General features: G+C 45.0%; 2 protein-coding genes and 1 non-coding gene across 5 annotated transcripts in view; 1 reads left to right on the top strand and 2 right to left on the bottom strand.

Annotated features, from left to right (window-relative positions):
- Positions 1-9,182: 9,182 nt before the first annotated feature.
- Positions 9,183-18,204, bottom strand: RBMX (RNA binding motif protein X-linked). 2 transcript variants are annotated; one of them, XM_039217138.1, is made up of 10 exons: positions 18,056-18,204; positions 16,836-16,964; positions 16,534-16,640; positions 15,883-16,054; positions 15,129-15,281; positions 14,680-14,794; positions 14,459-14,584; positions 14,290-14,372; positions 11,423-11,505; positions 9,183-10,454 (listed from the first exon to the last, which is right to left on the bottom strand). In XM_039217138.1, exons 2-9 carry the CDS (start codon positions 16,942-16,944, stop codon positions 11,501-11,503), a joined length of 870 nt encoding a protein of 289 aa, XP_039073069.1. In that variant the 5' UTR covers positions 16,945-16,964; positions 18,056-18,204; the 3' UTR covers positions 9,183-10,454; positions 11,423-11,500. The 2 variants fall into 2 exon arrangements, with proteins under 2 accessions (XP_039073069.1, XP_039073068.1); XM_039217137.1 differs by lacking the exons at positions 9,183-10,454; positions 11,423-11,505 and adding an exon at positions 13,252-13,655.
- Positions 16,718-16,786, bottom strand: LOC120220148. Its single transcript, XR_005525480.1, has one exon. It is a non-coding gene; the product is annotated as a small nucleolar RNA SNORD61 (small nucleolar RNA).
- A 38,896-nt stretch (positions 18,205-57,100) lies between the features above and the next one.
- LOC120220139 (transmembrane 9 superfamily member 2-like) overlaps positions 57,101-60,000 on the top strand; it is a 65,210-nt gene continuing 62,310 nt past the window's right edge. For both annotated transcript variants that reach the window (XM_039217142.1, XM_039217143.1), the window contains exons 1-2: positions 57,101-57,173; positions 57,976-58,239. In XM_039217142.1, the coding sequence (XP_039073073.1) occupies positions 58,219-58,239 (21 nt within the window). In that variant the 5' untranslated portion in view covers positions 57,101-57,173; positions 57,976-58,218. The remainder of the gene's footprint in view (positions 57,174-57,975; positions 58,240-60,000) is intronic.

The following is a 60,000-nucleotide window of genomic DNA, read 5'->3' as shown; positions in this document are numbered from 1 at the left end:
GGATGTCTTTCTTTGGGATGGCCATGAAGCAGTACATTCACGGATATATGTGAAATGAAGTGTGTTAGGCAGATACATTTTTGGAAGAATTAGCCTGGGGAGTAAAGTATATTCGTGCATCCAACACACATTTGTTGAAACCCTACGGTGCCAGGCACCTTTTTAGGCTCTTGGGAGACATCAATAACCAAAACAGGTGAAGCCCCCCAATCTCATAGAGATTATATTCTAACAAGACAGAAAAGAAACAATGGATATAATAACTAGGCAAATTACATGGTATGTAAGAAAGGAAGTAAGCATTATGGGGAGGGGGAACCTAGAGCTGGGTAATAGAGTTCAGGAATGCTGGGAATGCGGTGACTGGATGGACAGAGTATTAAATAGGACAGTCAGGGTAGGGCCCCATTGAGGGGGTGGGTGAGATGTGAACACAGACTTGAGGGAGGCGAGGGAGTGAGTCAAACGAACACCTGAAACAGGTCAGAAGTCCATGCAGGCGCTCCTGGGTTTCCTGCTTGGGGTAACATGGAAGACTAAAATCAAGGTGTGGGCTGGGCTGGGCAATCTCCGGAGCTTCTAGGAAACAATCTGCTTTCAAGTTCATTTAGGCTGATGGCAGAATTTAGTTCCTTCCCCTTGTTGGCTGCCAGCCTGGGGCTGCTCTCCGTTTCTAGAGGCTACCTTTATTCCTTGACACACAGCCCCCTTTCCATCGTGAGCAAGCAAGAACACAAGAAACCTTTCTCAGGCTCTAACCTCTGACTTCCGCTTTTGCTACCAGCCAGACAATCCCTGCTTTTTTTTTTTTTTTTTTTTTTTTTTTTAACGTTTATTTATTTTTGAAAGACAGAGAGACAGCGTGAGCTGGGCAGGGGCAGAGAAAGAGACACAGAATCCGAAGCAGGCTCCAGGCTCCGAGCTGTCAGCACAGAGCCCAATGCAGGGCTTGAAGTCACAAACCGTGAGATCATGCATGACTTGAGCTGAAGTCAGACACTTAACCGACTGAGCCACCCATGAGCCCCTCTCTCTGCCCCTTCTGTGTGCTCTCTCTCTCGAAATTAAAAAAATAAAAAGAACACTTTAAAAAAAACATTAAAATTTTTTAAAATAAATTTGCAATAAAAAAATCTTCCCACAGAGAGAATTCCAGGCCCAAAAGTTCATTAGTGAATTCTGTCAGACATTTAAGGAAAAGACAATACCAATCCTAAATATGCTCTTTCAGAAAAGAGAAGGAAACATTTTCTAACTCATTTTTTGAGGCCAGCATTACCTTTCACACCAGTTATCAACTTATTACCTCTCAGCTCCAAATTCACTTTTTGCTTGCTCTATGAAAATGAGTCTGAACCCTTTAAATATTTCCCTTTTGCCAGCTGGTGTAACTTTATGTACGAGAAAAACTGGTTTCCTCTTTACTACTTACTACTCTCAGTACGTCTGGCCACCAAATGTGGGTTTTTCTCCCACATTGACCCATTCTCTGAGGACAGCTGGGTGGCCTACAATTCAATTCTATCTGGAGTTAGCATCAGATTGTACACACGAGGGGCTCGGTCCCACAAGACTGCCCTATTTACGATGCCCATCACAAGTCTGCCTATAGATTCCGACCACCCTGTCCTCGGGTTTGATAATTTGCCAGAACAGCTCACAGAACTCAGGAAAAGAGCTGGACTATTACTCATTTTATTGTAAAGGATACAACTCAACAACGGCCAGACTGACGAGATGTACAGGGAAGGCTGTGAGGGAATCCAGTGCACCCATGCATGGCCTTTGGCGGGGCACACCACCTGCCTGGCGTGTGTTCACCAACAGGAGACTCTCCAAATCCCCTTGCTTAGGGCTTTCCATGCCAGTTTCCTTCTGTAGGAAGACTGATCAAATCATTGGCCACTGATTGGCTCCAGCCCTCTCTTCCCAAGGTCAAGGGGGTGGGGCGGACCAGTCTAATCACTACAATCACGTGGGAAGTTCCTCTGGCAACCAGCCCCCCCCTCCTTAGGGACTTTCCAAAAGTAAACTCAATGGGGTGCCTGGGTGGCTCAGTCAGTTAAAAACCTGACTTTTGGTTTCGACTCAGGTCACGATCTCACCATTTGCGGGTTCAAGCCCTACATCGGACTGCTCCCTGCTGACAGTGTGGAGCCTGCCTGGGATCTCTTCTCTGTGTCCCTCCCTGCTCAATCTCTCTAAATAAAGAAAAAAACTTAAAAGACAAAAGTAAATTTAACATACACTTGGGTGTGGTTGAAAGAGGCTTGTTAGGAATAAACAAAACGCATTCTTCTGTCCTTTATCACTATGGAGCTGTTTCAGGAACTGGGGACAAAAACCAAATAGAATAAAATGTGCATCTTTATCACTCCAGAGTGATAAAGAGTTTCAGTTTCAGGAACTGGGGATGAAGACCAAAAGCCGTCTTTTTTTGTTTGTTTGTTTGTTTTAAAGTTTATTTACTTTGAAAAAGAGGCTGCAAGTGGGGAAGAGGCAGAGAAAGAGGGACGACGTGGGGCTCAAACTCATGACTCATGACCACGAACACTAAGTCGGACACTGAGCTGAGCCACCCAGGCGCCCCCAAAAGATACACTTCTTAATATATCACAATACATTAGGTTTGGTCAGCAAAGGGCATTAAAGAGACACTGCAGGAAGAAAAAGGGTTTTGTTTCCGGGTTCAGGTATGCTTGCTTGGAAGGCTCTTACAAGATGTGCTCCCCCAGCCTGGGCAACTGCTCAGGTCTGGGGCCCACAGGGAGGGTGGGCTTCTCCAGTCCCAGGCCCTTACTGGGCTCAGAGCCTGTTCAGGCAGGGTCCAGCTCCCGCATGGGCTCCCGCAGCACGCAGGGCGCAGCGGCTTCCCCAGAAAGCCGCCCAGGCACCTCTGGTGAGACCCAAGAACCACCACCTCCAGTACCCTGGAAAATCGTTCTAGTAAGTTCTGTAAGGTTGGTTGGGGGCGGGGAGGGTGGGGAGAGGGACTCCCATTCAATAGGCGACAGCCAGGCCTCTCCAACAAGGTGTAGATTTCAGCCGTGGGGTGATCACTGCCCTTGGCAGGAGTGAGGGAGCTGTTCCTGGAGCACTCACCCCATCACGGCCTTCGGAGTGGTGGCTTGTATACACTGTACGTTGCTGTAAGCTAATCTGTTATTCTATTGATATTCTTTTCTTCTTAAGAGTTCCCTCCTTAGCAATCCTTCATTTTCCTATCCTTGTTAAATTTTCTATAAACTTGCCCTTCCAACTACCGTGCGGCTTCTCTTCTGATCGAGTTATCAGCCCTATGACCACAAGAAATCAGGTTTGTTTGTTTGTTTGAGTCGTTGTGGAAGTTCTGATTCTCAGACTGTGACTTGAGCTGAGAGTTCATGGACTTGGGCTTGTAATTTCTTCTTTGTAAGCTTTCAAATGAACTCCAAAGAATGCACCCAACACTACAGTCTTTCTGGTCACCTTCCTGGTACGAGGGTTAGGCAGCAAGCACTTGGGCTCCCCAAGCACGAATTCGTCATGCTGCTCCTGCAGCTGTGGGTCGCCAGCAGCCCATCTCCCATTTGCAAGTAACACCGCTAAAGCCCAAAGACACAAACAGACCAATCCCCCGATCCTGCTTCGGTGGGTCCATCTCCAGTTACCATCCCAGGATCTATCTCTAGGGCAATACAGTGTATGTTTAGGTCCAGTCAGAAGTCAAGTTTCTCCTATGAAAGGGCGCTGACTGATAAGGAACGGGACCCTGCAACCTGGAATGGAGACGTGGGTTTGGAGCCAGATGACACGGACAGGCTGGGTCTCCCTTGCGAGCTGCAGCACCTCGCCCTACAAGGTCTGCAGAATCAGCCTTCCTCTGCTTATAAATCCCATGATGACCTCAACCTGGGGCAGACTCCTCACAAGGGGATGCTAGTCTCCATGAAGACCCACGACCGCCTCCCACGGCCACTAGAGTTCCACGGCCAAGGTCAAATCTCAGCCTGCTCCATCCAGGCGGCCAGGCGTACACTACATCCTCGGAAGGAACATGCACCATTCAATGCTATAGTTAGAAGCAATGGACTAGACGTACCCTTGCCACACGGGCCAATCTTCAAAGCAAGGAGATGAGAAGTTATGAGCAGTTATTTAACACAATACTGTGGCAATGAAATCAATTAAAAATACACGCATATAAAACATCGACATCCATTAAATGCCTTAGATGCCTGCCACTGGGGAGGGGCAGATGGTGAACGGGAGGAGGAATGGGAATAAAATGTGAAAATAAAATCAGAAGGGCCCTAGTATGGATTAATCACCATAGTGTACCGAAAAAAACGGAGGACTAGGACTCAGGGAGAAAAAGGAAGAACCTTGGCTTGTAATAGGGACTTCCTGTCCTTGACAAGATTCTAACATAAGGCGCTGGGCTCCCTCCCCCGATCCCAGCCCCTAAGAGGACATACAACAGGAAAACCGACAGATGATGATGAGGTCTACTACTTATGTGGCATTTACCATGTGCCCAGCGCTATTAATTCATTTAACCCTCGCGCTAGGAGGCAGATGCTATTATCTTCTCTTTACAGGTGAGAGTACAAGTACACAGAGGTTTAGTAAATTGCCTAAGGCCACACAGCCGGTAATGCTGGAGTTCCAAGTCCAATTCCAGATAGTCTAGATAAAAGTGAGGAGCACCTAGAGACTGGAGAAGGTGAGTCTCCAGCAAGGATGAAGGTCAAGGGAGCATGGCCTAAAATAGAACAGAGGCAAGCACCACAGAGAGGCCAGAGAAGAAATTTCTAACTGTGCCTTTTTTCTCCCCCAACATTACTCTGGAAAGATATTCTCCTCCTCACCACGGCAGGACAAAGAATGGCGCTGCCCAGCCACCTGGAGATGGGTCACATTAAGGCGGCACTGAAGCCACTACCGTGGGGAGCATGCTCGTGTGTGAGCACGGGGCCCGCCCCCTCCACCACACGTATACAGCGAGACCCCAACCTTCTGGATCAGACCAGTAAATCCACTGTACACCTTCAAGATCGGAATTTGGGCAAGATTTCCTTGAGGTAGCTATCTGACTAGCCCAAGAGGAAAACTCTAAAGGCACTGGCATCGGGGTCCCCCAACAGCCCCCACAAGTGAAGCTCAGAGCTGAAAAGCCCTCAGACTTTACAAACAGGTTCATCCCCTGCCCCTTATAATGAGGAGCACAAAACCAAATATTTCCACTTATTTAAGAAAGCCTCTAACAGGGACGCCTGGGTGGCTCAGTCGGTTGAGCGTCCAATTCTTGATTTCAGCTCAAGTCATGATCTGCGGGTCCTGAGACTGAGCCCCACATTGGGCTGAGTGTTGCCTGGGGTTCTCTCTCCCCCTCTCTGCCCCTCCCCTGCTCTCTCTTTCAAAATACACATTAAAAACAGAAAGCCTCTAACAGAAGATGGAGTTTGAGGCAAAAAGCAAAAACAAGAAACCAGCAAACAACAATTGCTTCAAGGAAGAAACACATTCTACAGGAAAAAAACTTAAAAAAAATTAGTTCTCTTGAGTCCGCTTACAATACCCAGCGACAAAAATTAAGATCAGACACATTACTAAAAAACATACAGTAATGGGCCTAGGTTATACATTGTTCCTACACTGACAGAGAGGCAGTAATCCAATGAAAGGGTAGTCTTTTCAACACACATTAGAATAAATGATATTCCTATTTGTAAAAACTTGCAACTCTTACCTCACCAAAGGGGAAAAAAAAAAAATCAATTCAAAGTGAATTTATAGACCTAACGAAGTTAAAACTACCAGACTTGTAAAAGATACGTACCAATGTTCATCTCTTCAGTTTGACAAATGTACCACAATGTAAGATACTAAAATTAGGGGAGTCTAAGTATAGGAGATAAAGGAGCTCTAGCCTATCTTTACAACTTTTCTGTAAACTTAAATTTTCTTTAATGTTTTTTGTTTATTTCTGAGAGAGAGAGAGAGAGAGAGAGAGAGAGAGAGAGAGACAGCATGAGCAGGGGAGGGTCAGAGAGAGAGAGGGAGACACAGAATCTGAAAGAGGCTCCAGGCTCTGAGCTAGCTGCCAGCAGAGCCCGATGCAGGGCTCGAACCCAGGAACCGTGAGATCATGGTCTGGGCCAAAGTCGGACACTTAACCGGACTGACCAACCCAGGCGCCCTTTTTCTGTAAATTTAAAATCCTCCCAAAATAAAGTTCATAAAAAAAAAAAAAAAAAAGTGCTCAGCATTAGTCATCAGGGAAATGCAAATTAAAATCTCACTGTTATACCACCTCGTCCACCCACTAAAATGGGTAAGAGGAAATAGATCAACAGCAGCGAATGTTGGAAAAGCAACGAGAACGTTCATTAATTGCTAGGAGGGCAGAAAATGGTACACTATTGAACACTAGTCAGCAGTTTAAAAATTAAACACATATAGTCCATTGTATTACCTCATCAATTCCACTCCAAAATGTACCCAAAAGAAACGACACTATATGGCCAAGACTTACACGTTACTCATAGCCAACATTATTCATAATCATCCAAAGATGAACTCCAGACGTCCATCAACAGAACAGGCAAAGTATACACTGAACTCTACACTGGAGTTCTCGCACCAAAAAGGAACTGATACAACTACATAGACAAATCTCAAAAACATGCTGAGAGCAGCTAGACACAAAGTACACAGCAGCAAGATGCAAGATTTAACATAATGAAGTCCTAAATATGCAACTATATCCTACAATAGAAACCAGGTTAATGTTTCTCTGGGCATGGGAGATACGGACTGGTAAGGGACACACACACACGGGAACTTTCTGGAGGGTGAGAGGTATTCTGGGTCTTGAATGGGTAAACGGGGTCTTTTTCAAGACTGATCGCACAGTGTGCATCTCACTGTAAATCATATATACTTTTAAATACAAATGGTACTCATTCATCAGAGATCTACAAATTTAAACAATGAGATATGATATTCCCACCAGGATGGCTGCATTTAAAAAGCACCAAATACAAGGAAGCCTGGGTGGCTCCCGGGTCATGATCTCGTGGTTTGTGAGTTCGAGCTAGCCCTGTATGGGCTCTGTGCTGACAGCTCAGAGCCTGGAGCCTGCTTCAGATTGTGTCTCTCTCTCTGCCCCTTTGCCACTTGTGCTGCCTCTCAAAAATACGTATAAGAGGAATTTAATGGAGGACCATGGGGGAGAAGGGGGGGAAATAGTGGGGGAGAGGGAGAGAGGCAAACCATGAGACTCTTGAATGCTGAGAACAAACTGAGGACTGATGGGGGGGGAGATGGGCATGGAGGAGGGCACTTCTGGGGATGAGCACTGGGTGTTATACAGAAACCAACATGACAATAAACTATTTGGGGGGTAAAAAAAAAACATTATGAAACTGAAAGAAAAGCACCAAATACGGATACTGTGAGTGTTGGTGGCCAAGTAAAATGTTCAAACTTTGGGGAAACATCTGGCAATTTCTTATGAAAGAAGTATCTACCCCACAATCCATCAATTCCACAATTCATCTCATTGTGTTCAGACTTAGAATATTCACAGCAACTTCATTAATAGCCAAGAGATGAGAAAGTTCCAGGTCTCCATCAATAGGCCAACTATACCACGCTTCTACCTGGCAAGAAACGAACAGATATACCTGCAGAATCTCAAATGCATTTTGCTTAAAAAATTAAAAAAAAAAAAAAAAGCTTTATCCAAGTCTCCACTTTTATGACTGCATTTATTCTAGAATAGGCAAAACCTCCATCTTTGAGGAATGAAGGCAACCGTCTGTGACAAAGGTCACAAGGGACCTTGGCTTGGGTGATAGCAATGTTCTCCATCTTGATGGTGCACACATATTTAAAGCAAATCTCATGATACGCATATTTGTAACAATTTAAATCACAATTTTAAAATTCATCTTCAAAATTTGCAAATATTGAGATGATCTTTTAAGAAGTGCACTGATGTGTGCAACTTAAAAATTGATGGGAAGGACTAGTTCTTCTAGGACTGGCGTGGAGCTAATTTACTTACGGGTCAATACTTACGGCTTTTTCTGCCATCCTAGTGTTCAGCATTCCTAAGTGAGGACTTCTGTCCAACTGACTATGTAACCCAAATCCAAGTTCTAGGTGCAGATGAAATTAAGGCATGTAATGGGGACCCACAAAAATGGAGGCTGTCCACGTATAGGAGGATTAGGAGGAACTTGACGGAGGAACAAGGGGAAGAAGGGGGGAAATGGTGGGGGAAAGGGAGAGAGGCAAACCATGAGAGACTCTTGAATGCTGACAAAAACTGAGGACTGATGGATGTGGGGGGAGGGGGGATGCGCATGGAGGAGGACACTTGTGGGGATGAGCACTGAGTGTTATGTGGAAACTAATTTGACAATAAACTATTTGTAAAAAAGAAAAAAAAAAAAAAAAGACAGTCAACTTAAAAAAAAAAAAATGGAGGCTGTCCCAGCAACCTGGGCCAGATCACAAACCTCAATGTCAGATGTCTAGATGCATTCACAGGAAATCTAAATTATCAAGCACAATCCTACTTAGTTTTACCCTAGAAAATAGGGCTGTGTAGCCAATCGTGCCTCTTGAAAGGCTCTATGAAACGCGCTCCCGCCCCAAACCCCACTGGGAGCAGTGCCTGTTTGAGGTACTACACTCCAGTCCATGGGTGGCCTTCCTTTGAATAAAGGACACGGGGGACCAGTGCAGGAGTCAGAAGTACATACAATAGACGAAAGCAGAGAAAGTGTACAGAAGCACGTGAATCCTCTGGAGCCGTGTTTAAGAGCATTGCTGAAGGTCCAAATTGGGATTTGCTACCAAATGGAGCTACTGGACCAGTTTCCCCCCAACTCCTCGCCCCCACCAAGAGTTAAGCAGTATTACCCCCAGAGTACATGTCTGCCCACATAGGGCAGAGATTGAACAGACTCCCCTCATTTACCCGGAGAGCCACACCTGAAGCTCACTCCACTAATATAAAAGGGGCCTAGTTACAGAACAGGCCATCTTGGGGACTATGTTCCAAGGCAACAACTCAAGGGCCCAAAGTGCCTGACTAGAGTGTGGAGGAGGGGGGGACATGGGCAGATCTTATGGAAAAGCTGCAATTCCTTATTACAAAAATAATAAAGAACCCAGGGGCCACAAAATATGCATGTTCGGTTTTATTAAGTTTCAAATACAAAACATTCCAAAAAGAGAAAAGTGACCTAGAATATCTAAGTTCTATATTCAACTACCAGGTAAACAAAACATTGTCATTGTTTCTTTTACAACCAGTATAAAGCCAGAAGACTCCAGATGGATTCTTTTCCCAACGGGAGAAATTAAGTCGGCTGGGTCAGTAAACTATGTGCCAACAGCTGAATGGTCACTTGGGTATGCTTAATTTGAACCTCGTATCAATGATCACTAGGGTTTAATTTCTATGTTCTACATTATTTTCCAGGTATCTAAATAAAATCTCCAGAGCCCAAGGCATCAGAAGCATAATCTCACATACTTCACATGACAGGATTGAGGAAGACAGCTATGTTAAGTGCCAACAGCTAATTTGGGCAACACCCTCATCGCGGTCTGGGATTAGGAAAGCCTGTCCGCAGAGGGTTAGATTTCTGGAATTATTTCCCACAACTGCAAAGATCAAAGATGACAGCACTGATTTTACTACGAAGAAAAAAATCTTAGAGGAGTTGAGTTGGTTTTTCCAACCCAACTACTCAAATCTGTTTCCTTTGGAAACATTAGCTTTTTTATATTACCGGCTTTAGTCTCCAACACAATTGGTTTGTTTCCAAGACAGGTTGGGGGGGGGGGTTTAAAGCAGGCTTACAAAACAATACAATTTAAAAAAAAGATAAAGCCAAGTGGCTCACTTTTGTTTCCAGTTTTTAAAGTGTGCTCTCAATCATTTTAGCTAGGTTTCCAGTTCCTTTAGTTTGGGGACACTACTCTCCTTTGTTTTCTGACCAAACCTCACTTCTGGATAAACCTCACCAAAATGTTCCGCTTGCTGAAAAGAATCAAGCAGTTTACCGGATAAAGAGTTACCACTTATGCCTTTCATTTTTCTACTTCAACTTTCTGACAGTAATTAGCAAGTTCTCAACTGCAGAGTTGTCCCCCGGGGACTTTAACAAAATGAAAGCCAAACCTGTAAAAATCCACCTAAAGAACCACAAGAACTTACTACCTCCACTTACCAATTTCCTTAACTGCTCCCCTTTATCTGGTCAATTACTTTAAGTAGCTGCCACTCCCTAGTTAAGAGTGCTAACCAACACTGATGTCTGCCTTCCTCAGATCCACGGGAAGCCTCGAAGGCAAAAACTCTACTGCCTGCACCAAACCAATCCTGGTGGGTGCTGCTTATGCAACTGTTGTGCCTTATCGACAATCAGCGTTCTTCTGCTTCAACAACTCTGCAAAATGAAAAGCATGTGATCAGGTCACAAGATATTTATTGTTTTATACTGGAAATTACTCCCCTCTTACCCATTCTGTAAATACATGCTTTGTAACAGGCAACAAAACATTTCCTTTAAGTTGCAAGCTCTAAAATGCAACCATAAATACTCTACAATTCTTGTATGCCTTTGGTAATATTTTAAAAGCATGTCCTCATTATGCTGGTAACGTTACTCTTAAGAGGGAACTTAGAAGCAGCGGCATCTGTTCTCCCTTCAGTCCATCTGTACTGTGGCTGAGGAGGCACGAATAAAATGGGGATCCTCTTAGAAAATTCACGGGAGCAAGCTTGAACCTCCACTATATGAAGCCTGGTCACCTACCACAACGCGAACTGTACAGCTCCAGTCAACAACTGCTTATGGAGACCGTATTAGCAAGCTTTAGAATACACTCCAAAGGAACAAATGCAGGGCACGAAGAGGTACAAACTTCCAGTCATAAATACAGATGAAAAGTACAGTACAACATGGGCGGGGGGGACCACTAAGGGGCATCTGGTGGCTCAGTTAAGCATCTTGATTTGGGCTCACTCAGGTCATGAGCTCGCAGATTATTTGAGATCAAGCTCTCACGTCTGGCTCTGTGCTGACAGCGCAGAGCCTGCTTGGGATTCTCTCCCCCTCTCTGCCCCTCCCCCACATTTGCACACACACTCTCAAACTTAAAAAAAAAAAAAAAAGGCTAAGAATATGGCCTGACTGAGCCACTAATGGAAACCTACCTGTTTAACCTTCCTCCATTCTAATGGATAACTTGACACACCAGAAGCACATTACAACAATTAAACTTTATCCTAATCCACAAGTTAGGTTACCAGCCCCCCCCCAAGTCACAGAGAATTTACAAGTATCACAGCTATGCAAACAGGCAAAGCTACATTATTTACACCTATAAATGGGCCATGGCATTTGAAACTTACCTTATCATTTGATTTCTCGAGCTGCGAGCTTTATCTACTGTGAATAAATCAGCACTCCAACCACAAGGACCAAAATCCTCAACCTGTAAAAATGAAACAGGTAAACTACTTATCTCTCTTAAAGGAAACTCTTCAAAACTTGCCTACAACTGCTCTTTTCCAGAAAGAAAAGGCAAGTTCAGACTTGCAGTTTAACGTTATTTCATGTTCTACTAATTCTCTTAAGTGGTGGAAGATTCACTGGCTTGGGATGGACTGGAATGGCTTAAAATGGTTAAGTCGCATGGCTTATGGATTCTCTTTCTGTTCCAATGGTGCACTGCCATGTTCAATCCATAAGTTGAACGGACAAAACTTATTTGAAGGAATAAGTGCAGTGTAAGGATTTTTAGTTGGAGGTCTTCAAGTTTACTATATTCAAGAGCATCTTTTTCAACTTCATGGCTGGACCTGGGTCATGCTGCCTCAGGTTTTGCTTTTTAAAGACCACTTGCAATAGATTTTTCTCCATACAGTGTAGTTCCATAGAACTAAAAACAAGTCAGGCATCCAACTAAATGTCAAGTTTGCAATGGCTTACCGGGGCAAGAAAGTGGGACCCCAAACTTAGGCCATTTCCTATATTGACTACAAGGCTACTTTGAAAAATGTTAAAACATATGAAGCATGTTTAAAGGTCTTCATCAAAAATACTTTAAAAAAAAAAAAAAAAGGCACCCCCCCTCCCGAGCCCCAGATCCACTACTGGTAAACAGCTGTATTATTAAGGCCTTTAAGTGTCATACATGCTTTAAGAAAAAAAAAAAAAATCCATGTGTTGAATTTGGAGGACTTCTAATATGCTATCGAACACTTTGCTTTTCCAAAAGGTTTTTTTTTTTTTTTACATCTAGAAAGCATTTCCATTGCCATGAGGTACAGTATGTCTCACTGTACTAGGAGGAAGTAAGTGTTCAATCTCGACTTAGACGGAAAAACTAGTTTGCTTTGCTTACCATCTTTGCTGTTTCACAGGCATTTGATGCTTTAAATCTGATGTGGAATGCTGATAGATTCACTTTTTAGAAGTCATAAGCCTTTGAGAAGTTGGAGATAACTTCATTGCTTATCTATTTTCTCCTTTGCAATCAAGCTGTTCCTTAAAAGTGAGACACTACAGAGTTGCAAAAATTTGAAACAGTAAGAGCAAGCACCGTTTGCAGCTTCATGGTTGGTTTTGGCCAAACGTTTTATTTAGTATTCTGTAGTTGCTTAACACACACTTAAATGGTCTTACTGGGGGAGGGGAAAGGGGAGGTTCTTGTAGATTCCCAAGGAAATGTCAGAAAGGCAAAATATGGCCAGCATTATTATCCATTTGCTTTTTTGGATTTACTGGGTGAATAGCACTTTCCTTACATAAAAGCATCTGATCTCAGGTTTTTCATACTGAGAACATGGAGATTTCAGTTTGAAGACACTCTGAAATCCTACGAGTAGCATACCCCGACCACCCTCTAATAGCTAGCTTGTTTGTATAGGCAGGATTTTCCACCTCTCCATTTTAGATGGCTAGATGTTTGTGGAAGGTCCTAGAATTGCTTGCCTCATTTACTGGGAAAAAAATCAAGATATAGGAAGTGACCTCTAGGGACACTTTAACTTGGAAAATTACAACACTAGTACACATGTCAAGTCTTAAACACATTTAACATTTGCTTACTGAAAGCAATGTCATAAACTCAAATAAGATTAACAGGTTTTACTTTTTTTTCCCTCACAAGAACATGAAAATTATGGAAGGGGAACTTAACAGGAAATTTAAAAAAACGTAACAACAATTTTTCCTTTTAGTAGTCCTTGGGTAGTTATGACAGAAAAGGTTCCACTTTTTTTGTTTGTTTCTTTGAACGGGAATTTTGGTCCAAAGTTTTGCTTTGTTTTTAATATCTGCTTCTGCCTCCCCCTCTATCAGATCGGCTTCCTCCACGGCCACCACCTCTTGGTGCTCCGCGGCTTGAACTGCTGTAGGAATCGCGTGGAGGAGGGTACCCCCTTTCCATAGAAGGGGGAAGCCCTCTTTCTTGTCTGCCAACCCGATCGCGACCACTTGAGTAGAGATCACTTCGGCTGCTTGAGTAACTGTCTCGACTTCCACCATATCCGTCCCGTGAGCTGCTGTAATCGTCATAGCGACTGCTTCCACCATAAGATGGCGGGGGCCCTCGTGTGGGTGGAGCACTACGTGAGTTACCTGCAGGGTCAATGGTCAGGTAATATGGCAACGCTATAAATTGTATATATACAACATTTAAATCTGAATTTACAGAATTCTTGTATTAAACGTTTACTGTCTTAACCGGGAGGTTTTAAACTCTGCCATTGCTGGCCATTAACAGGGGTTTGCTCATCTGCTGAGATACGGAAATGGATGGGTTTTAATGTTTGTTTTGAAAAGACTGAAGACGGTGTGTATTTCAAGAGGATATTCCAGACCGCTTGTTATTTTATAGTAGACACTCAGACACTTTCCAGTGACAAGTTGCAATTTTGAACTGTAGACTTTCCTTCATATTGCAATGGTAAACATTTGATCTTGTTAATAAAATTTTTAAAATTGTATTTTCACTGTTGGGGGAAAACACATAAGGCTGCCAATTTAAGCAAGCAAAATCCCCTCCAAAGCAAGCAAACAGCCTCAAAAAGAAAACAAACTTAGAAAAAACAAAAGCCCCTCACAAAACTAGGAAAAGCCCAGCTGATAAAGTTACCCCTTGAAAGCAAGCAAATATCCCTTAAAAAGCAAGCACCACACAGCCTAGTAAAGTGGCTCATGAACCTAAAAACTCAAGCTGGTGATAGTCAAAGACCCTCAACCAGTATCTTACCATAACTCTCATAGGAATCTCTGTAGGAGCCTCCACTGGGATGATCCGAATAGTCTCGATCACGACCATAGCCATCTCTATCACTAAAGAGAAAAACGTGTAAGTCATGGGGATGGCTTTTTCGGGCAAAAGGAGTCACAAGCTGTGGCTGGCAGCAGGATCACGTTACCTATAGCCTCTTGATGGGTAGTCATCACGTGAACTGGAATGACCATAATCACGGTAAGTATAATCTCTCGGTGGTGGGGCGTAATCTCTTGTATCACGAGAACTTGGGTAATCTCTGCTCGAATAGCTACAAAAGCAAAAAATCAACTCAGATCACACTTTTGACAAGGTCTCTCTTCACCGGAAACTATGGAGACACCCTCCATGACACCTGTCCGTTACCTGTCTTTCGTAGAATATCCATCATCTCTTGGGGACAAATACACATCTCTACGCGAGGGCAGGGGCTCCCTTCGAGGCGGGCCTCCGTAGCTGTCTCTTCCACGTGACACGGGAGCTGAAGAAAAAATAATCATTTTTAAAAACAGCCCAAGCAGGAAGCTAAAATGCGACTTTACATTCAGATCATGAAAAGGAGGGCAGTTCATTCAGATAGGACAGTACAGAACTCAAGTAGTCTCGGTCTAAAATCACCTATTCACCACTCGCCTCTTCGGTGCATATTAACTTCACGTACCTACATCAATTACCCCGAGTCGAGGAGTCAAATTTCGTAAGCCACCTTTTCTATTGAACGTTTTTATTTTAGACCATCATTTTCTAAGTCCCTTATCAACCATGTGCGGTGTCATGGTGGCAGAACGGGTTATTCTAAAAACTCCAGCACTTACCTCTTCCTCCCATTCCACTGCTGCTGCGAACTGGTCCTGAAGGGGCTGATCTTTTAGGGGGAGGACCGCCACTTCGTGGTGGTGGTCCTCTTTTTACTGGGAGTGGTCCCCTGGAAGAACTCATGTTAAAATTCATGGAATAACCACCATCATCTACATTAAAATAAAAAAGAAAAGCCCATTAATCATCACAAGAATCGTTAAGAAGCTGTACAAATTTTCTTTGCTCGATCAAGAATGACCATTTTCTGTTTAGTTGTGGGGTCCTGCTTTAGTTTTCACTTGGACAAGACTACCGAGCCAAGGGGAGTCTATCCAGACTATCAACAGAACGGTAGTCCTTAAATTGCTTCAAAGAAAAACACAAACGGTTTCATTTCTATATACGTATTAAGACCTAGATCAAAATGTTTCTGAAAAGTTTTCTGCAATTTTTCCCCAGGAACCACCTAGTTTTGTTTCCCATTGTTTGTTTTCATATTTAAATCATCTCTATGCCCAACGTGGGGCTCAAAATTCACGACCCCAGAGACCTGGGGCTTTGAGCCAGCTAGTTGCCCCATCTTTTTTTTTTTTTTTTAAAACACTAACATAATGGCTTCTAGGTCTAAGTCATAAGGACTTTGAGAAATGAGTAAAGTGTTCTCAGTATCAGATAAAACCTTTACACAAGGGCTTAACCAATGCACCCATTGGTGTGAGGCTTGCAGTTCCTAAATTCCACACCAAGCCTGGGGTAGACCCACGTCATTACCCATGTGCCCTCCACGTGAGGGAGGTCCCCTGGTTCCTCCACTGCCTCCTCTTCCGCCCCTAAGGCCTCTGGGAGGGCCTCTGCTTCTTGGAGGTGGAGGTGGTCCACGTCTGCCACTTTCAAATGACGGTTTAGTGGCTTGTTCTACCTTGATGGCTTTTCCATCTAAGGACTAAACAACATGAAAATGTAATTCCATCAACACGGAAAGGAAACTCGCGGATCCATTCACTATACATCGTGACGCCAATGCACCCTTTATAATTAAGTTTGCAGGTAAATTTTGCTCAATAAAAATACAGGGTAGTTTTCCCATTGCCAGTTTTTTAGGAGGACACTGAGGAGCTGAACCCCAACATAAGGTCCACTGCACTGGTCAATAAAATGTAAAAGGCCAGTCAAGAGAACAAACTGGTCACCGGAAAGCCACGTTTTCAAGTAGAGAACGTATAGAATCACACGCTATTCTGAACTGAAACACTTTAAGAGCATAATCCACAATTTTGCAAATTTTGAAATCACAAACGGTTAAGGGTAGATGCTTCTAGAAAGGTATACCCTCAAACACAATTCAACAAAGGTACCCTCGACCAGATTTCAAGAACGCTGCTCATTTATGCACTAGGAATCGGGACCATTGTGCAATCTCACCTTTCCATTCATGTCTCTGGCTGCATCCTTAGCATCTGCGGGGCTTTCAAAGGTGACAAAAGCAAATCCTCTTGATTTGTTGGTTTCACGATCTTTCATCAACAGAACTAAAAAACAGTTTTGGGTGGGGGAGGGAGTGTTACTCTAGTTCTAACAAAATGACCAACGGGAGCCTATAAAATGCAAGCTCAGAACTTCTTAGAGGACAAAATATATCATGTCAGACGATCAGCATAATCAAATTCATCACAGCTCACATTATGAATTACTAACAGCTCCACATCTGCCTTCAGATAACTCACCTTCCACTATTCGTCCATATTTGCCAAATACGGCTTCAAGAGCTTTCTCATTTGTTTCTGTATTGAGGCCACCAATGAAAAGCTTTCCTGGGCGATCTGCTTCAACCATTTTTTCCCCCTGGTGAGAGTCTGTTGAAGAAGAACAGTATTACCCTCCCTAGAAAAAGTTCAAGTTTATAGGACACATGTATTATTTACTGACGCCATCTTTGTCATATACCATAAAATCATCATTCCTGAAAACCTGAAGACCCCAAAAGCATTCTTTTCTTCGAAACGTCAGCAGGAAACCAATAAGGTTAGTCATAGCGCAGTTTACATTAGACTAGTGAAAAGGGCCAACTTCTGTCTCCATCCTTAACCCACCTTGGCAATTCTAATCAAGCAACTCCTCAACGTTTGAAAAAGCATTTCCAGTTTTAATCCTACATGTGCTGCCTTTTAACGATCACATCCAGATTACCCTGACGGCTTTTTAAAGTGTAGAGCCTCACTCAAGGTCACAGGCCAGACGGAGGACCTCTTCCAAGAACTTTGCCTTTCCTCGTTAGGATTCCCTCCGTCAATCTAAGCAGAAATTTCAAGTTTAAGCCAAGTTAGAGGTCCCCTTCTCCACCAAGCCCCTGCTAGGCCGAAAAGGTTTAGAAATAAAGATTTCGGCACCGTTTCATAATAACGGAAGGTGGAAGCGCGCATCGTTATCCCTAAGCACTCCATGACTGCAGCAGAATCCAATTAAAACCCGTCATTAAAAAGCGCGTGGAAAACACAAAATGGCGACACTTGGATCCAACCCAGAAAAGCCTACACTGGTCAGGGGAGTAACTTTCGCTATCGGCAGTGGCTGGGAACAGTCAGAGGGCTTCCTCTCCAAGGCCGCCAATGAACAAGGACCCGCGTAAAAGCGCACGTGCCCATCCGTAGCGCCAGCGCCATCCCAATGCAGGTACCGCGGTGGCGCGGTCTGTGCTCGTCCCGTCCCAACCCCGACCTCCGCCACCACCTCCGCAGGCGACAGCCAAACTTTCTCGCGAGGCACCCGACGCAACGCAGCCCCCACGTCTGTTTCCCCCGGACACGCTCAGATTTAGCGAAATAGGTCGGCACCTTTCGGTTCTTAAAATGGCGCCCGCCACCCCCCCATCTCCGGGGAGATAATCCCAAGTTCTAACGTGGCAAGAACTTACGCGCAACGGGGCGAAGGAAAGGGCAACACGTACCGGAGGGCTGACGACGGGTCCAAGCTCCTACGAGCTCGCCGGCAGGGGCTTCGTAGCAGCTCAGCACAAGGGACGGCCGCCGGCTCCGAGAACGGAAGAGGGAAGCCGCTAGCACTACTGCGCAACGAGGGCGAACAAAGGAGACAGCAAACTTTATACTGCCCGGGAACGAGGCTGAAGGACCCGGATGGAAACCGAGCTTAGAATTTGAAACGCTAAAGGGAGGGCGAGCGGTTCCCAGCCTGCCCATTGGCTGCCTCCTCTATCATTCACTCCTCGCTCCTCCCCTTTCCCCGGGCCCTCCGCGTTTTGGCCGGCGCCTGTTTCTAACCGTTTCCCCAACCCCCACCCGTGCGCCACAAACCCGCGTTTTTGCTTTCCGCTAAAATGGTTCACGGGTTGCCTTTGATGCCGGTCTGAAATTTATTGCGTGTTCGGGGCGGGCCGGGCACGGTGCTAAACTTTGCAACCATTAACTCATTTAATCCTCAAAACAACGTGATGAAGCTACATACTCCTAACTATGCTAATTTTATATAAACGGGAAACAAAGAAGTTTAGGTAATAAAATAGATCTTCCCGAAATACTTCAACAAGACTTTCTAGTGGATGGGGACAATTCTGATAAGTAAATGTCATTTGGGGAAAAGAGTACGAAACCGCGGACAGGTCGTTCCTTCATATAGAACAATTACTGAACACCTACTAATAAATGGCAGGCTCTGGGTTAGGCTGTCAACATACAACCCAGAACGAGGGAGACAAGGGCAAGACACTTCAAAGGTAAAGCGACCGAATAAAATACAGGACGCACAGTTAAGTTTCAATTTCAGATACTGCTTCTCCGGTATATCCCACAATCATACACAGAACAACTCCCATGTTTCCCTAATTCAAATGTAACTGGCCATTGTGTATTGTAGCTGCAGCAATCTCGTGGTGGGGGATCACAAAAATTAATTTTCTAATTTATTTAAAAACAAAGTTTTAATACAATTAACGAAACAATTACATATTGTGATTGGTGCCAAGGAGGAAGCAAACTAGGTGCTTTGGTGAACGATATATGGGAGACCAAATTCGATATTAGACGTCGCATCAGATCGGAATGGAGAAAAACCAGCTGTGGGAAAGCTTTTCAAGAAGAGAGCAATAAGTGCAAACTGGAGGAAAAGAGTGTGCACCAGCAAGAGACAGAAAGAGATCCAGGGTGACAGGAATTGTAGGGTCTAAAGCGAGAGCCAAGTTAGAAGTAGGCAAAATCTTCGAGTCCATTAAAAGATTGCAGGGCGTTTAAGTGTGGAAGAAGGAGCACCACTGGGGGTGTGTGAACAGACCTTGAGAGAGAGGACGGGGGACTTGAATTAGGGTGGTGGCAGCGGAGATGGGGAGGAAGGTGTGTGTGGCAGGTAGCATGGACAGGATTTGCTAAAGAATCAGATGGGAAGGGGGGGGCGCCTGGGTGGCTCAGTCGGTTAAGCGTCTGACTTCAGCTCAGGTCACGATCTCACAGTTCATGGGTTTGAGCCCCACGTCAGGCTCTGTGCTGACTGCCAGCTCAGAGCCTGGAGCCTGTTTCAGATTCTGTGTCTCCCTCTCTCTGTGACCCTCTCCTACTCACGCTGTCTCTCTCTCAGAAATAAGTAAAACATTAAAAAATAAAAATAAAAAGAATCAGATGGGAAGGGGCTAGGGTGGAATTGAGGCAACTGAAGTCAGTACGGATGACTAAGTATGCGGTATAAATGGTAGTGGCCACTTACCAAAATGGTGGCAGTGGAGCAAGTTTGGGTTGGGGGTGGAGGGTGGGGGGTGACGAGAAATGGGATGCCAAGAGTAGAGATTAGGGCTAAATCGTCGCTTTACATATGATAATACAAGCCATCCGAATGAATGAGACCGCCAACGAAGAGAACACAATGGGGAAAGAAGGCCCAAGATCTCACATTATCAACTGTAAAATACGTACATACTGTATAGAGAGAGAAATAACGGGAAGGAAATATGCTAAAATGTCACCAGCTCATCTTGGTGGGGGTAGGGCTTGTCGACAATTGTGACTTTTCTTCCTCACAGTTACAATTACTCTGCCCACAGGTGTATTACGGGATATGCGGGGCAGGTGGTAGTAAATGATGTTCAGGTCACGGGTGAAAGCCCCAAGGAGCTTCGGAACCAGTGCTGAATTATTAACGTCACTGGAGAGAATAGTACTCAGTAGGGTAAGAATATGTGGTCTTTTATTTCCTAGCCGAATGATGACCAAAAAAGCAAAAGTCCTGTCCATTTGCCTTCAGAATGAGTTATGTAAGTTACCTGCTGTGGTGATAGCTGGGGATTGGCCAGGTTGGCACAAACCACTGAAATGCCAGGCTCGGCAAGCAGTCCGCACCCCCAGGATTGAACCGGGGGAAATCCCTGCCCCCTGGGTTGGTGGGCACTGTCTCTCCCGCTCTTAAATCCAGACCGAGCACTAGAGCGGCGTCCCCGAGGCTCCCATGCTAAGCCGGGCGTCCCGCAGCCTAGGGCGGGACAAGGCCAGCTCTACAATGAAAGTCCCTGTCCCCCTGGGTCTCAAGAGAGAAATGTGCATCTATGTGCACCGGATCAGATTGGTCTTTGCAACTAGCTCCCAGGGAGTGTGGAGGTGGCAGAACAGGACTTCCGAGAACGGGAAGCCAGAGGGGGGCGGGGGAGGGGGAGGGGGCCGTTGAGGGACTTGGAAGAGGGCATCGGTATGGCGGTAGTGCATGCCAGAACACAGCTGACAGAAGAAGCTGGGCAGGGGGGCACAGGGCCTACTGACTACATCCAGGTGGCAGTGAAGAAGGGAGCCTTTTTAAGAGGTGGAGCAAGGTAATCAGATCTCATCTTAAAGAGATCACCGTGGCTGCGGTCGGGAGACTATATTGGGGGAGGGACGAGCCGGAAGCAAAGGATTGCTGATGTAATCCTGGAGACAGGAGGTGGGCCTGCTGAGCGTGGGAGAATCTGGCCAAGGACAGCCTCTGGAAGCGGGTCTCACGCTGCCCAAAGCTAATCTCTGAAGCCCATCCCTGCCCCTCGTGGATCCTCTAGAATTTTCCCTTTGCCTCTTTCTTTCGACTTCCTCCTTTGGATTATCATTAAATATAGTTATACGTTCTCTTTCCTCGAATTTTTCCCTCGGTCGTCCATTTGTTTCCTCCAGACACCGGCTCAGTGATGGGCTGACAGACTGAGTCAAGCACTGGTACCTCACCGTTTGGTATCCTTGGAATATAATCAGTGTCAAATAAATGTTTGCCGAATGACTTGCAAGCTCTTTTTATTCTCCTTGATGCCTAGTATGAGATGGTGCGTAGCAAATATTTGGTGGCCTTGTCTTAAATCTCGGTTTGCCTGCAAAAGGATTCACACTTTTTACTAAAACCAACGCCACCAACAAAAAAGCACTCCACGGTTTTAAAAGCTTCAAGCAATTAAATGATTAAGAAAGAACGTTAACTTAATTAAAGAAAATGCTTTGAAGATATAAACTTACTCATCAAATTAAGGATCACTTTGAGATGAGAAAAGCAAAACGCTCTGGCAGGCTTGCATTTTTACATGAAGGACAGATGTAAGGTCGCTCTGCATCCAGTTGTGCCCGTTTTCCAAACTACAGAAAGATATCCTGCCATGTGTTCTAAAAATGTCTGTTATCTGGTGTCAAGCAAGAAAAAGGAAGGGAGGGAAGAACTGTATGTGATTAAAGATTGGGAGACTTTCCAACCCACTTAAAGTAGCCACTCTCTCCAGAAGATAACCTACTTAGCTACAATGAGTGAGAGATAAAAACTTTTTCAACCATTGTATGGCTCTGGTATCTATAAACTGACTGAGTGAAGATCAAATTCCACTGGACCTTTCTCAATAGTGAAGGAGATAATGAGGGTCTTTTAAATGTTTATTTATTTATATTTGAGAGAGAGAGAGAGAGAGAGAGAGCGCGCGCAGGGGAGGGTCAGAGAGAAAGAGAGAGACAGAATTCCAACCAGGCTCCACTCTGACAGGGCAGAGCCCGATACGGTGCTCAAACTCACGAACTGTGAAGTCATGACCTGAGCCAAAATCAAGAGGTTGGACCCTTAAATGACTGAGCCATCCTGGTGCCCCAGGAGATAATGAGTTTTAACCAAACTTAATACTTAATTAAAAGGAACTAAGTATTGAAATGTTAAGAAACATTTCAGGGGCACCTGGGTGGCTCAGTCAGTTAAGTGTCAGACTTCGGCTCAGGTCACGATCCCTCAGTTTGTGGGTACAAGCCCCACGTCGGCTCCATGCTAACAGCTCAGAGCCTGGAGCGTGCTTCAGATTCTGTGTCTTCCTCTCTCTCTGCCCCTCTCCTGCTTGTGCTCTGTCTCTCGCTCAAAAATAAACATTTAAAAAAAATAATGAGGGGCGCCTGGGTGGCTTAGTCACTTGAGCGTCCGACTTTCGCTTGGGTCATGATGTCGCGGTTCGTGGGTTCGAGCCCCGCGTCGGGCTCTGTGCTGACTGCCGACTCAGAGCCTGGAGCCTGTTTCGGAGTCTGTGTCTCCCTCTCCCTCTGACCCTCCCCTGCTCACACTGTCTCTCTCTCTCCCTCTCTCTCTCTCCTAGAAATAAATAAAAAATATTTGAAAAAATAATGAGAAAAAACCACAAAATAAATCCCAGCTCAAAGACCGAAACGTAGAACCACTGAAGTATTAGAAGAAAAATGGGCAGGTGCTTTTATAATCTTGTCATGTAGACCATCGGTCAATTCACTTATTCACTTAGCAAATGCTTGTTCAAATAGTGTCTGTTCTGTGCCAGCCCTGTTTCAGTGGTGGGAATGCACCAGTGAACAAAAAGATAAGAGTGTGTGCCTGCCTGGAGCTAACATTTTACTTACAGGGGGAGCTACGATAAGCAATATAAATAAATAAATTATACGGTACCTTTGAACTTGAAAACTGCTATGCAAGAACTAGAGTACAGAAAGGAGGGAGGGCCCCGAGTATGGAGCTGAAGGGTGCGACGTTGAAAGAGTGGATCAGAACTGGCTCCACTGAGGTAACATTTGAAGCCGAGACAAAGGGGGGAGGGGGGAAGTGGGCCAGAAAAATCAAAGCCTATACCTGCCGTGTTCTAAGAACAGTGAGGAAGCCAGTATGGCTGGAACTGGATGAGGGGACACAAATGCAGTAGGAGAGGATGAGAAGTAGCAGATGGGGCCAGATCATGTAGAGTTTTGTAGACCATGGAAAAGACGTCACCTTTGTTGGGAAGGAAAAATCATTTTCCTTCTGGCCTTCTAAACTCTTGGCTGAGGACAAGCTCCCTCGCCCCATAATTAAAGACAGATGAACAGGAGAAAAACAAATTTAATAACAAGTATGCCTCCTACATGCACAGGAAAGACCCAGGAAATCCGAATAGTCTTATTCAGATAGAGGTCTGAACAGAATAGAATAGAATAGAATAGAATAGAATAGAATAGACCTAAAAAGGTCTGAAAAGGTCGTAGCCATTATTTTAAGTACCATCTTCAGCTAACAGGAAAAGAAAAATGTTGGGGACCGGGGAGTCAGGCGAAGATAGCTTCCAAGGCATAATAAACAGCGTACGTTGTTATGCAGATTTAAGTTATTACCTTCTCCATTGATAAGAGTTTCTAGAGATTTAGTGTCATCATTCTCTTCCTGGTACACAGAGGGAGACGCCCTCAAAAATGTAGGTTCCCTTAAAGATGTTAATGTGTCCTACAGAAAGGCCACTTATACTTGCATTTTTTTAGAGCTTCTCCTGTGGAGTTTTAAAAAATAATTATGTGGGGGCGCCTGGGTGGCTCAGTTGGCTGAGCATCAGAATTCGGCTCAGGTCATGATATCACGGTTTGTGGGTTCGAGCCCCGCATTGGGCTATGTGCTGACAGCTCAGAGGCTGGAGACTGTCTTCGGATTCTATGTCTCCCTCTCTTTCTGACCCTTCCCTGGTCATGCTGTCTCTCTCTCTCAGAAATAAATAAATAAATAAATAAATAAATAAATAAATAAATATATTTTTTTAAATATATCAAAAGCACAATCAGGGTCAATTAAAATTTAAATGAACATACCCTTCCTGTTGCCTTCCATGCCAGGCCAGTGTGTCTAAGGCAGTTTTGTGTGCAGAATCACTAGTGACTGGGGAGAAAGGTGGAAACAAATTAAATGATTATCAATAAAGGAATGCCAAATAATGATATACTCGTAGTATGTAATATCTGTAACATATCTGGTTAAAACACTGAAGTACATTGTTCTATACATGTTATGCTATATGTGTGTAAAATAGGTACATGTAAAATATGCCTGAGTATATGTGTGTTTTTATGTGTAAACTAGTCTATATGTGTAACCACAACATGTTAATACATACAAAAAGGCCAAGAAGGACACACCAAACAAATAATAATGGTTACCTCTAGAAGATGTAGAATATCAGGATTGGTGGAAGTGGTCAGAGGATTTCAGTCCTCTCTGCGATGTTTTAATTTTTTTTAATGTTTATTTGTGAGAGAAGTCGGGACAGAGACAGAGTGTAAGCTGGGGAGTGGCAGAGAGAGAGGGAGACACAGAATCTGAAGCAGGCTCCAGGCTCTGAGCTGTCAGCACAGAGCCCGATGCTGGGCTCAAACTCACAAGCCACGAGGTCATGACCTGAGCCACCCAGGCGCCCCCATCATTGGCTTTTTCTACAATACACACTACGTTCTCTATGCTTTTCTTCAAGAATCTAATCACAAACTTCCAAACTTGTTTTTTTTGTTGTTGTTTAAATCTATTTGTTTATTTTGAGAGAGAAAGAGAGAGCACCAGCAGGGGAGGGGCAGAGAGAGACACAGACGCAGAATCTGAAGCAGGCTCCAGGCTCTAAGCTCTGAGCTCCAACCCATGAACCGTGAGATCATGACCTGAGTTGAAGTCAGATGCTTAAGTGACTGAGCCACCCAGATGCCCCTTTAGGAGAAATATATTTATGTATTACTTACACAATAAAAAGTTAACCAAATTAAAGAGTTGTCTATACCAACTACCTTCATTTCATTACCTGTTATTCAACTCTGAATCTGCTCTGATATGGCTTTTATCCTGATAATTTTCCCTCAGATAGCTCTCTCTCATGTCACCAATGACATCGTGTCACCAAAGAAGAAAGATAACATGTGACTCTTGATCTCAGGGTTGTAAGTTTGAGACCCACATTGGGTGTAGATATTACTTAAGAATAAAATCTTTTTTTTTAGGGGTGTCTGGGTGGCTCATTCTGTTAAGCGTCCAACTTCGGCTCACGTAATGATCTCACAGTTTGTGAGTTTGAGCCCCGCGTAGGGCTCTGTGCTGACAGCTCGGAGCCTGGAGCCTGTTTCGGATTCTGTGTCTCCCTCTTTCTCTGTCCCTCTCCCATGTATGCTCTGTCTCTCTCTCAAAAATAAACATTAAAAAAATCTTTAAAAAAAGAAAAGATAAGATGTTCTCTGCATTTTACTTGGCCTTTTTTCTGTTGTTCTTGACCTTGAAATACTTTCTTCCCTTGGCTTCCAAGCCCTTTTGTGTTTAACATCACATAGTTTTGGTTTCCCATCTACCTCCCTGCCTGCTACTTCTCTAGCAACTCTATAGTGTATGGCTTGACTAAACCACAAGTTGTTGGCATTTTCCTTTTTTTTTTTTAAGAAAGAATAGTTTTTTTTTTAATTTTTTTTTAATGTTTTTATTTATTTTTAGGAGAGAGAGAGAGAGACAGCGTGAGCAGGGGAGGGTCAGAGAGAGAGGGAGTCACAGACTGAAACAGGCTCCAGGCTCTGAGCTGGCAGTCAGCACAGAGCCCGACGCGGGGCTCGAACCCACGAACCGCAAGATCATGACCTAAGCGAAAGTCGGATGCTTAACCGACCAAGCCACCCAGGCGCCCCTGTTGGCATTTTCCAAAGACTGGCCCTACACTCTCTTCTGCTCTCATTCTGCACTCTCCCATTATGTGACTTCTATCATCCCAAAGCCACCAGTTCCCAAATTGGCATCTCCATTCCAGAGCTATAGGTGTAGCTGCATGCTTGCTATCTCCACTTGTAACTCTGAGTGTGTCCTCAGGTTTAACAGTTCCAGAAACACCCCTCCTGATCTCTCCCTGTCACCCTGAAACCTGGTCCTCTCCCAATGCCTCCACCGTACAGCCACTTGCGCAAGTCAGCAGCCTCCAAATCAGCCTTGCCACTTCCCTCTCCCTCCAGCCCCAATGTAATCCATTGGTCACCAAATCCTATCAGTTTTAACTCCTAACTAAGCTCATGATGTCCATGGTCAACACTAGGTTAGTGCTCTAGTCGAGAGGTTCTCAAAGTCTGATTGGAGAATTCAGGGGGGATCTGGAGACATACGTAGTGCATTCACGAGATGAAAAACTGCATCACAACACCAAGACATTATGTGCCCTTTTCACTCTTGTTCTCTCTTGAATATGCAGCAGTCCAGAAGCTATGTGACATGAGATGTCGCAACAAATTGAATACAGAAACAAGTATGAGAATCTGGCTGTCCTCTATTAAGCCGGACATGAAAAAGATTTGCAAAAACGACATGCTTTTTTACAATGCGTATTTGCAACAATACCATGCTTCTCACTACTTCCTTTTGTTTTAGAGAATATAGGTGTTTCTTTTTTTTTTTTTTAAATGTTTATTCATTTTTAAAGAGAGAGAAACACAGAGAGAGGGAGACACAGAATTCAAAGCAGGCTCTAGGCTCTGGGCTGTCAGCACAGAGCCAGACGCGGGGCTCAAACCCACGAATCGTGAGATCATGACCTGAGCTGAAGTCGGTCGCTTAACCGACTGAGCCACCCAGGCGCCCCTTCTTTTTTTTTTTTTAACATTTATTTATTATTGAGAGACAGAGAGAGACAGAACATGAGCATGGGAGGGGAAGAGAGAGGGGGAGACACAGAATCCAAAGCAGGCTCCAGGCTCTGAGCTAGCTGTCAGCACAGAGCCTGACATGGGGCTCGAACCCACAAACTGTGAGATCATGACCTGAGCCGAAGTCGGAAGCTTAACCGACTGAGCCACCCAGGTGCCCCTGAATATAGGTGTTTCTAAGAACCAATATACAATAGAACAAACAATTCCAACATTTGTATGAAATCAGAAAGGACCCAGAATAGCCAAAGCAATCTCGAGAAAGAACAAAGCTGGAAGTCTCATGCTCCTTGACTTCAGACTATGCTACAAAGCTACAGTAATCAAAACAGTACAGTATCGGTGAGAAATCAGACACCCAGCTCAAAGGAACAAAATTGGGCCCAGAAATAAGCCCACGTTTTTGTGGTCAATCAATTTATGACAAGGGAGCCAAGGATATACAATGAGGAAAAGACAGTGTTTTCATTAAATGATGTTGGGAAAACTGAACAGCCACATACAAAAGAATAAAAGTCGAATGCCATTCTATATCATACACACAAAGAAAATAACCCCAAATGAATCAAAGATCTGAATGTAAGATCTGAAACCATGAAATTCCTAGACGAAAACACAGGCAACAACTTCCTTAGCATTGGCCTTGGCAATGATTTATTTGGATCTAACACCAGAAACAAAGGCAACAAAACCAAAAATAAACAAAAGTGACTCAAACTGTAATAGCTTCTGCAAAACAAAACAAACTATCAACAGAATGGAAAGGAAACCTACTGATGGAGAGAAAATATTTGCAAACCATATATCTGATAACAGGCTAATATTCAAAATATATAAAGAACACTTGCAACTCAACAGCAAAACAAACAAACAAACATAAAACAAAAAAAAAAAAACCAAAATAATCTGATTAAAAAGGGGCAGAGGACTTGAATAAATATTTTCCAAAGAAGACATACAAATAGGCAACAGGCACATGAAAAGATGCTCAATATGACTCCTCATCAGGGAAATGGAAACCAAAACCACAATGAGATGTTATCCTATACTTGTTAGAATGGCTACAACCAAAAAGATGAGAAATATTAAGTGTGAGCAAGGATATGGAGAAAGGGGAACACTTGTACACTGTTGATGGGAATGTAAATTGATGCAACCACTGTGGAAAACAGTATGGAGGTCCCTCAAAAAATTAAAATAGGGGCATCTGGGTGGCTCAGTAGGTTAAGCATCTGACTCTTAATTTCGGCTTAGGTCATGATCTCATGGTTCATGAGTCTGAGCCTCATGTTGGGGTCTGTGCTGACAGTGCGCAGCCTGCTTGGGATTCTCTTTCTCCCACTCTATCTGCCCCTCCTCTGCTTGTGTTCTCTCTCTTTCTCAAAAATAAGAAAGTAAAATTAAAAAATTAAAAATAGAATGACCATGTAATCTAGCAATTCCATTTCTAGGTATTTATCCAAAGAAAATGAAAAGACTAATATGAAAAGATATAGCTCCTCCAATGTTCATTGCAAGATTATTTATAATAGCTAAGATATAAAAGCAGCCCAAATATCCTTCAACGGATGAATGGATAAAGAAAATCTGGCATAGGGGCGCCTGGGTGGCTTAGTCGGTTAAGCGTCCGACTTTCGCTTAGGTCATGATCTCGCAGTTCGTGGGTTCGAGCCCCGCGTCGGGCTCTGTGCTGGCTGCCAGCTCGGAGCCTGGAGCCTGTTTCAGTCTGTGACTCCCTCTCTCTGACCCTCTCCTGCTCACGCTGTCTCTCTCTCTCTCTCCTAGAAATAAATAAAACATTAAAAAAAATTAAAAAAAAAATCTGGCATAATATATGCAATGGAATATCACTTAGCCATAATAAAGAAGGGAATCTTGCCCTTTGTAACAACATGGATGCACCTTGAGGGCATTATGCTAAATGAAATAAGTCAGACAGAAAAGACAAATACCAGGGCACTGGGGTGGCTCAGTTGGCTAAGTTTCCAACTCTTGATTTTGGCTCAGGTCATGATCTCTCAGTTCGTGAGATCGAGCCCCACATCTGGCCAATGTGGGATTATCTCTCCCTCTCTCTCTGCCCATCCCCTGCTCGCATGCGCTCTCTCTCTCTCTCTCTCTCATACACACACACACACATACAATAAATAAATAAAGTTAAAAAAAAAAGAAAAGGGGTGCCTGGGTGGCTCAGTTGGTTAAGCATCCAACTTTAGCTCAGATCATGATCTCACCGCTCGTGGGTTTGAGCCCTGCGTCGGGCTCTGTGCTGACAGCTCAGAGCCTGGAGCCTGCTTCGGATTCTGGGTCTCCCTCTCTCTCTCTGCCCCTCCCCCACTTACACCCTATCTCTCTCAAAAATGAATAAATGTTTTAAAAAATTAAAAAAAAGAAAGAAAAGACAAATACCATGCCATCTCATTCTATGTGGAATGAAAAACAAAAAACTTAACACCAATAAAGCATAACAGCAAAAAAACTGAGCTCACGGATATAGAGCACATATTAGTGGTTGTCAGAGGTGGGGAGGCAGGGGTGGGAGAAATGGGTGAAGGGCGGTTAAAAAGTACAAACTTCTAGCTCTAAAGTTAAAAAGTCATGGGGATGTAACTTACAGCATGGTGACTATGGTTAATACCATATTGTATAATTGAAAGTTGCTCAAAGAGTAAATCTTAAAGGTTTCACAATCTTTCACAAGAAAGAAAATTCTGTAACTGTGTTATGGTGACGGATGTTAACTGGATTTATTGTGGTGCTCATTTTGCAATGGTTCCTGTAATACAGGGATGTATGTATCCATTCATAACAAGTTGCTGTTGGTACAGAAATATGATTCACAGTCAGAATCTCTATAGTACCCAGGGAAAAACTAAAACTCTTTCCTCTCACTATATCGGAGTATATAAATTACAAGAATAGCTACTCAAATGGGAAACATAAACCTCAAAGTGTTAAGCCTGTGAGGTCAAGCGACTTAACGGCTGCCTTGCTATAGGAAAGCGGTAGTTGTCCATACAAGGAGAAGAAGATCCAGCGTTGACAGCTGACCAAGGAGAGGGCAGACAGGACTGTCATGCAATGTGAAAGTGACAAACCAGCGGTATACATAGGGTACAGTGGGAACACACTCAAGGCACACTTGATCCAACTCCGTGCGTGCGTGTGTTGGAGGGGGTGGGATGCGTATAGTGTGAGGGGCTGTCAGGAAACATATGCTGGGCAAAGTAACTTCCAAATGATGACCTGAAATACAGGATCAAGATTTCGGCCAAGCAAAAGGTAGGTGAGGGGCTGAGTGCTAGCCGAGCCTGCTAGACCGATGAACAGCAAGGATCAATTTGTCCCGAGGGTAGGCAGAATGGCTTCTTCACAGAACTAAAAGCATTCTCTGGAACAGAATCAGAGTGATTGTGGGAGTGGAGCCCCATCTACTACCCCCCCCACTCTGATGCTGGGGAGATACGTGTTGGGGGCTGGGGGTTAGGTGGAATGGGCCTTGCTAAGCAAAATTTGCACCTAATCCGTAGGGCAATGAAAAGTCAGTAGGAGAGTTTTTCAACTTTTTATTTCGAGATCATTTTAGATTTACAGAAGTATTGCAGACGTAGCACACAGAGGTCTCATATACCCTTCACTGAGCTTCACTACTGTGCACGTCTTACTATGGTACAATGATCAAAGGACAAAATCAACATCAGTACAATGGTATTATGTAAACGACGACTGTAATTGGATCTCGCCAATTAGCTCACGAGAGTCCCAATGTGGGGCTTGAACTCACAACCCCAAGATCAAGAGTGATCCCACTGAGACAGACACTGCTGTGTAGCAAAGGATTTTAGGGAAGAGTGTGAAACGGTTAGATTTATACTATTATGATATTTATACTATCAATTTGAAAGAAACCTATTTAGATTTGGGGGAACTGGGAAGGAAAAGGGGGCTCAAGGCAGGAGGCACAAGGGGTAAGCTAGACAGACTCTGTCAGCTCACTATGAATGGTCTAATATATGGTTTCTGAAGCTGACATGCTGGCTGACCATGGCATACTAGGCTTTTTTTCTGTTAACATTTATTTTAAAGTTTATTTATTTTGAGGGAAGGAGGAGTAGAGAGAGAGGGAGAGAGAGAATCCCAATCTGCTGTCAGCGCAGAGCCTAATGTGGGGCTTGACCTCATGAACCGTGAGATCGTGACCTGAGCTGAGATCAAGAGTTGTACACTTAGGCACTTGTGGGGATGAGCACTGGGTGTTATATGGAAACCAACTTGACAATAAACTATTATAAAAAAAAAAAAAAGAGTTGTACACTTAGGGGCATCTGGGTGGCTCAGACAGTTAAGCGTCCAACTTCAACTTCAGCTCAGGTTATGATCTCTTGGTTCGTGGGTTCAAGCCCCACGTTGGGCTCTGTGCAGACAGCTCAGAGCCTGGAGCCTGCTTCAGGTTCTGTGTCTCCCTGTCTCTGACCCCTCCCCTGCTTACATGCTCTCACTTTTTAAAAAATTTTTTAACTTCTTAAATTTGTTTTTGAGAGACAGAGAGACAGCGCAAGCAGGGGAGGGGCAGAGAGAAAGGAGACACAGAATCTGAGTCGGCCAGGCACAGAGCCTGATACGGGACTTGAACTCATGACCTCGAGATCAAGAGTCACATGCTCTTCTGACTGAGCCAGCCCAGTGCCCCAGGAAATTTTCCTTTCTCCTTTCTCTCTCTTTCCCTTTCTTTCTTTCTTTCTTTCTTTCTTTCTTTCTTTCTTTCTTTCTTTCTTTCTTTCTTTCCTTTCTTTTCCCCTTAACTGCCTAAAAGAATTTAGATAGAGGACTTATTCCAGAAAGAGAGCTATCACAACAGATAACTATAGTATAATATAATCTAGGTGTGGTAGACAAAGAGGAACTTGGCAAAATCTGTTAAAACTCTTTCCTGGGTCCCATCGTTTCTGTAAAGCCCAGCAAATATTTGTTTACCAAGTATTTGCTCATTTTCATCTCCTTGTGAATTGCCTGCCTTCCTTTTGAAGCCCCAAACCTCTACCCCTTCTCCTTATTCCGGAAGGACATATATACTTCACTTTTCCTGACGGTCTTTGGAATCTCTCATGGTTTTGTGGATTCCCCATATGTATGTAATTAAATTAGATTGTCTCCTGTCAATCTGTCTCATGTCTGTGTAATTCTTAGAGTAGGAAAAAGAACCTTGAAGGGGAGAGAAAAACTTTTCTTTTCCAACATGCTCTTCTCAAGGGCCTGAGTCTGTGCTAGGAATATGAACACAAGAAAAGGATCTGGTACTTAAAACACTTACTTGCAGTAGAGGAAGAGAGATCAGTAAGCAAATGTATTCTTTACTTTCCACCAAAATACTCCTCAAGGCTCAGGAAGGAAAATCCATGTCTCCCAGGAGTTTGGGGCATGGCTACATTAAGAAATTAATTTCTTTGAATTTTATCTCTTCAGAAAAGTTTTTATTTAAATTCCAATTAACATACAGTGTAATATTAGTTTCAGATGTGCAATATCTGATTCAACACCTCCCCACAGCATCCAGGGCTCATCACAAGTGCATTCCTTAATCCCCATCGCCCCTTTAATCCACCTCCCCCACCTCCTTTCTTATAACCATTAGTCTGTTCTCTTTTTTATTAAAATTTTTTATAGTTTATTTATTTATTAAAATTTTAAAAATGTTTTATTTATTTCTGAGAGAGAGATAGCATGAGCAGGGGAGGGTCAGAGAGAGAGGGAGACGCAGAATCCAAAGACAGGCTCCAGGCTCTGAGCTGTCAGCACAGAGCCCGACACGGGGCTTGAACCCACGAACTGTGAGATCATGACCTGAGCTGAAGTCGGATGCTTAACCGACTGAGCCACTCAGGCACTCCATAGAGTTTATTTTTGAGACAGAGCATACGTGGGGGAGGGGCAGAGAGAGAGGGAGCCGCAGAATCCAAAACAGACTCCAGGGTCTGAGATGCCAGCACGGAACCCAACCCGGGGCTCGAATTCACGAGCCCAAGATCATGACCTGAGCTGACGTCGGATGCTTAACTGACTGAGCCACCCAGGCACCCCTAGTTTGTCCTCTACAGTTAAGTGTCAATTTCTTGGTTTGCCTCTCTCTCTCTTGAATTTTATCTTTAAAAAAAATTTTATTTTTTTAAATGCTTATTTACTTTTGAGAGAGAGAGTGCAAGCAGGGAAGGGACCGAGAGAGAGAGTGGGACAGAGGATCCAAAGGGGCTCTGTGTTGACAGGAGCAAGCCCGATGTGGGGCTCAAACCCACAAAATGTGAGGTCATGACCTGAGCTGAAGTCAGATGCACAACTGACTGAGCCACCCAGGCGTCCTGAATTTTATCTTTTAAAAGCCTTGCAAATTTTGCCTTCCACACCACCATATAGCCTCATTTATTTTGCTGTTGCTTTTTTTTTTTTTTTTTTTAAATACATCATCCAAACAAGTGGGGTTTATTCTGGAAATACAAGGCTGATTCAAGATTTGAATATCAGTGTAATACATCATATTAGTAGTCTTAATAAGAAACACTGACAAACGGGGGCGCCTGGGGGGCTCAGTCGGTCGAGCGTCCAACTTCAGCTCAGGTCATGATCTCACAATTTGTGGGTTCAAGCCCCGTGTCGGGCTCTATGCTGACAGCTCAGAGCATGGAGCCTGTTTCAGAGTCTGTGTCTCCCTCTCTCTCTGACCCTCCCCTGCTTACGCTGTCTCTCTCTCTCTCTCTCCTAGAAATAATATTTTTTTAATATTTTTATTCATCTCTAAGATGCTTAACCGACTAAACCGCCCAGGCGCCCCAGAAATAAATAAAATATTTTTTTAAAAATTTTTTAAAGGGGAAAGAATTCAATCTTTAACCATGAAATGTGACATCAGCAATAGGGATTTTTTCTAATGTTTATTTATTTTTTAAGAGACAGACAGACAGACACGGGTGGGAGAGGGGAACAGAGAGAGAGAGGGAGACACAGAACCCGAAGCAGACTCCAGGCTCCAAGCTGTTAGCACAGAGCCCAATGCAGGGCTCAACCTCACAAACCCTGAGATCATGACCTGAGGTGAACTCGGATGCTTAAACAACCGAGCCACTCGGGCACCCGAGCAGTAGGCCTTTTATACTTTTCCTGTGCGAGTAGGCAAGGGAAAAAAAAAAGGCATACGGATTGGCAAGGCAGAAATAAAACTGTCCCTATTTACAGGTGGCAGTCAGGCCTCACTCTGCAAGAGTTCTTCAAGTTGGGGGAGGGGGAGCCTTGGCGTCATTGGGGCCAAGCCAGGCCTGTAGTGAACAGCTTGCGCAAGACTGCCCCGGGGGCTTCTGCTTCTTGAGGGGTGGGGTGGGGAACAGAAGACGACTCCTAGAGCGCGGGCAGCACAGAGAATCCACCAGAATGAGCCATCTCCATTTCAGGCCCAGCAGGTGGGTGGAGCTGGTGACAATCACACACTGGGGACACCAGGAGGGCTGCGTCTTTGCAGTCGAGAACGGGGAAGTAGCCCTCGGTGATGCTTCACTCCTGGAGTTTAACAGACAAGGCCCGGCAGGGAGCTCCAATGGAAGGCCTCAATGCCACAGTTGGAGTTGGAGGCGGACATGGAGATGGCGGCAAAAAGGATCACGAACACGCTCACCGCGGCTCTCCCCTGCTTATCGGTCTCTGGCATCTGCGGAGGGCCCGGTGGGGGGTGGGGGCGGCGTCCCGCAGGTGACCTGGGTGGCACCCGCGCCCCAGGCAGCGCCGTCGCCGTGGTCCCCTCGCTCGCAGCTGGCTCAGGAGGGCTCCCAGTCCCGCAGCGATCCGGGTCCCGCAGGGCCCGAGCGCACACGCTGGACTTCGGCGCCCAGGCCTCCGAGGCCGCTCGAGCCTCCCACTGATGTGAACATGCACACTTTTTCATCCGAAGGCTGGCCAGAGAGGGACGGTAATGCAGCGGTGAAACGCAAGCTTTTTCTTCAAGCTCTGGTTGCTTCTAACCTTGACCGCTGTATGGCCTCCTACCTCCCCTTTCCCGTTCCTCTTCCCAAACGCGGTGGCCTTTTCTGATCGCCTTATCCTGTTCTCCAGCCCTTTACAAGGGCCTCTCCGGCCCGCGTGCTCAAGTCCGGTCTTCCCCACCCTCACAACGCCCCGTATTCCGATCATTGGTACATTTTCTCCTTCAACCTTTCCTGCCTCTCTCTGGTCCAAGAGTTAACCCGCCAGATTCTACATGCCTCCGCTAACGGCCAGCTCGCTGCCTTTGTTCTGCCTCCAATAGCTGCCTGCCAATCAGCAGAGGACAGACCTCTCCCGAGCGAGGGAACTTGGACCCAATGGCGAGGCGCACTCCGCCCAGCAGAAACAAGTGACCTCTTGTTCTCCAAAGCTCTTGGGAGACCAGGAGGAAAAAATGATCGGCTCTTCTACTGTCTATTTTGTGGGATACCTACAATACTGTGTAGGTCCAAATACAAGCACTTTGCATTCTAGGACAGCACGAGGAGCAGGAGATGACGGCGACAAGGGTTCTTACAGAGGTCGAAAAATAAGATGCCTGCCGCTAAGACAAAGAACACTTTCAAAGACTAAGCAACCTTCCTCTCTCCCTCCCTCTTCTTTGGTCTTTTCCTCTTCCATCGGCCTTGCCCAGACCTTGGTTGCTGTCCAATAGAAATAGAATGCGGGTAAACCAACAGGCCTGTCCAATCCCTATGTCCTGCACCCGAAATTAATCTAACATGGTGTGTCAATCATACTTCAATAAAACATTTAGGATAAGTCCGTCTGACATTCTCTAGGATGTGATTATTGTGGTTTTCTTTCTCCAAGTGATTTTTATCTTAAGGGTTTCCAGATTATCATTGAATCATAATATAATATAATAAACATTCTCTGCCTAAGTCATGCATGCATGTGAAATAAAAGTCGTGTCTCCCGGGTAGAAATGATGCCAGAACTTATTTCACATTGAGTGACACGTATATCATCACAGACAACATAAACATATTGAACAGCTTAACTGGTTAGTTTGTATCACTGAATGGCTTTTTTGTTTTTTTGCTGATTATTTTTACAGCATTTACGTTAAAATTGCTTTGACAAAAAAACATGACGCGAGCCATATCACTTTATTCTATGTTCTAGCAGCCACACTTTATTTTTAAAAAATGTTTTATTTAACGCAACAGACCCAAAATATTGTCATTTTGACCTGCAATCAATGTACAAACACAGGTTTGCATTCCTTTTCCCAGGCAGTCTCTGATATTGGGTGTGCTTTTGACACTTATGGAACATCAATTTCGGACTAGCTGCATTTCTAGCGCCTGATACCCGCCTACTGTACAGTCTGGTCCCGGAATTACCCCCCTTCCCCCGTCTTGTCCCCCCACCCACAGGAAGAAGTGAAGATGGTGGGAGGCGGTAACACGACTACTTTGGAGCTGAGGCGCACTCGGGGAGGACTCAAGACCCTGTGATGTGACGTTTCGATGTTGAGACGTCTCAGCCAGTCTTCTCTGTCCCCCTCCCCTGCTCCACGAGACAGCACCAAAGGCAGCGCTCCAGGTACCGCCAAACGCGGGAAAGTGCCGGGCTGCGGGTGGGGGATGGGGGAATGGGGGAAGTCGGGGGGCGGGGGGAGGAGGCGCTGCGGGGACCCGCACGCATGCGTACTGCGCGCACTCGCAAACACTGCCTGGCGCCCTAGCAACGGGTTCCAAGCCTCTGTCTTGCTGGCGTAAGTGGCCTTCCCCGGAGTTCTCGTCCCACCAGCCAGTCTAGGCTCTTCCCTGTCCACAGTTCTTCCTTATCATTCCCGCTTCTCCCCTTCACTGGTTCAATCTCGCCTATGGTGTGTGTCCCCGAGCCCTGAGACGGCTCCTAAAATGAGTATTCGTGGTTTCCCCGTGGGAACCAACCCCTGGCGCCTGAGGCTCGGCCTCCCCGGGCTGAGGTGGCTGCTGGGTTTGGGGCTGTTCCTGGGGCTGCAGGCTGCCCACAGCGAAGCTTTCTACCTCCCCGGGTTGGCTCCAGTTAACTTCTGCGAGGCATCCCCGGAGACGGCAACCTGCAAGGTGAGGACGCCTGGGAGGAAGTGAGATGTGAGGGGAAGGCGTCGGGTAGGGGTATCGGGCACACCAGGGGAGACCACGGTCGTGAGCTCGTGGACTCGGACCCCGGAAGGCCAAAGCTCTGTCCGTAGGCGTGTCTCAACGTCTCAACGAGTCTCAGAGTGAGCCTCGCACTTGAAGTATCTGGACCTCTCTTTTTCTCGGAGTCTATTTAGCCTCCCTTTCGGCTCCTCCCCCGTGCGGTGCATTCGTCCAACTCCCGCTCAGCCCCTCCTCCTTCATAGCTCCTCCTTTCCCACTTTTCCCCTTGATTCCCTCCCTTTTATCTCAGCTCTTCCTCTTCTCTTCCCTCTGGGCTCTGCTCCTCCCCTTCCACCATCCCATGTAGCCTCCTCGGTCCATCCAGACCCCGCCCTACCCCTTTCTCTCCCCTGTAGGCCCTTCCTCCACTTATCACCCCACTCTAGGCCCCGCCCCAACGCCCAGGCCCCACCCCTCCCCTTTCCTCTCTCTTCTAGGTCCCGCCCCCCCGCGTTCCTCTCCCTTCAAGGCCCTACCTCTCCTCCTTATGCTACCCTCTAGCCCCGCCCTTTCAATGAGGTCCCGCCCCTACACACACCCACTCCACTCCTTGACTTTTATCTCCTGTCTAGGCACCGCCCCTCACCTTTCCTCTCACCTCTATGACCCTCCACTCTTTATTTGGCTCCCCTCTAGGCCCCGCCCTTCCACATAGGCCTCTCCCCTCCCCATTCCTCTCACCTCAATGCCCCGCCACTCACCTTTCCTCTCCCCATTGTGCCCTGCCCCTTCCCTTTCCTCTCCCATCTAGGCCACGCCCCTTCAACCACACCCCGCCTCCCCTCTAGGACCTGCCCCTCAACTTTCCTCACTCCTCTATGCCCTCATTCTCCACCCAGGCCCCGCCTCGCCCCTTTCCTCTCCCCTCTAGGCCCCATCCCTCCAACTAGGCCATGTCCATCTACGTTCTTCTCCTTTCTAGGCCCCACTCCTCTGCGTTCCTCTTCTCTCTAGGCTCCACCCCTCCAACTAGCCTACGCCTCTTCCCTTTCCTCTCCCCTCAAGGCCCCGACCTTCCATGCAGGCCCTGCCCTCTAGGTTCCTCTTCCCTCTAGTACCGGCCCCTCGAACCACGGCCAATCCAGGACCCTCCCTTCCATGCAGTCCCCGCCCCTACGCTTCCTCTCCCCTCCAGGCTCCGCCCCTCCAACCAGGCCACGCCCCTCCTCTTTCTTTTTCCCTCATAGGTACTGCCCTTCCACGAATGCCCCGCCCCTCCCCTTTCCTCGCTCCTCAAAGTCCCGCCCTTCCACAAGGCCCCGCCCCCGCGTTCCTCTCCACTCTAGGCTCCACCCCTCCAACCAGGCCACGCCCATCCACCTTCTTCTAGCTTATACGTACTGCCCTTCCACGAATGCCCCGTCCCTCCCCTTTCCTCTCCCTCAAGGCCCTGCCCCTCCACTTTTTTCTCCCCTCTTGGCCCTGCCCCCCCGAGTTCCTCTCCTCTCAAGGCCCTAACTCTTGGCCTTATTCTACCCACTGGGCCCTGCCCTTCCGACGAGGCCCCGCCCCTACACGCAGACCCCTCCCCTTGACTTTTATCTCCTGCCTAGACACTGCCCCTCCCCTTTCCTCTCACCTCTATGACCCTCCACTCTCCATTTGGCTCCCCTCCAGGCACTGCCCTTCCACATAGGCCCCTGCCCTCTCCATTCCTCCTCCATGCCCTACACCTCCCCTTTGTGTCCCGCCCTTCCCCTTTCCTGTCCCATCTAGGCCCCGCCCTTCGGTGCAGGCACCGTCCCTCCACGTCCTCTCCCCTCTAGGCTCCGTCCCTCCAACCAGGCCACACCCATCCACTTCTCCCTTCAAGATCCCACCCTTTCACGAGTGCCCCGCCCTTCTGCTTTCCTCTCCCCTCTAGGGCTCATGTCTCCAACCAACTTCCACCCCTCCCCTCAAGGCCCCGCCCCTCCACGGCCTCTCCTCTCTAAGCTCCGCCCCTCCAACTAGTCCCCGCCCATCCACTTCTTTTCCCTTATAGGTCCTACCCTTCCACGAATGCCCCGCCCCTTTCCTCACCCCTCAAGGCCCCGCCCTTCCACGAAGGCACCTCCCCTCCACTTTCTCCTCCCCTCTTGGCCCCACCCTTCCACCCGGGCCCCGCCACTCTATGTTCCTCTACCTTCTAGGCCTCACCCCTCGAACCACGCCCACCCGTCCAGTTTTATTCTCCCCTCTAGGACTCGCCCCTCAACTTTCCTCTCCCCTCAATGTTCCCATCCTCCCACCAGGCCCCTTCCCTTGCCTTTTCTATCCTCTCTAGGCACAGGCTCTCTACTTTCCTCTCCACTCTGGGCCCCGCCCTTCCACTATGGCCCCTTCCCTCCACCCAGGCTGGCCTGGCCACTTTCTTTTACCTTCTAGGCCCTGGCCTTCTCCTATTCTCTCCCTCTAGGAACGGCCACTCCTCTTTCTTCTCTCTAGGCCCCAGCCCTACACATTCTTCTCTCCTCTAGGCCCTGACTCTCCAACCATGCCCCACCCATCCAGTTTTTTCTCCCCTCTCGGACCGGCACCTCAACTTTCCTCTCCCCCTTGTATACCCAGTCTCCACCCAGGCCCTTCCCCTCCCCTTTCCTCTCCCCTTTAGGCCCCGCCCCTCCAACCAGGCCGAGTCCGTTCACTTTCTTCACCCCTCTAGGCCCCGCTCCCACGTTACTCTCATCTAGGCCCCGCCCCTCCAACCAGGTCCCACCTGGCCAGTTTTTCCTCCCCTCTAAGACCATGAGCTCAAATTTCCTCTCCTTTCTGGGTCCCCATCCTCCACCCAGTCCCCTCCCCTCCCCTTTCCTGTCCTCTCTAGGATTCACCACTCCCCTTTATTCTACCCTCTAGTCCATGCTCCTCCCCTTTCCTCTCCCCCCTATGAGCCGCCTTCTCCTTTATTCTACCGTGTAGGCCCCGCCTTTCTCCTTCTCCTTTATTCTACCGTCTAGTCCACTCCCTTCCACGCAAGCCCCTCCACTCCCTTTTCCTCCCCCCACTCAAGGCGCTGCCCCTCTCCTTTCCTCTCCCGTCTAGGGCTTGCCCCTCCCCATTTCCTCTCCCCTTTAGGCCTCTACACTCCCCTTTCTTCTCCCTTCTAGGCCCCACTCTTCCAGCCAGGCCCTCCCCTCCCCGCCCCTCCAACTAGGCGCCACCCCTCCACATTCCTCTCCCCTCTAGGCACCACCCCTCCCACCAGGCCACGCCCATCCACCTTTTTCTCCCTCCTGGCCCCGCCCTTCCACCCAGGCCCCACCTCTCCAACCAGGCAGCACCTATCCACTTCTCCTAGCCCCCTCTTCCACCTAGGCCCCGCCCCTTCGCAGCCTCTCCCTTCCACAGGCCCCGCCCCTCCGTGCTCCTTTCCCCTCTAGGCCCCGCCCTCCAATCGTACCCCACCCATCCAGTTTTTTCTCCCCTCTAGGACTGGACCCTCAACTTTCCTCTCCTCTCTATGCCTTACTCCTCCCCTTTTCTCTCCCCTCTAGGACTGGCCCCTCCTCGTTCTTCTCCCCTCCAGCCCTGGCACTCCACTTTTCTCTCCCCAATAGGCCCTGCTTCTCCACCCGCGCTCCGCCCCTCCCCTTTCTTCTCCCCTCTAGTCCGTGCTCCTCCCCTTTCCTCTCCACTCTAGGAGTAGACCCTCTCCTGTATTCTACCCTGTAGGCCCCCCCCTCCCTTCCACCCAGGCCCCCTCCACGTTCTTCTCCCTCCACCCCGGCCCCTCCTCTTTCCTGTCCCCTCTAGGCCATCCCCTTCCACCACAGCCTTGCTCTTCCACCCAGGCCCCTCCCCTTCCCGTTTCTCTCCTCTCGGCCTTGCCCTTCCGTACCCGAGAAAGCCCTGCTGCTTTCCTCTCCCCTCTAGGTTTCGCCCCTCCACCCAGGGACCTCACCTCGCAATTCCTCTCCCCTCTGTGCCCCTCCCCTCCCCTATAGGCGCTGCCACTCCATCCAGGCCCCATCCCCTCCCTCATCCCTCCAGGCCCCAATTTTCCCTTCCCACCTCTCCTATCTAGGTCTCCTGTCTCCCACCTAACTCCAACCCTCCCTCTTTCTCTTCCCTCTTGGCTGGCTGTCTCCTCTTAACTTGGCTCCTCTGCTTCCTCCTTTCTAAGCTACTTCTCCACTGCTCTTCCGGGCTCCTCCTGGGCCTCCTCCCTCTCCTCCCTCCCTGTTTGCTGCTCCTCCACCTCTCTTAGCTCCTCCTCTGTGGCTGCCCCTCTTCCCCTCTTTGGCTTTTCCCTCTTCCTCCCCCTCTCCCTAATCCTTACCCTATCCCTGAACTCAGTGGGTGGCTCAGATCTCTTGGTGGTTCTTGGGTTCAAGCCCTGCCTGCAGCTCTGTACTGACAACTCAGGGCCTGGAGCCTGCTTCGGATTCTGTGTGTCACTCTCTCTCTGCCCCTCCCCTCCCCGCGCTCTGCCTCTCTCTCTTTCTCTCAAAAATAAATAAACATTAGAAAAAGACTTATTTTTCTGACTCCTAGTTGCCTGATCTGGTGCATGAGGGAATGTTCTGGCATAACGTACCACAAGGGCACTGGGAAGCTCAGAACAGTGCTGGGTGTGGGTTGACTACAGTCTTAACCAACTTGAAAGTTCCAGGGTTTTCTAAAGGCTAGTTGTAGGTGCAGCAAGTTTGCTCTCAAAACCTGGAATTTTCCCTTTCCTGTGAGAAGTATTGATAGTAATTTCTTACAGAAACGGCATTTAAAAATATTTTTATGTATGCTTTTCTCTGGTAATACCTCATCTCGGCTCTCTATTTCAGCAGCCGTCTTAGCAAAGAAACAACAAATATCTGGAATTTCTTTTCTGAAAGTTCTTTTCTTTTTAGGCTGTTACTTGTATCCCTAATGTGTTCTACTTTTTTTTTTTCTGAGATTTTACCTTTTGTCTTTTGGCGAATCTCTCATTTCTAGGTTCAACATTCCGGACTTCGTTCATTTGCTAGTGTCCAGCCCCTTGATTTAAAAAAATTTTTTAAAATGTTTAGTTTTGAGAGAGAGAGAGAGAGAGAGAGCACGAGCAGGGGAAGGTCAGAGGGAGAGGAAGACACAGAGTCAAAGGAGGCTTCAGGTTCTGAGCTGTCATATTAGAGCCTGATGCGGATCTTGAACCCACAAACTGGGAGACCATGACTTGAGCTAAAGTCGGTCGCTTGACCAACAACCACGCAGGTGCCCCAAGACCCTTGATTTTTTAGAAAAAGTTTGTTTATTTTGATACACACACACACACACACACACAGACACACACACACTACTATGAGAGCGAGGGAGGGGCAGAGAGAGAAAGAGAGGGTGAAAGAGACAATTCCAAGCAGGCTCTGCTCTGAAAGCACAGATTGTGACCTGAGTCAATACCAAGAGCCTGATTCTTAACCGACTGAGCCAGCCAGGCGCCCCTTGGCTTTTTTTTAGTTTAAAAATTTTTACTATTACAAAAGCAGTAGCAGATAGGCAAAAATAAGAAAAGAAAAGCATTTCTAATAACTATAGAATTACTACTATTGATATCTTAGTATGTATTCCAGGCATGTCTGTATGGTTCAGTTGGAAGAGCATGTACTCTTGATCTTAGAGTCATCAGTTTGAGCCCCTCGTTGGGTGTAGAGATTACTTAAAGATATAAAACCTTAAAAAAACAAATATATTGTACATTTTTCTATATATACTAATACACACACTTGTACATTTTTAAATTTTTTAAATGTTTATTTTTGAGAGAGAGACACACAGAATGTGAGTGGGGGAGGGGCAAAGAGAGAGGGAGACACAGAATTCGAAGCAGGCTTCAGGCTCTGAGCTGTCAGCGCAGAGCCCAACACAGGGCTCGAACTCACAAACCACGAGATCATGACCTGAGCCGAAGTCGGATGCTCAATAGACTGAGCCACCCAGGTGCCCTGCCACATGTGTATTTTCAATAGAGTTTTTAGCGCAGTTGTAGGTTCATAGCAAAATTGAGCAGAGGGTAGACCTTCCGTATACCTCTGCCCCACACATGCATAGCTTCCCTTATTGTCAACACCCCACACCAGACTGGTCCATTCCTTACAGTTGATGAACCTAGACTGACACATCATTACCACTCAAGGCCCATAGTCCACATTACAGTCCACCCTTGGTCATTCTGTGAGTTTGAACAAATGACACTCATCCATCATTATAATATCATCCAGAGTGATTTCACTGCCTTGTGCATTCTCTGTGATCTCTGCCTGTTCATCCCTCCCTTTCTTAATCCCTGGCAACCACGGATCTATTTACTGTCTTAATAGTTTTGCCTTTTCCAGAAGGTCTTATAGTTGGAATCTTACATTATGTATCGTATTCAGGTTGCTTCTTTCAATTAGTTTTTTTTTAATGTTTTTTATTTATTTCTAGGAGAGAGACAGAGAGAGAGAGAGAGAGAGACAGCGTGAGCGGGGCAGGGGGTGTCAGAGAGAGAAGGAGTCACAGACTGAAACAGGCTCCAGGGTCTGAGCTGGCAGTCAGCACAGAGCCCGACGCAGGGCTCGAACCCACGAACTGCGAGATCATGACCTAAGCGGAAGTCGGTCTCTTAACCGACTAAGCCACCCAGGCGCCCCTGCTTCTTTCACTTAGTAATATGCAGTTAGTATTCCTTTTGCCTTTTCATGACTTAATAGCTCATTTATTTTCAGTTTTGAATAATATCCCATTGTCTACATGTACCACAATTCATTTATATATTCACCTGCTAAAGGATGGCCTAGTTACCTCCAAGTTTTGGCAATGATGAATAAAGCTGTGCTGGGAGCCGCACTGGCCTTTCTGGATGGTAGTCACAGCAAGGAAATGGCAGTGTTTGCAGCTCCTGCCATGAGAAACGAAAACTGGTATCTCCTTCTGCTACTACTGGCTCATATTAGAAATGAGCCTGCTGGTATTGACCAGGCCTCACAATATTCCTTATCAGACCCATATTCCGAACACAGATACCACATAAGGAAAAGCATATTCCTGCCTTTACAAAAGAGATTTTAGATGAGAGCTCTGTGGGTGATTGTCAAAAGCCTCTTCCTATGGGCCTTGCATATCAAAGACAATTGAGCCTGGCCCCAAGACAAAGAGCCTAATTTAGAGTTTAGGAACAAACAGGGGTAAAACTTAACACGTACAGCTTCTTCTAACTGATGATGTATGGCAGTCCCTTCCCAAAGGCATACCATCTGCAAACATCCTCCCTTACAGGTGGCTGGGATGAGGATAGAAAAGAGTAGCTAACACATAACCCAAAAGCAAAAGGCTAACACCTTTAGGGCCCCCATGGTGTTCACACATTTAGCATCAAATAGGTTTCCACAAACTAACCAGTTCAAAAACATTCATCCTCTTGAGAGCCAAACAGAATAATTCCTAGCCTAACTATTTACGACTTAACATATATGTGTCATCTTATTTTTTCATTAAGAACATCCTGTTATTTCCTTAGTTGTACAATTCAACTTCACTATGATTGAGGTAATTCACAAAAGGCTTCCCATTGTAAAAATTCCTTTTTCTGATCTCATGTTGTTCTTGAACCTTTAAATAAAGACACCAAAACCGACAGGTCAGAGATGCCTGCCTGGTGATCAGAAAGAATCTCGGGGCTCTCTCACTCTCTCTCTCGCCATCCTTCAGGGACCCCTGGACCTGTCGGAGCAGGCTTCCGACAAAGCTATTCTAGATATTGTGTAGGTTTTTGTGTGGATGTAAGTTTTCAACCCCTCTGGGCAAATACCAAAGAGTGTCATTTCTGGATTGCATACTAAGAGTATGTTTAGTTTTGTAAGAAATTGCCAAGCTGTCTTCCAAAGTGGTTGTTCCATTTTGCATCCCCACTAGCATTAAATGAGAGTCCACATGGATTTTTTTTTACCAACACAAAATCATAGTATCCATGTTATTTTGTAACCTGCACTTTTCTATTAACAACTCCATTTTTCCACAACAATACATTTTTGGGGGCACCTGAGTGGCTCAGTTGGTTAAGCATCTGATTCTTGATATTGGCTTAGGTCATGATCTCATGGTTCTTAAGTTCGAGCCCTGAGTCGGGCTCTGTGCTGACAGTGCAGAGCCTGCTTGAGATTCTGTCTTCCACTCTCTCTCTGCCCCTCTGCTTGTGTGTGCTCATTCTCAAAATAAATAAGTCAATAAAAACTTTTAGGGGCACCTGGGTGGCTCAGCCAGTTAAGTGTCTGACTCTTGGTTTCGACTCAGGTCATGATCTCACAACTTGTGAGTTGTGAGTTTGAGTCCCGCATAGGGCTCTGAATTGATAGCAGGGAGCCTGCTTGGGATTCTGTCTCTCCCTTTCTCTCTGCCCTTCCCCCACTCACACTGTCTCTCTCAAAATAAATAAATAAACTTAAAACAATCTTTTGGGGTCTGAGTTTTGTACCCTGTTTCAAAAAGTCTTAACCAAGCCAGCCAAGATTCTAAAGTAATTCTCCCTTGGTTTCTTCTGTTGCTTTCATGGTTTAAATATTAAAACATAAGATTGATATTTCCTGGTGTAATGTATGAAGTAAGCATCCAACTTAGCTTTTCCCGGCCTCAATCACTGAACAGTTGTTTTAACACCATTATTGAATAATGTATCTTTTCTCCGCTTGATTTGAGAAACCATTAAGGTTCTTTTAAATACACTAAAGTCCAAATATGCATTTATTTTATTTTGTTTTTTTTTCCAAAGTTAATTTAATTTTTAGAGAGAGAGAGAGAGTGATTGAGATCACACAAGTGGGGAAGGGGTAGAGAGAGAGGGAGACACAGAATCGGAAGCAGGCTCCAGGCTCTGAGCTGTCAGCACAGAGCCCTACACGGGGCTCGAACCCATGAACCACGAGATCATGACCTGAGCTGAAGTCAGACACCTAACCGACTGAGCCACCCAGGTGCCCCTCCAAATATGCATTTTAAAACATAGTTCAAATCTTATGTATGTTGTGTTTCAGGATTCTAGATGAGAAGTATTATCCTTAATTATCTGCTGTCCTTTTAGAAACTTTTGCCTGTTCACCTTTGCAAAAGTGTAACTGACATATGTTGCTATTGCTAACTTTCTGATTAGATTTCAATTAAGTGCAGATGCAAAACCCTTACAGAGTTATGATAAGGCTTATATTTGTTCCCAAACTTGATTTTCTACATCCTCTTATTAAAAAAGAGACCTAACTGCATGGTAAAGTTGATAGCAGATGTCCGTATTTTTTTAAAAGCAGTTTTCAGAATTTTGAACACGAAGAAAATGATTACCCAAGTTCTGCTGTTTTGGTGGATTTAAAAATCCTATCTTGTAAATTATCAGGAACACAGCTGACATCCAGGAAAGGAAGCCGAAGTATCCTGTGAAAAGCCAGAATAGATGTCCTAATATTCATGTACTAACTCTCAAGCTTTTAGTCTTTCTGACACAGCTTTAACAAATCTGGTGATTTATTCCACAAATTGAGGGTTGCTCTCTAGCAGATTGGGGGTGGGGGAAAAGAGGCATCACAACTGACAGTTGAAGAGAAAGCATAAAATCTTTGCAAAGAAGTTTAAGTTCTTTGCTAGGGGTGAGGGGTGCGGGTAGTAGGAGTGGGGGCAGCATCTTTATTTACTTTAGAAGCAAATAGTTCTTCTCACTTCATTTAATGCTGAATATGTCACAGGGTCAAAGCTGGTGCAAGGCTTGAAGTTCAAAAATGACCCTGCACCATCAGGGAGAGGTAAATTGTGATCATCATGTTCTGTTCAAGATAGGAAAGAGTGAAGTGTATTTTAGAATGATTCTTATACAAATGGTTAAAATAATACAAGGAGAGCTTCTATGCAGGTAGCTTTAATTACCTCAAAAATTTTATTGAAGGTTATTTATTTTGAGAGAGACAGAGCAGAGAGATCACATGGGGGAGGGCAGAGAGAGAGAGAGGGAGGGAGGATCCCAAGCAGGCTCCACGCGGTCAGTGCACAGAACCTGTCATGGGGCTTGAACTCATGAAACCGAGATCAGGACCTGAGCCGAAATCGAGTTGGATGTTTTAACAGACAGAGCCACCCAGGTGCTCCCTCCTTTTAAAAAATAATTCTCTCTCTCTCTCTTTTTACAATTATCTCATTTTCTTAACCTGAATTCCATGGACTCCAAGGATCCTATGAAGCCTCTTACAACTAAACGGAGACTCTGGCGAATACGTGTGCTTTTTGGGAGAGAGGGGCCATGGCTTTCATCATGTTCTCAAAGGGCTCTATAATGAAAAAAGGTTAAGCTGGCTGAGGTTTCTGAAAAATTTATGTATTCAGAGAATCTAATGATGCCAGCTAAATGAAATGTTATGAATTCATAGCTATACTATGTTAAAAATTTATAACTGTACTGTTATACATTTATAACACTATACTAAGTTATAAATGTCTAATTGCAGTTATCAATTGATGGGAGCAATAGACCCAATTACCTTTCAGTTACTTCATTATGTGTTTTTCAAGTGCTACCTTATCTTATTTTGTATTATTAACGAGTGTTTTCTTTACCTTTTGTAGTCATCAATAGCACTATTTGTAAATAGATTGGACTCCACGGAATCCATCCTGCCTTATGAAGATGATACGTAAGTTACAAGTATTATAGTTATATCTGACATAATTGATATAATTGTGGTTATATCACAATTATGATATTATTGTGTTAAAATACGTTAAAAAGTTTTTTTTAAACATTTATTTATTTCTGAGAGACAGAGAAAGGCAGAGTGTGAGCAGGGAGGAGAGGGAGACACAGAATCTGAAGCAGGCTCCAGGCTTTGAGCCATCAGCACAGAGCCCAATGCGGAGCTCGAACTCACATACTGTGAGATTGTGACCTGAGCCGAAGTCGGATGCTTAACAGACAGAGCCACCCAGGTGTCCCAGAATGTGTTAAAAAGTTTATAATGACAGTGACTGAAAGCCCTGGATTTATTAAAGATTTATGGTGGTAATTTTGTAATAAAGGTAATCGGAACAAGATGATTAGAATAGAGAGATTTCAATGTGAGGCAAGTGTTTAAAAATGTAGGAAGTTGCCATATATGAGTTTTCTAAGAAAAGCAAATTATAAACTTGCTATCTTTTGAAGTTAAAAAAATCTTCACAGATTTGTAATGTATTTCTTTTTTTTTTTAATGTTTTTATTTTATTTCTGAGAGAGAGAGAGACAGCATGAGCAGGGGAGGGTAAGAGAGAGAGGGAGACACAGAATCCGAAACAGGCTCCAGGCTCTGAGCTAGCTGTCAGCACAGAGCCCAATGCAGGGCTCGAACCCATGAACCGTGAGATCATGACCTGAGCCGAAGTCAGCCACTTAACCGACTGAGCCACCCAGGCGCCCCTGTAATGTATTTCTAAAACATAGGATAGGTAGGTTTATCCTAAGGTTTTTAATGGATGCACCTGTTTCATTTAGTAGTGAGTAGGTATCACATAATCAAGATCAATCATTGGAGAATAACAGCAAATGATGTACTTTTTAGAAAAAATAATTGTAACTCCCTTTGATAAGGCTTTATTTTCACTAAACAGAGGTAAAAGCAGGTCTAATTTTCATTAAAATACCAGGTTTAAGCGTAGGGTGTTAGTATAAGCATTTGAAATGTTACACAAGCCTTCCAACTGATTTTATCTTCTACCGTTTATATTTGATTTTATATATTCACATTTGCTTAAAGGTAGTTGTCATTCTCTTCATGTAGTAATCATTTGATTTGTGAGTAAATTTGTGAGCTTATATTTGAGGAGAGATTTTGTTGTTTAAGTTTCCCTTTGATCAGAACTTTCTAGATGCCTCAGGTTAGAATTACTACACATCTTAAGCTGTTGTTCACTTATGTTTATGTAATTTGAAGTTTAGCCCTGAAAATACTGTTAGTTTTTTTTAAGATAGTGATTACCTACATTACAAAAGTAAAGAGCAGTACCATGAGCATTTTAAATAATGAATTCATAGTTATAAGAGATAAATAATTTAAAAAGGAATCTATAATGAAGTCTATAAATCATAATTAGACACCTCCTGGGTCATGTTTTTAGAAGCATCTACCATTAACAGTGGAGACGGAGTTCTTTGCTGATGTTTTTTGATCTTACCTGAGCTTCCCTTCCAGCTTTGACTTCTGTAAATACTTTGGAAAGAGAAATCCTGAAAATCTTGGACAAGTGCTGTTTGGAGAACGAATATCATCATCTCCTAATAAGGTTATTCAGCTGATCTTATTATTAAATATTACTTCAAATTGAATCTTTTCAAAACTGACTACTTAAAATTGTAGCAAAGAATCTATGTTTTTATTTATTTATTTATTATTATTATTATTTAGCAATCTCTATACCCAATGTGGGGTTCAAACTCACAACCCAAGATCAAGAGTTGCACGCTCCTCTGACTGAGCCAGCCAAACGTCCCAAAGAGTCTTTGTTTTATATATATATATATATTTTAGTGTTTATTTTTGAGAGAGAGAGAGAGACAGAGCAAGTGGGGGAGGAGCAGAGATAGATGGAGACAGAATCCCAAGCAGACTCTGGGCTCTGAGCTGTTAGCACAGAGCCCAATGCAGGGCTCGAACTCACGAACCGTGAGATCATGACCAGAGCCAGAGTCAGATGCTTCACTGACTGAGTCACCCAGGTGCCCTTAAAGAGTCTTTGTTTTAAAAGGAGGTAGAGGAAAAACGAAAGGAGATGGAATGTGGTGTTGCCAAAAGAATGCATTTAATACGTGCTCTTCAAATTGTCTGAGGTAGTGGTTCCATGTAAAGGTTTGGTCTTTCAGGTTTTCTTTTTGCTTTATAAAGGAAAGAAGTTTAATTTATTGTTCCTGCGTATTTTGGGTAGAAGATATAAGCAGATATAATTGGACTATCATTCTCTATTGACTTTGCCTTCAATACCTTAATACTATTGGGATAGAGTAAGGATATTTTCATAAGCAGTTATGAAGGCATTCACTTTTTCCTTCTTTTTTTCCAAATTCATTGAAATATACTTGAAGTACAGCAAACTGTGTGCATTGAAAGGGTATAGTTTGGTCGATTTTATTATTTAATTAATAAAATTTATTTATTTATTTTGAGAGAGAGAGAGATAAAGTGCGTGTGTGAGTGTGTGTGGGGGGAGAGAGAGAGAGAGAGGAGAATTCCAAGCAGGCTCCATGCTGTCAGTGCAAAGTCTAATGTAGGCTCAGTCTCTGGACCTGTGAGATCATGACCTGACCCGAAATCAAGAGTTGGACATTTAACCAACTGAGCCACCAAGGTGCCCCAATTTTAATATATGTAAACACTTGCGAAACCATTAGGCATTAGTTTCTTTTAAAACTTTTTAGTTGGAAATAATGATAGATTCACAGGAAGCTACAAAAATATCATGAACAAGTAAGTCTCATGTACCTTTGCCCAGATTTGCCCAATGGTGACATCTTTTTGTTTTTAAAGTTTATTCTTTTACTATTTCTGAGAGAGAGTGTGTGCGTGCACGCACAAGTGTGGGAGGGGCAGAGAGAGAGAGAGATACAGAATCAGAAGCAGGCTCCAGGCTGTCAGCAAAGGGCCCGAGGCAGGGATCGAACTCATAAACCGCAAGATCGTGACCTGAGCCAAAGTCAGATGCTAAACCGACTGAGCCGCCCAGGCACCACTGCCTAATGGTAACATCTTGTACGACTATAGTACAATAGGAAAACCTAGGATTTGACATTGGGATAGTGCATAAAGCTTATTCAGATTTCAGTAGCTTTTTGTGCACTCACTTTGTGTGTGTGTGTGTGAGAGAGAGAGAGAGATTGAGAGAGAGAGAGAGATTCTTTGCAATTTTATCACCTGTGTGGATTCACACACTTACCACCACAGTCAGTGCCCACCAGGGTTCCGTTAGCCCAAGGCTCCATCATGTTCCGTTAGCTTCCCCCACCCCTCCTCCACTCTCCTTACTACTGACAAACACTAATCCCTTCTCTATTTTTTTAATGTTTATTTGTTTATTTTTGGGAGAGAGAGACAGAGAGCCCGAGCAGGGGAGAGGCAGGAAGGGAGGGACAGAGAGAGAGAGAACCCCAAGCAGGCTGTGGGCTGTCAGCACACAGCCCTTTGGTGGGGCTTGAACTCACAAACCGTGAGATCGTGACCTGAGCCAAAATCAAGAGTAGAGGCCTGACCAACTGAGCCAGCCAGGCGCCCCTCTTTTCAATTATTTTAATTTACTGCTTTGATTCTGGTGTAATTAATGTACAGTGTTACATTAATTTCAGATGTATAGTGTAGTGATTCAGCAATTGTATACATTACGCAGTGCTCAGCACGATAACTATGTTCTTCATGCCCATCATCTGTTTCACGCATTCAACCCCCACCTCGAGTCTTCTATTTCTACCGCATTATTTCAATTATGTTACACAAATGGAATCATGCAGTATGTAACCTTCTTGGGATCAGCTTTGCTTTCGGTCAGCATCATCCCCTTGAGATCCATGTAGGTTGGTGGGCTGGGTTAAGACCTTTTGAAACAGGGCATACAACTTCAGCTCAGGTCATGATCGCACGGTCCCTGGGTTCGAGTCCCACATGTGCGCTGTCAATGTAGAGCCTGCCAGGGATTCTCTCTCTCCCTCTCTCAGCCCCTCCCCTACTCACGTTGTCTCTCTCTAGCTTCTGACTGTTATGAATAAGATTGCAATGAACATTTATGTGTCGGTTTTTTGTGCAGAGAGGTTCTCATGTTTCCGGGGTCAACATCCAAGAGTGTAACTGCTGGATCAGCTGGTTGCGTGCTTCATTGTAAGAAACTGCCTTTTTCCAAAGCAGCCGTACCATTTTACATTCCGACCAGCAAAGTATAAGCGATGCAGGTTCTCTGCATCTTGGCCAGCATGTGGTGTTGTCATTACAAAAATTATTCTTGAAGTATAATTGACATACAAGGTGTTGTCAGTTTTTAAAAAATTATTTATTTATTTTAATGTTTTTATTTATTTTTGAGAGAGAGACAGAGTGTGAGCAGGGGAGGGGTAGAGAGAAAGAGAGGGAGACACGGAATCCAAAGCAAGCTCCAGGCTCCGAGCTGTCAGCACAAAGCTTGACGTGGGGCTCGAACACACAAACTGTGAGATCATGACCGGAGCCCACGTCGGACGCTCAACCAACTGAGCCACCCAGGTGCCCCTGTCAGTTTTTATTTTAACTACTCTGATCGGTGAGTTTCACTGTAGCTTTAATTTGCATTTTCCTAGCGGCCAATGATGTTGAACATCTTTTTGTGTGTGTGTGTGTGTGTTTACTATCTGTATATCTTCTTCAGTGAGATGTCTCCTCTTTACCCATTTCTATTTGAATTGTTTGTTCCTTTACTACTGAGTTTGCAGAATTCCTTATATATTCCAGGTGTGATTCCTTTGTTGCAACAGTAGTTTGCAAATAGTTTCTCCCAGTCTGCAGCTTGTGTTTTTATCATCTTCTTTTTTTAAAGATTTTATTTTTAAGTAATCTCTGCACCCAACATGGGGCGTGAACTCACAAACAACCCTAAGGTGGAGAGTCAGGTGCTCTACTGACTGAGCCAGCCAGGTGCCCCTTCTTTTCTTTTAAAGCTTATTTATTTATATTAATTTTTTAATGTTTATTTATTTTGGGGGGAGAGAGAGAGAGAGACAGAGCATGAGTAGAGGAGAGGCTGAGAGAGAAGGAGACACATAATTCAAAGCAAGCTCCAGGCTCTGAGCTGTTAGCACAGAGCCCGACATGGGGCTTGAACTCACAAACCGCGTCAGCTGAAGTCAGACGCTCAACTGACTGAGCCTCCCAGGCACCCCTATTTATTTATATTTTAGAGAGAGACTGCGAGCAAGCAGGGGAGAGGCAGAGGGAGGGAAGGAGGGAGAGAGAGAGAATGAAAATCCCAAGCAGGCTCCACACTTAGCACAGAGCCTGACTCAGGATTCAATCTCACAACCGTGCTATCATGACCTGAGCTGAAGTCAAGAGTCAACATTTAACCAATGGAGCCATTCAGGTTCCCCTACTTATTTATTTTTAAGTAATCTCTATATCCAACATGAGGCTCTAACTCATGACTCTGAGATTAAGAGTCGCATGCTCAAAAAAAAAAAAAAAAAAGTTGCATGCTCTTCCAACTGAACCGGTCAGTCGTCTCTATGTTTTCATCTTCTAATTTTTTTTTTACTGTTTATTTATTTTTGAGAGAGAGATAGTGAGCAGGGGAGGGACAGAAAGAGAGGGAGACACAGAATCTGCAGCAGGGTCCAGGCTCTGAGTTGTCAGCACAGAACACAACACGAGGCTCCAACTTGTGAACCACAGGATCATGACCTGAGCTGAAGTTGGATGCTTAACCAACTGAGCCACTCAGGCGCCCCTCATCTTCTTAATAGAGTCTTTCACAGAGCAAACTTTGTTAATTTTTATGAGCTCCAATAGTCAAGGTTTCTTTTTATGGATTGTGTTTTTGGTGTCAAGTCAAAGGAGATGTGATACAGCCTTTAGGTCTTGAAGATTTTCTTTTATGTTTTCTTCCAAAAGTTTCATAAATATTTTGTATTTTTAAATTATTATTTTTTAAAAATTTATTTCTGAGAGAGAGAGAGACAGCCTGAGCAGCAAGGGTCAGAGAGAGAGGGAGACACAGAATCTGAAGTAGGCTCCAGGCTTTGAGCTGTTAGCACAGAGCCTGACGCTGGGCTCGAATCCATGAACCGTAAGATCATGATCTGAGCTGAAGTCGGACGCTTAACCAACTGTGCCACCCAGGCGCCCCTACTTTATATTTTTAAATCTGTGTTCTTTTAGCTTCTGCACAGCAAAGGAAACAACCCAGAAAATTAATAGGCAACCAACGGAATGGGAAAAGATAGTTGCAAATGACATATCAGATAAAGGGTTAATATCCAGAATCTATAAGGAACTCACCAAACTCCACGCCCGAAAAACAAACAACCCAGTGAAGAAATGGGCAGAAGACATGAACAGACACTTCTCCAAAGAGGACATCCAGATGGCCAACAGACACATGAAACGATGCTCAGCATCCCTCCTCATCAGGGAAATACAAATCAAAACCACACTGAGATACCACCTCACGCCAGTCAGAGTGGCTAAAATGAGCAAATCAGAGAACTCGAGATGCTGGCGAGGATGTGGAGAAACGGGCACCCTCCTACACTGTTGGTGGGAATGTAAACTGGTACAGCCCCTCTGGAAAACAGTGTGGAGGTTCCTCAGGAAACTAACAATAGAACTCCCTTATGACCCAGCAATAGCACTGCTAGGAATTTACCCAAGGGATACAGAAATGCTGAGGCATAGGAGCACATGTACCCCAATGTTCATAGCAGCACTCTCTACAATAGCTAAAACATGGAAAGAGCCTAAGTGTCCATCAACAGATGAATGGATCAAGAAGATGTGGTTTATCTATACCATGGAATACTCCATGGCAATGAGAAACAATGAAATCTGGCCATGTGTAGCAACATGGATGGACCTTGAGGGTGTTATGCTGAGCGAAATAAGTCAGGCAGAGAAGGACAAATACCATATGTTTGCACGTATAGGAGGATTAGGAGGAACTTGATGGAGGACCAAGGGGGAGAAGAAGGGCGGAAATGGTGGGGGAAAGGGAGAGAGGCAAACCATGAGAGACTCTTGAATGCTGACAAAAACTGAGGACTGATGGATGTGGGGGGGAGGGGGGATGGGCATGAAGGAGGGCACTTTGGGGATGAGCACTGAGTGTTATGTAGAAACTAATTTGACAATAAACTATTTGTAAAAAAAAAAAAAATAAATCTGTGTTCTTTTTTAGTTATTTTGTATGAGGTATGAGTTTGGGTTGAAATTTCTTCTTCTCCCTTTTCTCCCTCTTCTCCTCCTTCTCCTTCTTGCCTTCCTCCACTGAAATGTTTTTTCATCCTTGTCAAAAAAATCACATGGACATAGTTATGTAGATCTATTTCTGGGCTCTTTGTTGATCTCTTCCTTTGGTCTCTGTGTCAGGCATTAGCTTTTTGACAATTAAAGTTGCACAAAATACCCCTGTGGTATACCACTGTCCTAATGGCAAAGTGAACTTTTTCAAGAAATGCTGTCCCTTGGAATGAAGAAACGGGGCAGTACTAAAAAGAAAGAAACATGAGAGTGTTCTCAGCTGCCAGTAGCGAACTTTGGGATTAATATTCGTGTGCTTTCAGGGTATGAGGTGCTAAATATAACTCTTTTCATAATTTATTTTGCTCATAATTTCCTGATTAATAACATTGGCACTTTACCGGATAATCTCTCACAGCTACTCTTTGTAAACAGAGGTTTCATATGAAAAATATCAGATCTCTTATTATCACTTTTTTGGCAACAGCTCTGCTTGAGAGATTCACATATCAAATAATTCACCCACTTAAAGTGTCCAATTTTTTTAAAGTAACCTCTATGCCCCAGGTGGGGCTTGAACTCATGGCTCTGAGATGAAGAGTTGCATGTCTATTGACTGAGCCAGCCAGGCTCCCCTTCAAGTGGCCACTTCATTGTTTTTAGTATAATCAGTGAGTTGTGTGAACATCACTATAATTGATTCTGTTACCACTTTTAAGTGAAGGGTTCTATATGAGGCTAGTTTTAGGAAGCTGCAGTGGATTTTATGTCCCACCTTATATGTTATTAAAGAAGGCAAATTGGGGGCACCTGCGTGGCTCAGTCGGTTGAGGGTCCGACTTCATTTCAGGTCATGATCTCATGGTATGTGAGTTTGAGCCCTGCGTCGGGCTCTGTGCTGGCAGCTCAGAGCCTGGAGCCTGCTTTGGATTCTGTGTCTCCCTGTCTCTCAAAAAGAATAAACGTTAAAAAATTTTTTAAAAAGAGAAGGCAAATTTTTCTTAATCATGAAAGCATATTGTGGTGTGTGTGATTGCACGTGTGTGTGTAGTGTAATCATTTCAGGTATAAATCGAAAGTCAAAGGAGATAGTGTTGAGGATGATGGCATACTGAAGTCTCTGAAGAAAAGTTTTATCTGTAAGATAAATTGCTTATTTTGTGACACTTGGTTTATAAAATGTAGTCAAATCTTTTAATTTTTTAATTCTTTCTTAACAGTTTTGTTTTAACAGAACAGAAGCATGTATAAAAGTTTGTGTAAAATCCTATGATGCAGGAAATGATGACCAGAAGATAAAGCTGGACTTTTTGAAGAAAAGCATACAACTGAATTATCAACATCACTGGTAGGTTTGGCATCTGAGATACCATAACTTAATTTTTCAAGTCCTTTCAGAGGTGTTTTTTTTTTTTTTAAAGAAGTAGGTTTTAAGAAAATTTAAAAAATTGTTTAATCTTTATTTTTGAGAGAGAGAGAGAGAGAAAGGAACAGAGGCAGAGGGAAACACAGAATCGGAAGCAGGCTCCAGGCTCTGAGCCGTCAGCACAGAGCCTGACGTGGGGCTCAAACTCACGAACCGTGAGATCATGACCTGAGCCGAAGTCGGACACCCAACCTATTGAGCCACCCAGATGCCCCTAAAATTTTTTTAAAGTTTATTTTGAGAAACACAGAGACAGCATGAGATGGGGAGGGGCAGAGAGATAGGGAGAGAGAGAATCCCAAGCAGGCTCTGCACCATCAGCGCAGGGATTGAGCCCATGTGAGATCATGACCTGAGCCAAAACCAAGAGTTGGACGCTTAACTGACTGAGCCACCCAGGTGCCCCTAGAAAAAGTAGTTTTAATAGATCTTTGAAGTTGTATACTATTTTTGGTGACTTGGATTAAAAATTTAAACTTAAATCCATGAAAGATGATGCATTGCTTGGTGTGAAATGTTTATTAAATCTTTTATTTTTAAATTATTTGTATTTAGGGTTATTGATAATATGCCAGTAATATGGTGCCATAACACCGAGGATCGAGAAAAGTACTGCACACCAGGATTTCCAGTGGGATGTTTTATTACCCAGAATGGCGAACGGAAACATGCTTGCCTAATCCACGTAAGTGTTGAGAACTTACTATAGAAATATAAGAATATTGTTTCACTTAATAATTTGCTTTCTTGTAGAGTCACTTAGCAAACCTGAATGGGGCACCTACCATCTTCTAGGTTTTGTGCTAGGTGTTGGGAAGACAAACTCAAGTAGACATGGCCTTTGTCCTCTAGAAGTTCACTGTCCTGAGTAAGGAGATAGACCTGTAGACACATCAATACGATAGAATGTTCTATGATAGGAGACTGAGAGACACGGAGGATATAATGGAGAGGGTGAAAAAGCATTTGTGAAATTCATGGGCCGGTGAGCATTTCTAAGAGGTTAAATCAGGGTGATCAAGATCTTGGAAGTCTAGGGGCACCTGGGTGGCTCAGTCGGTGAAGTGTCCGACTTAGGCTCAGGTCATGATCTCACAGTTTGTGAGTTTGAGCCCCACGTCAGGTTCTGTGCTGACAGCTCAGAGTCTGGAGCCTGCTTTGGATTCTGTATCTCCCTCTCTCTCTCTGCCCCTCTCCCGATCATGCTTTGTGCCTCTGTCTCCAAAATAAATAAACATTAAAAATGAAAAAAAAAAAAAAAAGAAGTCTGAAACAGGATGCTACGATTGGGAGACTGTGAGCAGTTGAGCGAGTGTGTGGCCCAAGGTTTGGGGTTCGGTCTGTACAGTTGGAGCTGGTGCTGCAGTCGTGGCCGGGCAGAAGCTGGGTCATTGACGGAGGGCCTGTGTGCGGCGTTACCTCCTACAGTGCCTAATTTATTCCCGAGAACAGCCCGATTGCTAGAACCTGCTGTTGTCATTTTACAGATGACGAAACTCAGTCTGCGAGAGGGTAAGTGACACGACTGGAGGCGTACAGCTTGTCAAGTGCAGACGTAGGAGTCCAACTCAGAGCTTTTTGGCTGGGAAGTCCCAATCACACTGCCAGCCCTGTGGTTCCCCGGCCATCTCCTCCTGGGCAGGAGTGCCCCGGAGCTGCTGGGGGCTGAGGAGGAGGCTGAGTGGCCAGAAGAGAGCACAACCAAGGCGACACTGCTTTTACCCTGTTTTATGTGTGGAGGCTCGATGGGGGTGAGCGATGGACACGAAGGGGAAGAGGGAGGGAAGACTAGAGGATGACTGCTCTTATTCTTATTTCTCTATTAAAATTGTTTTTGAGCTTTATTATTTTTAGTAATCTCTACACTCAATGTGGGGATTGAACTCACAACCCTGAGATTAAAAGTTATATGCTTTACCAACTAAGCTAGCCAGTGCCCCACTTATCTATTTTTTTTAAAAATGCTGGGGCTGCCTGGGTGGCTCCGTTGGTTAAGCGCCCGACTTTGGCACAGGTCATGATCTCATGGTCTGTGGGTTCGAGCCCCGCATCCGGCTCTGTGCTGACAGCTCAGAGCCTGGAGCCTGCTTCGGATTCTGTGTCTCCCTCTCTCTCCGCCCCTCCCTGACTTGTGCTCTGTCTGTCTCTGCCTCTCAAAAATAAATAAATGTAAAAAAATTAAAAAAAAATGTTTATTCACTGGGGCACCTGGGTGGCTCAGTCAATTGAGCATCTGACTTCAGCTCAGATCATGATCACCTGGTTTGTGAGTTTGAGCCCTGTATCCTGCTTGCTGCTGTCAGCGGGGAGCCCATTTCTGATCCTCTGCCCCCCTGTCTCTCTACCGCTCCCCCACTCATGCTCTCTCTCTCTCTCAAAAATAAACATGGTTATTTCTTTTGAGAGAGAGAGAATCCCAAACAGGCTCCATGCTCTCAGTGCAGAGCTCAAAACAGGGCTCGATCTCACGAACCATGAGATCATGACCTGAGCCGAAGTTAAGAGGTAGACACTTAACCAACTGAGCCACCCATGCACCCCTTTTCCCCCTCACGTGCATGGCCTCCCCCAGGATCAACATCACTCACCAGAGTGTGCTGTATTTGTTACAATTGATGAACCTACATTCATACACCATTATCACCCAGAGACCATAGTTTACAGTAGGGTTCATTCTTGGTGTTGTACATTTTGTGGGTTTGGACAAATGTGTGATGCCATGTAGCCACTGTTATGGCGCAGAGTAGTTTCACTGCCCTACAAATCATCTGCTTTCTGCCTATCCATCCCTCCCTGGGAAGATGATGTCATCTTCCCCACCAAGACGTCACTGCGTCTCTCTTTTTGTTGTGACAAATGGATCCATGAATTCTTTAGAGGTTGTGTCTGCTGGAGACACAGGGGCACATGGAGTGAGCTCCCCTCGATCAGAAAACAAAACCCTTCTTCCCGGTAATGTCTGTCCAGCGCCCTCTACTGACGAAACTTCATTCAGTGCCCCTTGCAAAGGAAAACTAAAGGGCCTAGATGATTTTCACGGAGGCCAAAAGGAATGGATTTGGAGACGAGGGCCAGTCAAACAAGGACGGGCACACTTATACACGTGCACTGATCAATACGGTGATGGAAGGAGCCCTCTGCATAGCTCCAGAAATCTCTGTGTAGCTCTCTTCTCTCCGGTTTTCTGCCCCACATCATCTAGCCCAACGGCATCCTTGGACTGTGAACTTGTGCTCCTCAATTCGGGAAGCCTGCAGGGCTGTGCTTGGGTACCCTTTCCTCACACCACAGCCTGGGAACTCACCCCAGGAAGTAAGCTTGAGGCAGTAGTAGGGCTCACCTTGTTTGTTGCCTTTCTCTTGGTGATCGCTCTCTTAATGTTCTTTGTTGCCTAAGGTCTAAAAACTGTTGTTTTCATATAGTTTGTTACCCATTTTCTTTAGTTGTTTAAAGTGAAAGGGTAAACGTGGTCTCTCTTTTTTTTTTTTTTTTTAGTTTTTTTTTTTTTTTTT

This window comes from Hyaena hyaena, unplaced genomic scaffold (genome assembly GCF_003009895.1).
Source record: "Hyaena hyaena isolate Hyena2069 unplaced genomic scaffold, ASM300989v1 scaffold_669, whole genome shotgun sequence".
Taxonomy (NCBI): Eukaryota; Metazoa; Chordata; class Mammalia; order Carnivora; family Hyaenidae; genus Hyaena; species Hyaena hyaena.
The sequence above is the reverse complement of the archived record's forward strand: the minus strand, read 5'-3'. Positions and strand labels throughout refer to the sequence as shown.

What these genes read in the sequence shown, in the direction of transcription:
- RBMX (XM_039217137.1), bottom strand. Translation starts at nt 16,944, where the DNA reads ATGGTTGAAGCAGATCGCCCAGGAAAGCTTTTCATTGGTGGCCTCAAT. An exon ending in ATATGGACGAATAGTGGAAG is followed by an intron (nt 16,641 to 16,835) that starts GTGAGTTATCTG and finishes ACTGTTTTTTAG; the next exon opens with TTCTGTTGATGAAAGATCGT. An exon ending in CCAGAGACATGAATGGAAAG is followed by an intron (nt 16,055 to 16,533) that starts GTGAGATTGCAC and finishes CATGTTGTTTAG; the next exon opens with TCCTTAGATGGAAAAGCCAT.